Below are 58398 nucleotides of genomic sequence, written 5' to 3' on the forward strand. Positions count from 1 at the left end.
TGTGGACAGGAGAACAGGACACAGCACACCCAGTCCCACATCCAGGGGTGTGAGCCACTGGCTTCACTCTGTCTCCATTTGTGCTCTGTCAGATGGAAGTAGTTTTTTACTGATGGTCAGGACTGGTGTTTGGGATCAAATGTACTTGGCTCCCTAAGGGCTTGGCTTGGGGTGCCCTGGCGTCAACAGAAGAGGCCTTTTGAAGCTGCCCTGGTAACTAAGTATCAGCTCCCTTGTGATGCACAAACCAACACTTTGAAAGAGCAGCCACTTCCCGCTGGAGTCCCATGTCTGCATCCAAGGCCATCAGCAAACTGGTTTCCAGCAGCACTGAGCTGTAGATACAGTGGGAGATGGTAAATCTGTCTAAATCAGTGTAAGATCTTGATGCTGAAATCCTGCCTGCTGAAATCTTTTTTGGTTGAAAAGTCTTTCCTGAGTTACCATATAACAGTGGTCACATAGCTTCAAAAATAAAAGATAGGGTAGTCCTCACTCCGGTGGATCCTTATAGTCAGAACTACTAATGATATATTATCTACCATGTTGTTATCCAGTTCTCTTGCTGGGATATTAGAACACTCTCTTAAGTACACTAAGCTGAACTTCCAGCTGTTGCTATCTCAGCTCAAAAATATAATCAGCTAAGTCTGTGTGATGATGTGACGAGCAGGTGCTGAGCTAAGGTGGGTATGTTACTCCTGATGTCTCCAAACGTGCCCCACAATGTCAGTAAGCACAGGATAACTGGTAACAGGGGCTGGCACCAACAGATCTCTCTTGTCTGCTTGACTAAGGACACAGCAAACATCAGCTGGGTGTCACAAATGAGAAGCAAGATAACCATCTTGAAACAGTTATAAATATTCCGCCTTCTGAGAGGGCTGCTTGGAATGTTTTCCTGTGTTTGAATGACACCTCATTGCTCTTTTAAGGACACAACACATGGAAGAGCATTTGAGAGCCCTCCAGCACATCCCAGCTGATGCAGAATCAGTCCAAAGCTGTGGACATCCAAGAGAGGCCACAATAGATCTGTCACCCATCAGCAGGGCTGATGCACTGCTCCGTAGCAGACATGGAATTTCATCCCATGATGTCCTTTGCTTCCCAATGCCAGTCATGGCACTTCTTGTGCTGGAACTATAGCTGCCCTTTTTTTTTTTTTTTTTTTTTTTTTTAACTTGAAAAGTATCTGGCACCTGGTCCCTGAGAAGGATTCTGAAATGGATTTTGTGCATGAGACAGCTGTAGCAGATGACCTGACCAAACCACCTGAGAAAGGAGCCAGAAGGAATACAAATGGATAGAAAAGGAGCGAGACTCCCTCAAAAGGATGCATCAATCTTCTTTAATAAGACCACTGGCTCTAATACACCTTTACAAAAGAGTTTCTGCGTGCAGAATGCCTACTGAGACAACTAGTACCACTAATTTATTTTTTTTTAGCCAGGTCAGACCAAAAAATGCAAAAGGCCATGTTTTGCAAAATCTTTGCAATTCCTGTGGCACCATGCATGCCCTGGAGAGCAAGTCTACAACTCTGTGGAAACATTAACACCTCCTCTGTGAATTTTATGTTCAGATTTATTTCTTCCAGCACACGTTAGGTATTCTTACCCCCTGCAGAACTGAGCACAAAAGATTTCTGGGAAGCTGGGCTCTGGCTTTTCACAAAAGTGGAACAGACATGCCCTGAAGCCCTCCTACACTATACCAAACACTGTGCATTCAACAGACCTGCTGGTTAATGATCTCGCCCATAAGTAATGTTTTAACCTTAGAATGGTTTATGTTTGCTTCAAAAGCCACAAAGCCAAAGAGGAAGTGTAGGAGAACAGTGGGCAGGACAGTGGCCAGGAGCCTCATGACCTCATCTTTTTCCGCCTCTTGGGGATTGGTGGCTGTGCTTGGGACAGGGTTTAAATTCCTGGAGCTCAGAGATGTCAGGCAGCAGGGGACAAAGGGAGAAAGCCAGAGCTGCTGGGAGCCAACTGGCTGGAGCTGCTGCTGGGATCACTGAGAGTGCTCTCGTCGTGGCTGACTCCTTCAGCACCAGAAAAGGTAATTTTTTTTTTTGCTTTTTTTCCTGACGTGACAATCTATCTGCAGCTTTAGCCTAGGAAACACTGAGCAGATCTTTAAAAACTGCTTCATTGGGCAGGGATGTTTGATATTTCTCTGTGGAAAAGGCTTTTATAGGAGCAAGGTTGCTTTAGCAATGCCAGGTATTACACATAATCAAAATTTTAAATTTGTGTGCTGATAGATGTTGGGAGAAGGTTACTGGAAACTCTGCCACTGAATCATGCACTAGAAACTCAGAGCTAGTGCTTGAACACAGAAAGCTTTCTTCCTCATGTAACCACTGCCTGGCAGTGTCCTTGTTTCTCCTGGCAGGCTCATGGTTTGTGCTGCACAATCCTGAGTGGATGGGACAGTCACACTTCTCTGTGAAACTGGAAACACCTCTATTACAGTGTCGAGTCTCAGGGCCAGCCTTACTGATGCATTTTGAATGCCTCAACCAGCTTTCTTTCCTGCTGTCACTTACCAAAGTTTTGAATGACTCTTGTTCATCAGTAAATTGGCTTAAAGTCTCAGGGATGTTCCTTATTCTGGGAACTGGTCAGTAAGCACTGAAATTTACTGTAGCTCTCCTAATCTCAGGAATCAGTTATTTATTAAATTACTAAAGCTCCAATGTGAACAGCTATGGGAACAGCTATTTCACTTAACACCTTCCTTGGAAACACAGGTTATTTTGTTCAGACTTCTGGAGGAGGAAATGCAGGTCTATCAATAAGAGCAGGTTAGGTTCATATAAACTGACATTACTCAGCACCTCAAGTTAATAACCCTAAAAGCTAGTTTTAAAATAGCTGACAAGAGAATACAAATTGTTTGCTTTTACCTGCCTTATTTTTTTTTAATTATTGTGTTAAATAAATGAAGATAAAGCAAAGCTGATATTTATAACAATTTTTACAGACCTTTTCCTTTGCCTGTGCAGGTCAGTAGACACCAGGAGTCAGTTCACCTTTTCAGTGTGGTTTTTCTTACCATTGCTCAGCTCTTCTCAGCATTCACTTTCAAAATTCTTGTAGCTTTTTGAGCTGCTAAGTCATTACAAGGTGGGTGGGTGGTGGTGATGGGGATAGAAGAAATAAAGTTAGCATGGGCAAGATGAACCCACAGCAGTGATCTGGTCTTGGCACAGTGAAGCACACCAGGATAGAGGAAAAGCCTATAGCATTTCTGTGGTATTTTACTTTATTGACTTACTGTTCCAAAATATTTTCTAGGTAAAATATCACGATGAAGGTGGCAGTTTTGTGTCTATGCCTTATCAGCATCACCTCTGCATGGCCTGTGAGTAAGCCACAAACACCATCCCCAGCACTTGCATCATACCCTTTCCACATCAGAGAGAAATACTGATAAATGTTTTTTCCTCCTTTCTCCCTTCAAGGTGATTCAATCCAAGCAGCATGCCATTTCTGCCAGCTCTGAAGAAAAATATGTAAGCTCATTTTGTCTTTCTGTTAATTTTCTTTGATAAGTACTTTTTATTTTTGTTTGTTTGTTTGTTTGTTTTCCTCTGAAACACATTTTCTGGTACTTGTTCTATGATTGTAGATACTTGCAGAACATGTCCTCACCTGGCTGCTATGAGCTAGTTTCAAAGCAGAGAGCCAGTGATGTCCACAGACTTTTTCCTGGGTCATATGTCCCACTTGTGGACTTTCATTAGTTCTGTCTCTGGACCAGCACTGGAAATCTTTTTTCTTAATGAAAAATGTGTTAGCTGTTAATTAAAAAGAAAAAAGGACTGCAGTATGGCAAAATTACTATAACCTGTATTCCTTAGTGTGGATCAGATAACAATATTTGGTGTTGGAGGAGCACCTTAATCCAATATCCATTTTTTTTTTGAGTGATGTAAGCAAACTGCATTCAGTCTTGTATCTAGCTCTTTAATTTATTTCCCATTGCCAGCTGTTACCCTTGTAAAATCAATTCTTGGCTCTGAGAACCAGCTACTGCATTTAATTTAGAGTCTCCAGAAAGGGCCTAAGAATTAGCAGAAGCAATGCGTGTTAGATATAACTCCAAATTCCACTCAATAAAAACAAGCTGGAGAAACTGATCTGAATTTGCCTGGGCTCTGCCAGTGAGAGAGGCATATCTGTCTATCTTTTGGGTACAATGTTCATCTGGGAGCATGGCTTGTTCTGAGTCCTCTTCCTACGGCAATCAATAGCTGAGGACACATCCCATACAGAAGGACTATGTACTGCAGATGCCACGTCTGCCTGAAAACACAGGTTGGGATGCAGCAGCTCTGCCTGCTCCTTTGAGGATGAACCTCTCCCTTTTATTTTCTCTTGAAGGACTCCAGGGGCCATCACTTGCACAGATATCACAATGACCACGTGAATTCTCAGTCTCAGGAGAGTCGGCAGCATCCACAGAGTGACCTGGCATCATCTCAGCAGGTACAGGCACCCAACTGGAGGAGAAAGCAGAGCATCTTTCCATGCCAAGATTTGCAAGTTATGATTAAGTGCTTAAAGAATAGTCAACACTGTATGTGCCTTTGTGTACTAACATTGAGCTTTGTGTTGCTTTCAGACCCTTTACTCTTCAGAAGAAAGTGTGGATGCCCCAGAACAACAGGTAAGTGTTTTGAAGGACAACATGTCAATTGAGTGCTGCAGAACAGCCAGTGTGTACTGTAACAGCTCTCATTTTTCCTCACTCAAGTGTGGTTCTTGCAGTAACATCTCTCCCAAAATAAAACAAAGCTCCAGGCAGGGTGAGGTGAACTCAGTGCAATGCCTGCACATAGCTAGTCAAGAGTGGGTGACCACCTAAGCTGTGAGTGAATGGGACAGACACCAGTCTGCACCTCTCACATCCATGTTCATTTGCCTGATGCATAATAAATGTTTTCCAGCACTTTCCTGATGTGTCAAGCAAGAGCCATGAAGATGTGGATGATGATGATGATGACGATGACAATGATTCCAATGACACTGATGAATCCGAGGAGGTTGTCACGAGTTTTCCCACAGACATTCCATTAACAGAACCATTCCCCACTTTCCCTTTCACCCGGGGAGACAATGCTGGCAGAGGTGACAGTGTGGCCTACAGGATGAGGGCAAAAGCCGCACTGTTGAGGGCCAAAGCTGCATTGGTGAAGTCTATCAAACTCCACAAAGCTAACAAAAAGGTAAATAGCACTGAGCAGTGGTGCCCACGTTCTTGGAGATGGGGAGTAAACTTGAAAATGACATGGCATTTTATGGGAGCTGGTTTTGAAAACTGGTGTGGGGAAAGTAGGCACAAGTGAAGGAATGCATTTCCCTTCTGTGGATACCACAGATCAGGGGGTCTCGATGGCTGCCCATGTCACTGGGGCAGGAGGGTGGCCTGCTGCTGCAAGCTGCGCAAAACTGCAGCTTGCACTGTCACCATATACTTGCACACGTGAAATCTGAGGCCAGGGGCAAATGAGAGTTTCTCATAATGTGAAAGGTACATGTAAGCCCATAAAACACCAGAGTATCTCCATGCAGAGGTTCACCATGCAGGCTGTGTCCCCGCAGCCCGAGCAGCCTGCGTTAGTGCAGCACTCGGTGGAGCAGCTCCTCAGAAGTGACACTGGCTCTTGTTCTGCTCTCTAACACAGCTCAGCTACGATGCCACTGAGGAAGATGAGAGCTACACGGATGCAGACAGCCAGCGTTCTGTCTCCCGGGAGGATTCTGCTTCCCTCAGCTCCCTGAAGAAGCACGCCAGCAGCGTGGAATGGTCTGAGCGGGACAGCAGCGAGCAGGACAGCGACCTGCGTGACCGGAGCTTGGAAAACGACAGCTGGCACAAATCCGAGAGCCACGAGGCAGACGGCGACACTAGCAAGTCTGGTGTCAGAGGGGACAGCCTCTCGAGTGTGGAGAGCAGGGAGAGCCGGGACAGCCAGCCCAGTGTGGAGAGCAGGGAGAGCCGGGACAGCCAGCCCAGTGTGGAGAGCAGGGAGAGCAGGGAGAGCCGGGACCGCGTGTCAGCTGAGCGCTCTGACGATATCAGCAACCAAACCCTGGAAAGTGCCGAGGATTCTCAGGATCGCCACAGCATCGAAAGTAACGAAGTCACCGTTTAAAGGGAGATAAAAATAATATTTCCCTTTTTTTTCAATCCCTACCTAAGAGAAGCGGAGAGTAGCTTCATTTCGGGGAAGTGTTTGTCCATGTAGTTGGCGTGGTGACTTTTGGGGCTCGGGGCGGTCCGTGGCCCCCGGGGTTGTGCCGGCGGAGGCTGTGGGACGCGGCGGGCGAGTGTCGCCCCTCGGGCACGCTGCTCCCTGCGCTGCCGGGACGTGTTTTGCTGTAACGGGAATTAAATAAAAACCTCAACCCCCTGTACCCGCGTTACTATTCATTGGGGCTTGGACGGGGCGGGGGCAGCTTTACTACTACTTCTTAAAATGATGTGAAATCGCCGTTCCGCACAAATTTAACCAGTAAAGCCTCTTCGCGAGGCCTCCGTGTGCTTTCGCCGAGGATGAGCGGGACCCGGAACACGCAGCGCCGGCCCCAGCGCCGCCACCGCCGGGGCGGTCCGGGGCTGCCCGGGAGAGGGGAGGGAGCCGTGGGAGGAGAAGGAGGGCGGGACGGAGGTCCCGGCCGGCGCTGCCGCCGCAGCCAGGGCGACTACATCTCCCTCCGTACCCCGGGTTTTCCGCCGGAGGGCGGGGAAGGGGCGGCGGCGGCAGGGCCGATGGCGGGCGGCGGCGGCTGCCGGCGCGGGCGGGAGCAGCTGGAGCTGGAGCGGCTGGGCCAGGCGGCGCGGGCCGGCTCCCGCCCGCCGTCGCCGCCGCTCTCCGCCTGCTCGCGGCAGGCCTGGAGCCGGGACAACCCGGGCTTCGAGCCCGAGGAGGACGCGGCGGCGGCGGGCCCGGTGCTGGAGATGGACGTGGAGTGGGGCAGCCGAGCCGCGTCGTCGCTGGGCAGCGGCGCGGGGCCGGCGGCGGGCGGCGGGCGGCGGGCGCGGCGGGGCCCCGCGGGGCGCGGCGGGGCCGAGGGGCCGGGCCGCCTCCCGGGGCCGCCCGACGGAGCCGCGCCCCGCAGAGCGGCCTGGGCCAAGCGCCTGGCGCGGAGACTGCGAGGTGAGGGGGCCCCGGCCGCGCAGCCCACACCCGGCTCCCCGGAGCGGTGCTGCTGCCTGCGCGCTCCAGAGCTGCCTGTTGTCTCTCCTCTGTAGCTGTCAATAGTCCTCCTTTTCCTCTGCCCCTGTTGTTTTCCATCCATCCTTGCCTGTGTCTTTGTGTCCCCATCTCTTCGTGCACATCCGTCTTCCGATCCCCGTCCCGGTTATGTCCCGCAGCACCCGCGCCTCGCTCCTTTCCCCGCGCCTCTGCCTTTCAGGTCTTGCTCCTGGCTGCTGTCCGTGTAAAACAGTACCTGTAGGTGAGGTTTAGGTTGGACATTAGGAGGAATTTCTTCACAGATGAGGTAACACTGAAATGGACTGCCCGGGAAGGTGGTAGAGTCACCGTCTCTGGAGGTGTTTAAGGAAAGACTGGATGTGGTACTCGGTGCCATGGTGATGTTTAGTCGTATGTTAGACGTGATGATCTCCAGAAGGTCTTTTCCAGCCTTGGCTTTCTGCCCCAGCACCAGGTCTTTGGAGAGTTGGAGCAGAATGCTTGTGCTTCTCTCTTTCTCAGCATCCCCCATTCTATAGAAGAGGTGGTTTGGATGGCATAGGATGTGTGGAGTAGGTTGCTGGGAGGGTGTTGGAATCACATTTTCTTTTCTGCCGTATTGTGCGGTGCCGTGGTGCTGCCATTGACAGCCAAGAGCTGCCTGTTGTCACACAGCTGGGGACCAGGAACAGAGTTTGGAGCAAAACTAGGCACACATCAAGTGAGCATTCGGGTGTCCTTCAAAGCTTACTGCATTTAACTCCCTACTGAGCTGGCCTTGAACAGGGTTGATTTGACAACAGCAGAGAGAACGCTGGATGGGGTGTCCTTTGCATTTAAGGTCATGGGAGCACGTTGAAGAATCCCTCCTTTCTTTTCAGAGAAGCTCCAAATGTCAGCTTCAAACTGCGAGGATTTTAAACAGAGCATTGGTTTACGTGTCGGGCAAAGTCTTTATAGTTATACAGCTGCAGAAAAAGCAAACCATATTTAGGAAATAAAGGTTCTTCTTCTGAAATACGGATTTTCTGAAGTGATAGATGGTACTGTTAGTGACTGCCATGGCATCAAGTGGAGCTATCAAAACAACCGTGACTTTAAGCAAGGATTTGTACCTTATCTGATTTTCATGTGCATTCAAAGATTGTTTGCTGTAATGATTTCTGTGCCTTCGGCTGTTAATGCACCAAAAGAAATCCGGCTTGAACATTGCAGTATCTTAGTGGTATGCAAGTCAGACTTGCAGAGATTATGGAACAGAGCATGTTTTCTTTTTAGCAGATTTTATTGGGACCATGTTCAATGACCCAAGTCACTTTATAGCAAGATACCAGAATAGCCAGGAAAAATTACCAGTAATAATTGCGTTGTGCATGAATTGGCACTGCTCTGTTTGGAGTCTCCAGTGGTGTGTTTGCTTTAGCCTGTTGCTGAGATGTGTAATTGCCTGGAAAAAGAGCTGCTTCACATGGATGAAGTTATGTCCTTGTACAAAAGCTTTTATCTAAGTTCAGATGCCCTCTTCATCCTAGCTGCTGCCAAGAAGGAACCTCCTGTGTATGTTTTTAGCTGTGGTGAAAAACAGCAGTGTCTGTACACGAGGTGAGCGTGAGAGTGACTTAGTGGTGACCTGGCCCGTGTGGCTTCTGTTCCATCTCTGTCATGATTTGGGATCCCTGTGCAGCACAGTGTAAGGGGCTGATTGCAAGCCTGATGTGATCACAGGGCACTTGAAGGATAACTGAGGGTTTACTTCTGGAAAGAATACTCCACAGTTCTTTTAACTTTACGTGGATATCCATGAGGATCTTTGAAGACTGGAAAATAGTGCATTCAGTTTTATTTCAAGGACTACAGGAAAGTTTGCATAGATGTATTTAATGACATTCCATCTCACTAGACAGAATTCAACAAGAGGGAGTGATTCTTTGGATATCACAAGTGACAGTGTCACCATGCCAAAAAAGGTGCCACTCACTATTGAAGGACCTTCAATGACAGCTTGCACTTTACTTGCTGTGAGTTATGAAAGAAAAATGTAGAGAGGATTTAAAGTATTGGGATTTTGGTAATTGCAACTGTTGGGGAAACTGTAACGGGCATTACTAAGTGAATAGAAAGTCAGCTCCTTCAGACTATCAGTATTTCAGGTTCTTCTTAATGCGGATTCTGTTGAGGTTCTAACATGAGTGTCTGTGAAGTGTCTTTAGTTCCTCTAGTTCTACAGACCTCTAGAGCAAATATCCCAGATACTGGGAGGAGAAAGGGGGCTGACTATTCTACTCTGTTAAGGAGGAAGTTACCAGTAGTTTTGATGAGTGAAAACAAGGTGCATTTCCAGAGCCAGCCTGGAAAAGTGATCCTGCCCTGCAGAGCTGTACTTGGTCACCCGGTGTTGTCATGTCCTCATGTGTCATCACTGGTATGTGTTGGGCATTTCTTGAAAGGCTTCCTTAGTTGTTGTTAAATGCAGGTACAAAATATTCTTCCCAGTCACTCATTTATTGTTACTTTCATGAAGACTGCTGCATACAGAATGAGTATGAGCAACTGTTAGTTGCGGATTTATTTGATAAAGGTACACAGATTCTGTCAAAAAGCTGATGAATAGCAAATGTATATAAAGAAACAAAACAGTTTTGTTGCTTGCAGCAGATGTCAAATCCAGCACTGCTTACCTCTGCTATGTTTGATGCATCTAAATCAATATTTTAATAAGGGATACAGGGCAATAATATGTGTATATTGCAAAAACGTAACAGCTAATGAAAGCTCTGAGATAGCTGATGGGCAAATTCATTGTTCATTTAGCACAAAGATCATATGTGTGATCCCTGGTGCTGTTTGGTTGGGTTTTTCCTTTGCTGTAACTTTCTGTTCTTTCCTGACTTGACTCCTAACAAGGGTTTAATATGACAGAGTTTGAGTTTGGAAGTTTTCTGCTTCTCCTCACCACATTTCTTATTGGTGAGTAATGTGCTGACAGCCGGGACTTGGCTTTCTTGCCAGCTTAGCTGACTGACTTTTCCAACTTTTTCTTCCTCTCTCCCATAATGTTTTCCTGCCTTTATTATGAGGGTTGCTAGTGCAACGTAGTGCTGTGCTAGAGGCTGAATTTGTTGAGTTATTAATAATAGTGACTCTGTAAATGTTCTTGGATTTGTGTTTTTGTCTTCAAGAATGACCTAATGGGGAGGATTTCGCATTCAGTGTAGTAAAGTTGCAGTCTTTATCTGCACATTGTCAAACTTGGCCTTAAAGAACAGCTTTGAAAAAGCTCTCTTGTTTGAGGGCTTGACACTAGGGAAGGCTCTAAGTTACTAATTAAGCCATGTGAACTAACATTTTAATGCTAAAACTGTTAGTGCTTGTTGTGCCTATGAAAGAGTAGTTTCCAGGTTTATGTCATGACTTAAAAATGTGGTAGCTGAAAGGCTTCAAGAAACATCTAACATGTTACTTTTTTCTCATTTGTGCAGGTAGAAGGAAGAACTTACTTATTCCGATGTTTGTTAGCAAACAAAAGTCTGCAGCAGGCAGCTTAGCCCTTTGTCTTAGTCTGACAGCAGTGGTTGCAGATTGACTGAACTCATGCTTCACTGTCAGCCTTATAATGTGTTTTGGCTATCCCTTGTTACTGTTCCATTTCAAATTACTGTGGTATGTTTGATGGATCCAAGATTTTTCCTAGGGAGTTTGAGGTTACTGCATTTCCATCTACTGAGAATGTAAAGGATGTTTTGAAAGGTTGGCTGTTTAAAACACCTGAAAAGGATGGAAGTTTCCTGCAGTTCTGTAGGAGTGAGTTTTTAGTTTTAAATGCTTTTTCTCTCATCAGAAACTAAGGTCAAATGCCATGTGTTCCTTTAGGTTTAAATGAAGAGAAGCTCCATGAAGGGAATAGTCTGAGCATCAGCAGCTGTTCCCAGCTTTTTTTCTGCTCTGTACTAGGCACAGGAAGTAAGGATGGTGGTTGCTAGCTGCATTTTGTTTCAAGGTGATTGTTCCTTTTTGAGACTTCGCTTAAAAGATCCTTTTCTGTTACCCATTCGGAAGGGATCACCAAAGTTCAGTAGCTTCTCTCCCTGTGTTTTTGGGAATGTCAAGCATTATATGAAGGGAGGAACAGGCAGAAACAGTTCATCTGATGCAGTTGCTCAAGTTGACACCTAGACTGGACAGCAGTTGTTCATTTTAGGCTGCTACTGATGTTTAATTGACAGCTCTTTGTTGTGCAGGGAAAGAAACCATGCAGAAATGCTCACCAACATCCCTGCTGTGTCTCTTGCCTATCTGGGAGGGGAAGGTTATGATGTGGTGTTTTAAAAATATGTTCAACTCAAGTATCCTCCTTTTATGTAGAAGATTAAGACTCTTCTTAAAGGCTCAATAATGAATGTGCATTTTCATTCATTGAACAATGATATTCATGTTTAAAAGAAAAAAAAAAAAAAACCAAAGCACTGCACTTCCATTTCTTGAAGGATGGCTGGCTGTGCATGTCTCTGTATCCTTCTATCTGGTTTTATTCCGTGTGGTTCTAAGTGACAGCACTTCTGCAAATCTTCCACAGATCCTGTTAGAGTTCTGATGGGCTGATCCTAGATTATATTGGTATCTCATTGATAGCTGATACTGCCTCCAGCCCCACTCTGTCTACCAACAAAGCTCCTCTTGCTTAAACTTAGATCAGTTTAAAACCCATAGAAGAACCTGCAGCAATGACAAAGGTTAAGCTTTCAACACCACTCACTATGCCACTTGCGTATCTGTAGCAGACATCTGTGCACATCATTATATATTTGTTTTCCTTTTAAGGTCTGTGGGGGACAAGACTCATGGAAGAGAGCAACACCAGCAGAGAGAGGTACTTGAGAAGTGTTTTACGGGAGCTGGTCACGTACATGGTTTTCCTCGTGGTCCTGTGTGTGTGTAAGTACTGCTCAGCACCTGTGCATCCAATTCTGGACTACCTGCTTGTTGGGATTCCAGGAGGAAGGCTGTTTGATGTGGGAGAAGAATTAATGGGCAGGTGTCTAGGCAAATACTTGGAAGCAAATATTTCTCTTTTTTCTGCGTATGGACTGTTGCCTGAGACTGAAAATACTACAACTTTCTGCACGTTAACAAGTTTAGAATCTTTAGGCAGGATGATAATATACTTGTTCTTTGCTTTTAGAGAGCATTTTTTAATTGTAGTGCCACATTGCAGTGTGCTACTTCTGCTACACTTTCTGAAATCACTGAGCAGAAATGGTAAAAAGGGACAGAAGTTAGTCCTCTAGGACAAATAATTCAACTAAATCATCACATTTGAAGTTCCGTCAGCAAGGTGCAGATGTACAGATCACAGCTGGAGACTTCTGTGGTTTGTGCCATTTGTTGTCTTGATACCATGTGAAGTATCATAACACTAAAAAAGGCAGGAAAGAGTAATACTCAATTTACAATGCAAGAAAGAACTTATTGTGGAGTTACAAAATATCTGTTTTATTTGTTTGCTAGGGAGAAAACCAACAACATGTGTACATTAAGTTAGTGTGTCTTTAGAAAACCAGTATGTTTCAAGTCTCCAGTTTTTAGTGTGGGCAGTTCTGCCCAACAGGGCTGAGATGTTGGTGACACTTGAGTTGCCATTTATGATCAATTGTAATAGAACAAGGTGATGTTTTAAATTTTTGTGAGAGGGAAAAGCAAAGGCAAAACCAAAAATTGGTAGACTGTCTCTGAGAGCAAGTCCGCTCTGCTTAAGTGTAGCAGAACTAAAAAGCCCGAATTTTATCCCATTGACACAACTGTTACAATGTTGTACTGCAGGTGTATTTACCTATTAAATATTATAGTGTTTTCCTTCCTGAGTCATTTAAGAAAGCTTGGAGCAGGTTTATGGACAAAGCAGTGCAAAGCTGCTTGTGGCTGGCACATTGTGCCACCAAGAGAGATGTAGCTGTGAGGGACCTGCCTTAAAGTGAAATTTGTTTCAGTAGGAGAAGTTTGATTCTTAACACGCTGTTAACTATTTGTTTTGCTATAGAAAAAAAGATTTTTGCTAGCAGAATCAAGAAAAAATATAGTGTGTTAAATATCTAGAGAAATTGCTAGCTCATTAGTATTTTGAAGTATCCTTTTTGTTTTTCACATAAGCAATAACTGTAGGTCAGTCTGGTCTGTGGCTTGGCATACCCTAGGAGAGTTCTTCCCAGTGCAGGCTAAATGCTGTGGGCATTTCTTGTCCTCTTGTGGTTTGGAGAGCACACATTCAGAGAGAATCCAGGTATTGCACAGTCATGTGATACATTCCATGTGCTCAGCAGCAGTCTGTTAAAAATAGTTCTTGCTCTCTGGTTGTTAAGGGAAACAAAAAAATTATAAATGTTATAAAATTGCCAAAACTTACTGTGATTGTTGAGGGTAGGCCTAATCTTTCAGAATCCTTTGGGTTTTAGCCATAGAGTGGTTCAGTTATTTACAGGTGATAACAATACCCATGCCAGAGACTTTCCTCAACTCATCTTAGTTTTACATAATTTTATAATTTATGCTCTGTGGCCCTCAGCCATATCTTTGGCCCTGTTATGAGGAACATGAGTAACACAGTCATTTATTTTCTGTGGGGGGTTTCTCTTAAAGGCACTGCTCATCTGTGCTGGAGGTTCATTGCCTAATCCATGTCATTCCCAGTGCCCTGCAGTATCCTGCTTGACTGTCATCATCTGCTCAAGCACAGCATGGTTGTCCTGAGGTCTTAGTGCCATCTGTGCCAGATCTCCTTGGATAGCACAAGCCACCTGCCTCTATTCAGGCTGCTGAGTTGTGCCTTTGTTTTCCTTGAGGTTAGCTGTGGTAGAAGCATTAATAATAGTGTGAGGTGGGGGAAGGAGAAGAGAGCATTTGAAATTGATTGGTCAGTCTGCCTTCACTGCTTTTTATATTTTAATCACAGTTGATGGATAAATGCTGCTTGGTGTGGATTTTGTTTTGGAGCTTAATAGTTCCACTAAAAAATCTGTACAAATACAACCTGATGTATTCAAAACAAATAAAGTACTTTTTTTTTTTCCCTTATTCCTTTATCTCTCACTCCTTACCAAATCTTCTGCAGTGACTTATGGGACAGTGAGCTCCAGTATGTACTATTACACAAGGGTTATGTCACAGCTCTTCCTGGAAACACCAGTGTCAAAAACGGAGAGAACTGATTTCAAAACTTTGTCCACAATGGATGACTTCTGGAAGGTAATCTAAACCCAAGTTTTTTGTGTCTGTGTTGCTCTGGTTCACCGGTTCTGTCATGAACCATAAATTTGACCTGCAGGATCTTATTTCCTAATGGGGTCAGGGTTGTGCATGAACACCTATGTGCACAATGTCAAAAGCTGTGGAAAAAAGTAGGCCTTTAATATGTGAAAATTTAGAGCTGAAGTAATGTTGGTGGGGTAGGGTAGGGCAAGTTTGTGGGATGTCTTTGGAGTGCAGGTAATAGTAAAGTCATACATCAGAAGAATTATTAACTGCAGTCCTAACACTTCTGTGGAATGAAGATCTACAAAAACAGTGCTGGCAACATGTAAACTAAAATTCTGTTATCAGTTCACAGAAGGCCCTTTGCTGGATGGTCTTTACTGGGAGATGTGGTACAACAACAAAACCATGGCAGAAAACAAAAGCTTCATTTATTACGAGAACTTGCTCCTGGGGGTGCCTCGCATTCGGCAGCTGAAAGTCAGAAATGGTTCGTGCTCCATACCTGAAGATTTAAAGGATGAAATCAAAGACTGCTATGATGTCTATTCTGTAGCTAATGAGGATACTGCTCCTTTTGGACTCCGGAATGGAACTGCGTATGTAGCATTCCTGTAGATACATACTCCTTTTTAATATACCTGTGACCCATCTTTCTACCTTCATTTTACAGTGTTAGTCAAAGGAACTTCGTAACTTCTTTCTCAGGGGTTACATCAAAGCTTTGTAGCAAAGCTTTGTAGCATAAAACTTTGGTTTATGCCTTGAATTAAAGCATATTTAAGTAACTAATAGCTGGTTTTGGTCAGGTTTTGTTGGTGTGTGTTTTGTTGATTGTAAGTTGAAAAGGTGAAAAGACCAATGTGCTCTCTTTCACTTCTGAGCTAGCTGGACATACACCAGTGAGAAGGATTTGAATGGGAGCAGCCACTGGGGCTTGATTGCCACATACAGCGGGGCTGGTTACTACCAAGACCTCTCGAGGACCAGAGAAGTGACAGCTCTGCAGATTGCAAGCCTGAAGAAGAACCTGTGGCTGGACAGAGGGACCAGAGCAGCCTTCATTGATTTCTCGGTGTACAATGCCAACATCAACCTGTTCTGTGTGGTCAGGTATGAACAGTGTAGACTTGGGGTTTTCTTGTGATGGCTTTGTTTGGGGGACAAGTGTATGCTTTGTGTAAAGAGGACAGACAACTGAAATTCCCTTCCCTGTCAAAGAAGTGAGGCTTCTTATGGGGTCTGTCCTGGCTTTCCCGGTGTCACAGCGCCTTGGGTGCAGTTTGAAGGAGATGTCTCTAGAGAGTTGACTTATTCAAGTAAATACATGGGTACAGAGCATTTGCCTTTGGTTTAGACAGCATGAAACAGGCACAGATGAAAACAAATCTTTCTGTCTCTGTTTCCTCTCTGTTCCTGAAAGGGTTTGAGTTTTAGTCAAAATTGAGTGTGGTCACGTTTACAACTTTTGTGTAGTGTCTTCTCTGAATCATATGTGGGTTTGTTTCTATTATTTAGATAATTATACAAATAAACCCACTTGTCTTTTAGTGGTGCTTTTCATCAGTTCTGGTTAAATTAACATCTTTTTTTCTTTGTCTTTTTTTAAATGCAGGTTGCTAGTGGAGTTTCCAGCCACTGGAGGCCTGGTTACATCTTGGCAATTTCAGCCTGTGAGGCTGATTCATTACATCTCCACTTTCGATTTTTTCCTGGCAGCGTGTGAAATGTCCTTCTGTCTTTTTGTTCTGTATTATATGGTGGAAGAAGTCTTAGAAATTCGCATTCATAGACTGCGCTACTTCAGAAGTCTTTGGAATTGCCTTGATATCCTTATCATTGTGGTAAGTCACCTCTGTAATCAGGCTAAAATTGCTTTCTAAAGTGCACTTTGTGGGAGACATTAATTACTTGGTGTTCCTATTGTGGTTTTAAGGTATAGGGCCATCATTAGGAAGGATACTTACAGACTATTAGGCTATTCAGTCTGGATAAGACAATTTTAGTCTGTGTTGCAATGTTAGTATGTTTTGCAAAGTTGGTTGTTCTGTCTTCAGTGGTTTCAGCCTGGTGCAAAGTTAGGGTATTTGTCCATCATGCTTTTTCACAGTTTTTGTTTATACAGACTTAGCTTTTACTGGAGGTGACAAACTTGCCGTCTCTTCTACATGTCTGGTACTGGCTTTCAAGTAAGAAAATCATCTGCCTTATGCAAGTGATTTGCATTTCAAGGAATGGGACTGGGATTTGAATCTTTGCAAAGAACCACAAGGAGATTTATCATGGTATTAAATACTCACCAACTAATGCCAAGTTTGAAGAAGTGCCTCAGAATTACGGAGTGCTACCAGCTGTCTAGGTTAAGTGGACAGTGTTGCACACCAGTAATCTTAGTGCATCAGAAAATATGAGCTTTGGATATAAAGCTGCATAATATAATTCTCTCTGGACTCAGATCAAGCTGTGCTTACCAAAAGTATACAAAGGCAGAAGTGCTGAAACAGTTCCAGTCCCATGCTCGTTTTCTATCTTCAGGCTTGGATGAATCAAAGGTTTCAAGTCTTGAAGCCAGTATTTGTAATCCTGGGAAATCATATTTCACAGTGCTTTGTAAATGAAGGGCTGCTTAGGAGGATGTTTACATGAGCACTGTGCTGTTTTTCACACTTAATGGTTTGGCAGTGAAAAGATGCTTTGCTGTTACAGTCAGTGAAGAGTATTCAAATGTGAGTGTAAAATTCAGTCCACACAAGAGGTCAGAATTCTATCTTTATGCCTTGCCCAAGGGGCATTGTTTAAATGTAGGATTATGTACTTGTGACTGTCTGTATGTGGTGAAGTGTTCACTTACAGTAATTTGCAGAAGTCAAAGCAAGAAACCTCTGTGGTAAAACTGCAGCTTCCCTGTTGTTGCTTGTTCTGGACAATACCACTCAGTCTGTGCTCTGAAGAAACCGTAGTACCCTTTCTGGCTACTGCTGTCTTTCTGCTCTGTGTTCTTTTTCACCATTGTCTGTGTTGTCATATTCCCTTCCTTATATTTTCTTCTCTGTGACAGCATCACTTCTTTAATCCTGCTAGGTGTCACTGTTATCTTGTTCTTCACCTGTGGCAAGGAAACGACTTCTAAGTCTTCTTACTCCCAGACTATTTGTCTGTAGTCCAGGACTGTAATGGTTTTACTGTGAAGTGCGTGAAGTCCCTCATATCTTAACTTTATCTGACATAAATGTCTCAAACAAGTTGTTATAAAACCCGAATCACCTTTTGTAAATGTGTGTGTTTCTTTTGTCCTCAGCTGTCTGTGGTAGCTATAGGAATTAGCATCTATAGGACATCAACTGTTGATATGCTCCTGAAGAAGCTGCTGGAAGATCAGAACTCCTTCCCCAATTTTGAACCCTTGGCATATTGGCAAATGCAGTTCAACAACATTGCTGCAGTCACTGTATTTTTTGTCTGGATTAAGGTAATTCCAAAACACATCCTTATTCTAACATTAGAATGTAAGTAGTAGTCTGAGTTTGATGAGACACATTATTTGAGGTTTAGTCATGTTTCTCTCAGAGTCAATTGTGAGAAAGTCAGAGCAGTGATAACTTCTTGCAGATGAAAAGCAAAGCTGTAATTTGCCACAGGTTTAGTCAGCTCTTGTTTAGGTCTAGAAGATGTAGTCAGTGCTTGTGTTTTGTCAGCAGACACGTTAAGAAATGTTTTTATTATTCCTCAGTTGGTAAGTCGGTAATTCTTACTGGGTACTGCTTTGTCTCCAGTCATGTTCAGTAGGACATCTCACGTAAAAGAGTGGAGAGCAGTTATGTTAAGAAATTGTCTTTTCAGCTTTTTTCTTTTCTTCTTTTAACAGCTTTTCAAATTTGTCAACTTCAACAGGACAATGAGCCAGTTATCCACCACGATGTCTCGCTGCGTCAAAGATGTCATTGGCTTTGCCATTATGTTTTTTATTATTTTCTTAGCATATGCTCAGTTGGCCTATCTTGTCTTTGGCACTCAAATCGATGACTTCAGCACTTTCCAGGACTGCATGTAAGTACAGATATAAAAAATGCAAAGAAGATTTTGGAGCATTGGTGAATCAGTTGCTTTATGAGAGGCAAATCCTGTGACATCCATCTAAGCAGATAAGCTGCAGGCACACTGCTGTTGATATAACCTGGTAGCAAAAACATTTTTATAACATTTTTATCTCAGTATTATTGCTGTGAGATTAAATTGTCAGAGCAGTGAGCTAAAAACGACAGAGTTGATGTGATATGATTTTTACAGCACTTGGCTTCATTCCTAGACAAAGCAATGACTCCGTGTTCAGTGGTTAAATGCTCTTTGAAGTGTTGGATGCATAGTACGACTGTGTTCCTGAGAGTGTTCACAGTTGCTTGACTCAGAGTCTGTCTTAGCCAACCACAAAATGTATCTGGAATCCAGCAGAGAGAGAGAGGACTTAATATAAGATTGCTAATCAATTTTTCCTTGGCTGATTTGGTGCAACTGATTGTAACTGAGGCAATTAACAGGTTGTTCAGTCACTGATTTCCCCTGCTCCCTTACACTGGAGCAGTGTTACAAAGACTTTCTTTCAGAGAAGTGAAGGAACTGGAAATATGCTGATGTTGCTGTAAATTGCCAAGCTTCTTCCAGCTTAGTGGGCGAGGGCTGGGGTCGTATGTGTGTGAGAGAGATAGGAGTGGGTCTCAGGGCTTCACAGTAGTAATGGTTAGTTTGCTCTGCTTCCTGTTGTCACCAAAAGGAAGAAGTGACCACCATGTTTTTGTTCTGTGTGTGGCAGCTGACTGTGAGTTTGGTTATGCCTAGAGATGTGCTTGATGAATTGTTTTTGCAGTCCCTGGTAAAGTGTTACAACAGTGCAGACTTCTCTGCAGCCCATCAGCCACACTGCTAGAACAAAATAGTTTGAGACTCCTTGCACAGCTCCAGTAATATTTTCTTCAACTCCTGGATGTCTTTTGTTTTTTAAGATTTACTCAATTCCGCATCATTTTGGGAGACTTCAACTTCACAGAGGTTGAAGAAGCTAATCGAATTTTGGGACCCATTTATTTCACTACATTTGTGTTCTTTATGTTCTTCATTCTTTTGGTATGTACCCTTTGTTTATGTGGGGTGGGTCAGTGGCTGATTTTGCATCACTTGTCCTTTGATTCCTCCTGCTCCTTTTGGGCCTTTTTCTGATAATGGTGAGTGTGTGGCCCAGGAAGGGGCCTGACTGCCACACAGCTGGTCACTACACTCCTTCCTTTTTCCCCTCATTTAAATTTGATTTGCATTTTATGTTTGTTGTCATTCTCATTTAGTGCTCCACATTGTGTTTTTTAAAACCTATTATTGTTAATATTATTATTAATAATAATAATAATAATAATAATAATTTTATTTCTAAAATTTGAATAGTAGCTGGTTGGCATACACAGCAGGGCTGTCTCTTTTGGTGAAAAGTGGCTGTACTGTTCCATGCATCTCTAGGTTCATAAAGTGCTCTAATGTGTGGCTGGCTGTGTTTACAAGAGCCTTGTCCTGGCATGCCACCACACACAGCTTTGCCTGCTGCAAGAGCGTGGCTCTAAAACTGTCCTGTATCATCATCATTTTTAATGCTATTTAGTGACCCTTCTACTTAGTGCAGATTTTTATTACTGTTTGAGATGAAGAGGCATGGCATTCAGGTTTTATTTGTGGGAGAAGACTTCATCTTGGATGTTCACTAGTAAAGAAGCAGAGAATTTTAAGTGTTTTGTGAAAAATTCAAGTGTTTGGTGAGATGGACTAGGATTCAATGGGAAAATAACGTTTGTGTCACTATGTGCCAAAGGTTCATATAAAGCAGGTTTCCTATTTGCTTTGTAGCACCTCACACATTCCAGAGGAACAGTCTGGTGTCCAGCAAGGGAAAGAAATATCTTTTTTTAAGGGGCAACAGAAAAGCGCTGGAAGGTGAAGCCAGAACAGGTTATCCAAAATACTCACTGTAATTTGTGTGTTTTCTAATATCTGTACAGCCTCTCATATAGCCTGAATGAAATGTTGATATAAGTCCCTTGAGACCTGGAATTTAACTTAGGGAAGATGGGCAGAAAGCACCAACTCTTAAATCTGGGCAAAATAGCAACAAAAAATAGCACAACAGTGAGTTGTCAAGTTGCCTTTTACTTCTCTGGTGTTGAGAGTGAATGCATAAAGACATAGCACTGAAAGATTGTTCCAAAGCACATTTTTGAAGTCCATGAGGAAACAGAGGATAACACTGCCCTTCTACATTGACCATGCCAGTAAATTTAATAACTCTTTTTGAATGTGAACATGCAATTTGCAATTAGTCCCGTTTACTCCATGTCCAGCAGGAACGTTTCAGTAATGACAGCATAGTTTGATTAAGTTACATGCCTGGCACAGGGTTAGTGAGACCAATATTTTCTCCTTTCTCTGAATTACAGATAAAATAATTACAGATATAACCTGCTGGTTATTACAGGATGAATAGTTAACTCGATTCCTCAGGCATTTTTGTTGCCAGCTGTGTTGCCTGGATAATTCACAGCTGTTACCTGTGTAATTTTGGCCTTGCAGGGTTTACTGCCACTGTGTGTACTGTGTGTAGCTGTGAACCCTCTCTGGGAAGTAATTCTTCAGTTCTGTTAATAACCAGTGATGTTGATTAAAATTTGTTATACTGCAGCATATCATATTTCAATATCAAGCTCTGGATGTTAGTTTCTTTTTAAACAGACCACCTTTTTTCTGGCCTTTTGAAAGAAAATTCATATAAAGGTCTGCACAAGAAGGTCATAGGAGTAGTAGGGCTCAGTCTTGTTGAAGCTTGAAATTTCAATATTTTTGTTTTCTCTTATGAACAGAACATGTTTTTGGCCATTATTAATGATACCTACTCTGAAGTGAAATCAGATATGGCACAACAGAAGGCAGAAATGGAATTGTCTGACCTTATCAGGAAGGTAAATGTAATGTTTTGTTTGTTTGACATCTTATTCTTCCCATCTGAACTTGTTTCATAAAATGCTATATAAACTGTACAAAGTAAAGCTGGGAGCAGCTGGTGACAGTACACATCTCAGCTGAAATAAATTCATCTGAGCTGAGTGTAAATTAAATGCGTGAAAACTTCCCATCACAGTGTATGTCAGTCATCTGAGACTTTGCCTTGATTGGTCACACTGAACACAATGAATGAGATTGTACAGTAGCTGATTACTGTAATCAATAAAGTTATCAGAAATCTCTTTTCATGAGAAATAACAAAATTTCACTTTCTCTCTTAGGGCTACAACAAAGCCATGATCAAACTTAAATTGAAGAAAACTACTGTTGATGACATTTCAGAAAGTCTGAGACAAGGTGGAGGAAAACTCAATTTTGATGAACTCCGGCAGGATCTCAAAGGGTGAGGAAGTTGTTACTTCTTACCCTGAATAGTATCCCCAGGGACATGTGATGTTAACTTTTTTATCTGATTTTTCTCTAGCAGAAGTATACTAATGTGATAAAGATACACACCAGAGCATTTTTCTCTGCACTATGGCTGGTGTTGGCATCCCACACTAGAGAAAAGTTTTGGAGCTCTGGGGCCCAACCTCCTTGAATTTCTGTGTTTTGGGGAGAAAAACCCAGAAATCTCTGAGGAAGCAGAGACCTAGGACCTTTGAGGAAATGATAATATTGCTGGCGTTTGTGGACAGTCAGGAGTCCAAGGCAAGGGTACAAATCAAGGACATACAGTAGGGAGTTGTGAAGTAGAAAGGTTCAATGTAAGGAAGATGTGTGCTTTAACTAATGGAGGGTAAGGACTGAAGGGTTTTTATCAGTGTTGTGAATTTATAGGCAATGCTAGGATGTCTTCATCTTGAAGATGAAAGTCTGAAGTGAAATGTTTTCTAATACACAGAGTTCTTTCAGCATCTGAAAAGTGGAAAGTAAAGGAACTGCTTTTACTGTCTTTTCAGGAAGGGGCACACGGATGCAGAGATTGAAGCAATATTTACCAAATATGATCAGGACGGGGACCAGGAATTGACAGAGCATGAACACCAGCAGATGAGAGATGACCTGGAGAAAGAGAGGGTGAGCTCAGCATTAGGAGTGGGATGCCACCAGCACTGTCTTCCAGTCTGCTCCCTGTGCTGGTTTCCTGCCTCAGAAAAAAACTCTTGTCTCCCTTCAGTTTTGCCATCATTCCTTCCTGTCTGAGCAGGACTGTAAAAAGGCACAGGGGAGCTGATAGAGCTCAGGAGCAATTTGACCTTAACACCACCATCCCCTATGTGCAGGTGAAAATTTTTACATCTTCTCTCTCTCTCTCTGGCTTGTGTTTTCACAAAGGAGGACCTGGACCTGGATAGGAGCTCTCTGCCACGTCCTCTGAGCAGCCGCAGCTTCCCCCGGAGCTTGGATGACTCCGAGGAGGATGAGGATGAAGACAGTGGACACAGCTCCAGGAGGAGAGGCAGCAGCTCGAGTGGGGTTTCCTATGAAGAGTTCCAAGTGTAAGTTTATCTTTCTGAGGGGGACAAATCTGCATGTTGGGTCTTTTTTGGGTTTTTATGGTTTTTTTGTGGTTTTTTGTTGTTGGTTTTCTTCTTTGGGTTATTTAGTATTCTCTCCTTGATATTATTCAAATTATTAATAAAAGCAAGCATTATGATTTTGTTGTGCTTAAGTCACTCCTTCTAGTAGCTTTCAAGTAATATCTGAACTGATAGCTTCATGGGAGTTGGTTAGAATATAGAAAATCAGAAAAAAAAAAAAAAAAAAAAAAGGCAACAAACCCCCTGTGCTTAAAACCTTGTCACTAAAGTCAAAGAAAAGGGTCATGTTACAATAATGCCAGAAAAGACTTGTCTGGTTTTTTTAAGTAGTAAACCCTTGAGTTTATTTTAGGTTCAGTGAGAATTTCAGTGGCTGTTTTTAATAAGGTTAAGTTACTCGTGAGTGTCTATTTTGTCCGAAGTGGTAGATCTCCATATTAATTAATTACGGCAACGCTAGATGAATAAAGAATTGTGTAACTGGAACCAGCAAATTTTGGTGATGATGCCCTTTGAGCAGTGAAAGCAGAGTGCAAGATTTTTTTTTTACCCTTGTGTTTTGCCTCTGTTTTACTTTCCTGTTCTGACATACTTTGTCCCTCCTGGATGGTAGGACTGGTTTGTGGGAAGTCAGGGGCGTGCTTGGATAACCATGGTGTCTCATCCTCGTCTGCTCTGTGTGTTGATGTGCTAGAGGGGTGCTGACTGGGCAATGTCCAGGTCACTGAGGCTCCCACTTGCTGCCCTCAGGCTCATGAGGCGGGTGGATCGCATGGAGCATTCCATCGGCAGCATCGTCTCCAAGATCGACGCCGTCATTGTGAAGCTGGAGGCCATGGAGAGGGCCAAGCTAAAAAGGAGAGATGTGTTGGGAAGGCTGTTAGATGGAGTGACAGAGGTAAGAAACTCACTCTCTGTGGTCTGGCCGCAGCCTGCATGTCTTCCTTTCTGTTGGCACTTCGTCCTATGGCGTGGCTTGGCAGGATTGAAGATGTGGTGGTAAAGAGGAGGTGGATGCTTCAGCAGTGGGTGAGTGATTTCAGTTAGGTGTTAGGAAAACTTGAGATTTAAAACATGAAATTTTGGGAACATGATTCAAGATTCAGATATGACAACATGTCTTACTGGAGGCCTGTGTCACCACCTGTGATCTGGTCAGCAGTGATGGTCAGTACTTGCTGATGCAGCTCCTCCATCCCTGGGTGTCTGTTGGGATTAATACAGTATTTTTTGTGGACTAGTGTGTTAGAGTCTATAGAATCCAGCTAAGTCTGCTCTTATTCTCCTTTGTTGCTTCTGTGTGTGGCAGGTGGGAGTAGGCCACCAGGGTTACCTTCTTCTACTGCTTCCCCTTTCACTCTCTCTTCCCTGAAGGCCCTTTGGAATGGCCAGTGGGAGAAGTATGTCATTTCTGTAGATGCTAAAATCTGTCAGGTGGAATACAAGTTGTGCTTTCCTAGGTGGCAACCTGGGCATTTCATCCCTGGAAATAAAACAATTTGCTGTGGGAGCTGTTTCCCCATTAGCCTATGGAAGTACCCAAGCGGTGTAAGAATTTCCTGTGGTTGCATAGGGTTTTGCTTAGACTGCAGTTTGGAAGCTGCACTTCCAGCTTGTGTCTTTTCACGCGTCTAGGATGAAAGGCTGGGCCGGGACAGCGAAATCCACCGGGAGCAAATGGAGCGGCTGGTGCGAGAGGAGCTGGAGCGCTGGGAGTCGGATGACACGGCTTCCCAAATGAGCCATCGGCTGGGAACGCCCCTGGGGCTGAACGGGCAGCCTCGCTCCAGGAGCTCCCGGCCGTCTTCTTCCCAGTCGGATGGGGTCGATGCAGGAGCGGGAAACGGGGGGAACAACATCCATGTGTAGCTTGAGCTGTGTAGGTGATCCCGAATGTTTCAGGTCAGCAAATACCCCAAAAGGGGATTGTTCTGATCACTCAGACATCTCTGATTGCTCGTCCTCAGACCACTGAGGACAGTCTTCCAAAGGGTGGGGAAAAGCAAATATTTGGTCCATAAATCATTTTCAGGCCAGTGTAATGCCAGTGAGAGTGTCACCCTTGGAATCAGGAATGCGGAAAACTGGATGGATATCAGGTAGGGAAAAAATCTGCTAGGAAAGAAATCTGGTTCCGTGAGGGCAGCAAGCTTCAGACAAAATAATGTGCAGTGGCTGGCACACTGAAGGGCTGTTAATTTTCCGCTCCCTCTTGGAAAGTACAATTTTTAAAGGTTTTTAAAAGCAAATGTTAAATAATATGGCATCACTTCATCTTATTCACTATAACAGCTGACAGATAAAACAGCACTTTTTTAAAATAATAGAGTTTCTACTTGTCTTTCTGAGTTATTCTTAGTATACTAATATTTTACTTAATTTAAAATATTATTTTTTTTCCTGTTTTGAGAGGTACATTTCTTTAAGCAGAAGAAAGTGCACTTAGTTTGTACAACTGTAAATTACATAATTCTGTGGTAGAAACTGAATTAATAATAGTTAGCATTTTGGAAGAAATATTTGAAAACTGCCTCTTCACACCCAACTAACAATAATTTTGAGCTATATTGCAAAGTTCCCATTTTTTAATGCTACATTTAATGATTTAAGTGTTCCTGGGACCAACATTCCAGAGGTTTTAGATAAATACAGCTACTTTGCATAAAACACATTATTTAAAAGCATGCAAAATTTAAAAACACTACGTTTTCCTTGGGTGTGACAGGGAAAGGGGCAGAGAAGTTTCTGAAAGTTGGAAAATCTGATCTTGTGCCATGTGAAGTTCTGATCACATCTTAACTATGTGGTCTGTATTTACATTTAACTGAACTGCTTGTAAAATTATTAGGTACATTTCTATGTGGACTTTTCTGCTGAGGTGCAACACAGGATTCCTTTGGGAAGATGTTTGTAGTATAATCACTGATTTTTAGTATTTAATTCCCTCTGCTTCGTGTCATAGAAGCTTTATTTTTGAAAGGACCTGCAGCATGGAAGTTCTCTTGGTTTCCTACAGAGAGCACTGAGGCAGTGTTTGGAGTTTTGCCTAGCAGTATGTTCCCATATGTGGAATGCTGGTTTAGGAGGGAGGCTGTCAATTGTGCTTTTTTCCTGAAGATGGCATCTTTTTGGTGTTTAATGACTTGAGAGCTGGTGAAAAAGAAAATGGAAAGCTACATAATCAAGCACATCTCAGCTATTAGTAGGGTATATAGAGGAAAAAAAAGCCAATTTAACAAAGTATAAGTAGCATAATGTGTTATGTTGGTGCCTTCTGTTTCCACAGGCAGTTACTATCTCTTCATTCTTGCGGGAGTGCTGCTTAGGCAAAGCTTCCATGTTCCATATATTCTTGGAATGGCATTGCCTGGATGAGCAGTGGCTCAGGATGCCTTACCTCTAACCAGGGAACTTGCTAAAACTAAATAGAATTCACTCCTTTCCATTTTTATCAGAGACCATACGCACAGAAACCTGATTAATGTTAAGTGGAAGAGGAGGAAATTCAGTATTGGAATTTTATCGTAGCTGTGTCTTGGGAACAGAATTATGTAGGAGAACAGGTTGTGGTTCTTGTGTGGGTTATTTTGTCCTGTATTGGGGAGGAATTCATACCCTTTCACAAGAGTCCTCATGAACTTGCCAAAACAGTGCACAGCACAGTGGATAGGGCATTTGTGTGGGATGAGGGCATTCAGATTAAGCTCTCTCTTGCCTTGGTTGAAGGGTTTTACACCTCAGAAACGTTTCTGAGGAAGGCTTTTTGGTGTTGAACTACATTTCTGACTGTAAGCAAACAGACCAAAAAAGAAACACCAGCTGTACACATGGCCAGCTGGTGTACAAGGAAAATAGAAAATATGATACCAAAGCAATTTAAATATACAGAGCCTTGTCTTTATATTCCTATCCAAAATGTGTCTTTCAAAATGTAAATTCAATCACTCGGTTCACCTTTCATTTGTACATATATGTTTATTATGGAAATATTTGCATTAATAGCTGTATTTTTTGGGGTGTATTTCTGTAACGTGTCGTTACTTGATAACAAACTTCATCTTGAAGTGCAATAAGTTTCCATGGGGTACCCCTGTGTGTTGACAGTGGGCCTTGCAGTAAGTGCATTGCCACTTGACAAATGTTACAAACATTTTATTGCTGCATTTTTCAGTTTTAGTATTATTTGTTGCTTATTACAAAGGTACAGTGTTTTGCATAGTAATGTACAGTGTTTGGTCTTATTAGGAAGCTGTTAATTATGCAAGTCTTCTACAATGATCAAGAATGTGTTGATCTGTAAAACTGAGCACTTTACTTCCTAATAAATATTTTATGTAATCTACTAAGCAAGCATTGTGCTTACACTTGGTTTGTTTGTAATGGAACATGAAGAATCCCACATTTTATTTGTGCTATTTTTATCTCATGCTTTATTCTCAGATTACCTAATAAAGAGAGTGGAGGGTATGAATGAACACAGAGGACTGGGCTGATCCTACCATTGCAAACAGTCCTTTTTTAGCACTTTATTTCAGATCTGTGTTTCTGCAAATGCACAGCTCTGCTTTCTGCTATTACACGTAACAGCTCCCACTCCTAATAACTGTCTCTTCATTACTTGCTGTGTAATTTAAGTACTTTTTTCCTCTATTCCCCGTTATATTTTCCCTTGTTTCAGGAGGGAATACTACAGTATCTGGAAGGTTTGAATAAAGCTTGGAAAGCCCAGGCTCCCATGCAAGACCCATAGTTCTCTCTGGACAGCCATATTAATGAAACTGTATCAATGAAAATGGAATAATTAATGTAAATACATCTTAATCTTTAATGAAATACATACATACTGAATTTATCAAGTATATTAAGCCTTTTGACAGTGCAATATAAAAGTCACAATGTGTGAGAAGTAGGAATTTTATTTGTTTGTTTGTTTGTTTAATACTTTGTGTATGCTGTAACATTGCTGATTTTGGAGGGTTTCTTCAGGAATTGCAGTTTGAGATGCTTATTTGGAGTAAGAGCTTTTTGGAGTAATTCTTCCATGTCCACAGGCATTACTTGGGTGCCCTGTATACTCCAGGATTCTTCTCCAGTAAATCTAAACAAGAAGAAAAACTTGGTAAAAAAAACTGAGAAAAAGATTATGATAAAAGGTCTACCAGCAGTTGTCACTTGTATAACAAGGACTTCCAGGTTTTAAGCACTGATCATGCAAAATAGGAACAGAAAGGTGCAGTGACAGCTTAGTGGTTCAAGTGACAGAGTGACATTCCAAAGAGTTGTGTTTTCTTTGTGTCACCTCACACTGATGCCTTAACACACACTCAGCTGCTTCCAGCCTGGACCAAAGGGCTGCTACAAACATGTTGCTTAAGCACCAGTAATGCTAAAACAGCAGTGGCATCACAAGTTTTCCTTGCATTGGGGATTCTGGCAGCTCTTCTGCTTTGCTTCTACTCCAGGGAATACTCAGGGAGACTGAAACTGCACCCCAGGAGGCAAAGAGCAGCAAACTTGTGCCTTCCCTAACAGGCCTGGGTTTGGATGAAGTGTGAGGGCAGATTTCCTACTGCCAGCCAGGTGTTCAGGTGTTTTGGAGCAGACCTGCCTGCAGTGGGGTGCCAGAAAAGGAGCAAGAAGGGTTTTGGGATGTGGGAAGTGTACTGGGTTTGTGTAGCTCTCAAAAAGTCATTAGTAATAAATGCAATAGGATTGCCAAAGGACCAATCATGACAGTTTGCATCAGCCACAGTTCTGCTGGTGGCATTTTGACTTAAGTTGAGACCAGTTATTTCATTCATTTGCAAAATCGTGGGAAGAGTTAAAGATTAGCAGAGACTAACGGGACAAAATGCTCATTAAGGAATTACTCATAAAAAAACCCGAATCAACAATATCCAATTCTCATGGAGTTAGAATTTGTTTTACCTCCTGTTCAATTTTTAAGACTTCTAGTTTTGAAAAAAATAATTTCCAGTGAGAAGAGTTAGCCTTTGTTTTCTGGGAAGTCACATTTGAGGTATTTTTGAAATAAAACCACTGCCAAAAATCCTGTCTGTGTTGCTGAGGCTGCTGCTTTTCACTGTTTCACGGAGAGTGGTGTGATGTAAACTCTGATAAACACTCAAAGGAAAAGAATGCTCCATTCAGACTAAATTACCAGATCATTCCAAAGGCTGAGGTAAGCACGCTTCTGCACTGCCATCAGCTTTTCCTGGAGCTGAGGTGGATGCTTTCAGACTGAGTTCCCCAAATCCCCAGTCTCAGATGTCTCTGTGCAGAAAGATGCAGCCACGAGAAGCCTTGAGCTGCAGAAAGGCAGAGCTGGTGAGAGAAATTTCCATGTCTCTCAGTGTTCCTGTGATGCCACAGCTGTTTAATAAAGGCCAGCTGTGTTTCCTGGCATAGTTGAAACAGTTAAGTGAAGAAACAGGTTTGACAAGGGCTTTAACTGTCTTATTGGGTGTAATTTCATGCTCAGCAAGAAGAGGGAGATGTGGGCTGAGAGAGGAAAAGCATTTACATTCAGGAGACTTCTTCCTTTTTTTATGGCACAGGAAGATGAAAATACTGTCTGTCTGACAGGAGAACTAATTTTTAAAGAACAGGGAAATACTTAGGTTGAAAAAAGTTGTTCAGGTCTGTAAGAACCATAATCACAGATTATTTAGCATTATTTAGTAGTGTGTCACATGGAAGCCCCAGGGGAGCAACTCCAGGAGTCTTTGTTGGCATTGCTGTTATTTACATTATCAGATTATGCTCTCTCCTCCTGTTATGTACCTTTTTGTCGCGGTCGCGGGAGAATTGTCACGAACCGATATGGTTTACTGGCAAAACTCAGTTTATTAGAAGTGTTTACAGAATATATAGCACACCTAATAAGCTCATGCATAAAACTAAAAGCAAGCATAGCATTGGTCAGTGAAGGGGTGAGAAAGTAACACTCAGCTCTGCATTCCTAAGGCTTCTGCTACACCTTTGACAGCAGCCAGAGGTTACCTCCCTGGGAGCCCAGAGACACCAGGCCTCTGCCTTAAGGAAGAGGGCTGCAGTAAAGATAAGGCTGCTATAAACATAAGGGTTGGTTACGTATCTTGAAGTTATCCTGCTGCAGAGTGTTTATATGACCTTTCTTAGACAACCATTCCTCTACACCTTTTGTGTAAAAAGACACATCTGAATGCAAAGTTAGTGCTTGCACTTCCCTGAATGCTCAAGAGAGAGCAAGCTGATGCATATAGAAAAGGCATTTGCCAGTTAATATGAGAAAACTATTCGCTTTTTAATTTTCCAAATCATGATGTTCTCTTTTAGAAGACCATTTATATAAAGTGTGCAGAATTCCTGGCACAGTAGCAAGGAATACTGAAATTTTTATATCCAGGAAATAAAAGTTGGAATACTTGTAGTGTTTATCAGCATCACAGAGAAAATTTGCACAGTGAAACTATGTAACCACAAATCCATAACAGGGATCATCTGAGGACGTTTGACTCACCTTGGACTGATGCTGGTGTGCACGCAGAAACAATCTCCATCAGGTTACCCGCAGTGCCTGTCTGCAGCCATACACAGCAGGGCATTGCATCCTCAGCACTTGACTCTGGGCCCACTGGGTCAGTGGAAGAGCAACCAGAAGGCAGGTGGCTATTTCAGAATCCTGGGGAGTGAGGGAGGAATTGGTGTTGTGCTGTGTTCTTGAAGAAGCAGGGTGACTAAGATTTTGGCAAGGCAGCTTTCTTGAGAATGAACCAGACATGACTCAAAACCTTATGGAGGCAAAGATGATTTCTCTTGAGATGTGAAGGAAATACATGAAACTGGAGAAGCAGAGTTTACTTGTTTTAGCAGGCTAGGTTAGGCTGCCCTTGAGTCTGTCCATCTGTTTTCATGTGTAAAGAAACTGTTGTTTTGAGCTCTTAATCAATAACTATTAGTCTCTGAAGACAAGAGATAGAGATACAGGATTTAAAAATGTTTGTGATGTTGCTATCTTAATTGTTTTCTTACTTCCTTTTCTAATGGATATGTTCATTATCATTATTGTTTATCAGCTTCCAGTGTCCACCTGACATAAATTCTTTCTGTCTTTTATGATATTTTTTTTCAGTCTCTCCTCTGTACTGGAACAACACAGAACTGCAAACCTTTTTATTGATTTATTCTCTGCTTTAGTGGGATGCTACTCTACAAGCACCTCCTGGAAAATCCAGATTAAACAAATGTCTTTCCTCACAGGTGGTTAGTATACAGCACACAAGGGTCTTGTTTTACCTACCAGTACAGAAGTCAAGAAAGATGATGGCATTTTTTTATGCAGCCCAGAGCATCCAGCCAGTGGTAGTGGCTTCATCAGTAAAACATGCAGGCCCATGGTGAGAACTAGAGGGTCAGCAAGCACTCAGGCACTTGATAAATCTTTGCTTGAACAAATACAGTTTCTAAACCCTTGGTGCACTGTGAAAATAAGTCACAATCCCCAAGTCAGTGTCATGGGCCTTTTACATGTGTCATTTGAAAAGTCAGCAGCCTATATCATGCAGTTGTCCAAGTATGTGTAAGTATGTTACAGAATTAATTAAACAACTCGCTATGAGTTTTGAAAATAAGGCAGTAGTTCTGAAGATGAAATTTGTTTTCAATACTGATTAGCTTTCTGCCTTCTCATCGAAAGCCATTCATACTGCTCTGCCACCAGGCTTTCTAACCTGCTTCATATTCCACTGAAATAATGCTTTATTCCAGAAGAATTGCTCCAACAATTGATATTATGGATTATTAAATATTTTTAGCACAAAGAAGAGGCTAAAAGGGTAAAAATGAATACCAGTGATTTCAGTTTTGCCAGTGCCTTTCTTCATATTAAAAGCTCTCAATTAATACAGGTTTACTCTTTTAGCTGCTCTTTGCATTAGGTTGCCTTTTACTTTTTTCTACTTAATAAATAAATATAGAGCTTTTTCAGGCTTCTTTGAATTATGGCATTTCAAACCTGTATAAGTTTTAAATATTCTTCCTAGGACATGACCACTCTCACTGGGTGATGATAAAATGATATTCAATTTTATCACGTTTATAACTCATCGAAATTATAAGGACCACCTGCAATTAAATGGGCTAAATGTAGATTTCTATATTTATAAATCTGGGATGATTTTCTTTCTTCCAAAGGCAAAAATTCCACTCTCATTCATAGATACTGGCTAGTTTTATCTAGCCAGTTTCCTGTCTGTTCTTTTCATGAACATTCTCTACTAGGAAAAAACAATTACTTTCAGTTACTGGCACAGAAAATAACAAAACCTTTGTTTCTGTACAGAAAGCAATAAAATTTAAAAGTGGTATCTTAAAAGATTAATATAATAAAGTTTCACTCAACAAATATGAGTTTAATAACTCTTAAGAAAGTAACAACTCTCAGATTGTGATTTATTTTAATTGAAGTCGTTCAGAAGGAGGATGTTAAGAAAAATCCTCAACTAGATTGAATACTCTAAAACCTAAGTAAAAATAAGTCTTTTAAAGTTCCCAAGAGTCCAGATTAAATCACTTGCTGTCAAAGTGGAAGCAAACTAAAGAGGAATTTTCATACATGAAAACATGCTTTCAGTAGAGTTAGTGATATAATCAGAATCATTAAGTTCTGTACCTCACACTTTTTAAATGCTAAATGACAAAAAGCTCAGGAAAACAATGGTATCAGGCAGTTCTGTCATTTTTAAGCCCGAATAATGCATGAGTCTTAACACCATAAACTACTTGATCCTGGTACCCTCTCACTAAGATCCTGCCGAAAGGAGCAAATGTCAGGGATAATTCAGCTCCTAAGCCCATTGCAGTGGAAAGCAGGGATCATTTCAAGACCAATTTGGAGCAGATTAATGAAAAAAAGGCTTAATGAGCCATGTACCCTTAAAAGAGTACTGGCCAAATCCACCCCTAATGAGCGTGGGGAGATAAAAAAGATTGTGAGAAACAAGTCCAGGATCATTAACCTTGTGCTGTGAAGGAGGCTCTTGAGAGCCTAATTCTTGTCACAAGGTCAAGCTTTTACAAAGCAATTATTAAGGATCTCCATAGTATCAACATACAGGCACACACACATACTCAAAGCCTTTTAACCTCGGGGATTCTGGGCTCATTTCCTTTCTCCTAATAATCTTTCCCCCTCCTGCTTACGCTGCTTGTAAAAGTACATATTAGAGTTATTGTAGGCATGATGTGTCTCCTGGCTTGTGCAAGCAATGTAGTTGTATTAACCTATCCCAAATTAAAGGGGAGAACCAGATATATCATAGAATAATAGAATTTGGGGGTTAGAAGGGACTTTAAAGCTCACCTAGTGGCAAACCCCCTGCCATGGGCAGGACCACCTTTCACTAGAACATGTGAAGTGCAGTGCTGGAAAAAAAGAGAAAAATAAAATCTGAATTTAAAGCCTATAGTGTGACAGAGAAGTCTGATGTGACTACTACTGTAATTTCTGCCCATGCAACTGAAGTATCAAATTTTACAAGTTTATAGTTAAGTGTTGGACCGCACTGGAAAAACCATTTATTTTACATAAATACATTGTTATAGATGACCAGCTGCTAAAAGAAGTAGTAGAAAGCAAGAATGAAGAGTTTAGGAATTTTGTGGGAAATATCTGTGTAATACTGTATCAAAGCCTGTTGAAAATAGGGGTCATTCGACTTAGTTTCATTATTTCCTTTTTCAGAAACCACTGCTGTATACTGAAATCATTTTCTTTTATGACTGGAACACAGTCTGTGTGATCACGTTTATAACTTGGTGTCGTGGTTTGATATTCATCAAATTTCGTTTATCAGCTGGGAGATAGGATTTTTGGGACAAAAAGGCAAAACAGGCACAACTTAAAAGTAAGAACAGATAGATTTTATTAATACACACTAAAGAAAAAAGACAAAAAAAATGAGACCTGCTGAGACATTCAAACATCTCCTCCCCTCCACCCCTCCCAATTGTTTACTTTTTCACACACTACGGAGAGAAAAAACTATGATTTTCAGTCAGTTTCCACTATTTAAACACGATTCTACATCACTTTGGGAGAGGAGCCTCTCTAGGGTTATGGGGAACATGCCACAAGAAAAAAAAAAATCGAGTGGCTTTTAGAGATCTGCAATCGCCCGGAATTTTGCAGATTCTGCGCAGTCTCGCCCATATAACAGCTTTTCATGCTCTTCATGGGCTTTCACGTGTTTGGGGTATTATTTTAAGAATGCTTTTCTAGTACAAAACAGGGATTCTTTTTAATTTCTAAATTCACTTCTCTCAAAAAAAATAGAGACCTCCTTATTTTTTCCCAGGAGCTGGGGATATATTCTAATCAAAACTCTTAATTAAAACCCATGTATATCAATAGACACAACCCTTTGGCTAGAACTTGCATTCCCCCAAGCAGCATTAGGATATTATAAAAACAGTCCATTTTCCCCATAATTCACATCTAGAGAAGTCTGGTCAGAAATGTCCACTTCCTCTATCCCATCTTCAAAATAGTCTTTCTCAGTTCTTCTACTGACTTCTTCTCAATGCTCTCTCTCTACATTTCAAACATCTTCCACGGAGGAGAGAAAAAAGTTAAAGTCTTTGCTTAGAGTTTTTCTTCTTCAGCAGACTCAAGGCCACAAATGATGGTCAGGAAAGAAGACGGGAAAACGCAGGCACAAGAACATTAATGGACGAAATCTTCTCCACCCCTGGTCAGACTTCAAGCGATTTAAACTCGGATCAGCTCCCTGGGGCTACGGAGAAAAGTTCTTAAAAGTCTCTCCTCCTTCGGCCCAGCGGCTCTGGCAGCCAAGGCCCAGAGCACGGCCACCGTGGTGCTGGCGCAGGGCCAGACTCTGGTCTGCTGTCCTCCTCCTCCTCCTCTGCCATCGGAGGGGCCGGGAGCGGACACAGGGGACACTGTCGGCGACACAGGGGACACGGCCAGCCCTGGACACTGTCCCACAGGCAGGACACCCCCCGAGGCCCGGCAGCCTGGCCCCGGGGGGACCAGCCCGACCCCGACCCCGACCCCGACCCGTGAGGCGATGTCACCCTTTCGATGACCGGAAAAGGAAAGAGCCTAATTCGCCTGAAAGGTTGTAATTTAAGACTGTGTTTCCAGACACAGAAACACTCCCATTCGTCAGCCAACCTGTCAATCACAATCCATGCTAAACCACCACACTTGGTGAAGTTATAAGGACCAGCTGCAACTAGATGGGCCGTAGGTTTCTGTGTCGTAAAATCTGGGATGATTTTCTTTTTTCCAAAAGCAAAAACTCCACTTTTGTTTCTTTGTAGTACCAGGACCTGGAGTTCCTGTCTACTTTTTTTAATTACCGTGTAATTATCTCCTCACCATTTCCTTCTGCTTAAAAAGGGCTAAGCTAAGGCTACAGAACACTCTCTGCCAACCTTTTGTGCTCTGAAGCTTTTGTTTTCCTCAGCAGCATGACATCTTACCACCAAAACAACACAATAATCAGTGATCGGATCAACGTGGATCCTACTGCCAGAGGTACGAAGATGTTAAATTTACGACGTGTGTGAGCTGCCCAATAGACAGAACTACAACCAGGAGTGATGTGAGTGAAGGCAGAGAGGCCTTGAGAAGGGTCTGGAGGGGAAGCACTTGAGGAAAGGCTGAGGAAATTTGGCCTGCTCAGCCTGGAAAAGAGGAGGCTGAGGGGAGACCTCAACTCAGTCTACAGCTTCCTCATGAGGGGAAGAGGAGGGGCAGGCACTGAGCTCTTCTCTGTGGAGACTGCCACAGAGCCCACAGGGAATGGCCTGAAGCTGTGTCACGGAAGTTTTAGACTGGATACCTGGAAAAGGTGCTTCACCCACGGGGTGTTTGGGCCCTGGAGCAGGCTCCCCAAGGATGTGGTCAGAGTGACGCTGTTCTACACCACAACACAGACTCTGAACTTCAGAAGGCTGAAAATGACTCCCCTGTTTTTGGGATGTGTCTCCCTTACATACTTTTTTACACAGACCGATTTGATTGGTGACAAGAAGACAAACCCCTTCAATCACATTGATCAGACCAGAGGGACATCAAGAAGCAGTCCCTCCTAGAGAAAAGAATGTAAACAAAATTACAGTTACAAAAACATGTCTCTTGTTTACAGAAAATTCCCTGGGAAAATAATTTCAGAAAACAAAAACATCTCAAGCACGAACCAGGGCTACAGTCAGAGTATCAAGCCAGACAGAGCTCAAGAAGCGTTTTGAGCAATGCTCTCAGGCACAAGGTGTGATTCTTGGGGATGTCCTGTGCAGGGCCAGGAGCTGGACTTGATGATCCTTGTGGGTCCCTTCCAGTTCGGGCTTTTCTATGTTTCTAAATCTCTTACAGAAATAAGGTCTTGTAAGTTTGTGGGTTTTTTATGACCTACACAAACTGGAGAAATATTGCAGGAGCAGCAAGATCAACAATAACATCCCAAGAGAGAGCTGTAAAGTTGTCTTCTATGCATTTTTATGCTTTTATTATGCATAGCTCTGCAGATAAAAAGGAGATGAACTAGCATTGCTGCACATGGCCAGGGAAAAGCTGGCCTGCCAGGAAGGGAATGCTGCAATCCACGGGCCCTTACAAAGGTGCTACCAGCCTGTTTAGTCATGCACTTGAAACTTGTCACCATAAAAGTGACTAAGAAGTATTCATGATAGCAGCATGAATGGGACAGTGAAGATGACTTGCAGTTATGCAGAGGAAATAAAAATTCCAGGACAAGGATTATGGGAAGTGGCACTGTAGGTAAGAATACCTTTATTGTAAAAAAAAGTGTTTCTACCACTTGAGTGAGGCAAGAAAGGCTTGATGGCATCAATAAATACATGCTAGAGCAGTAATGATTCCCAAACAGAAAAGGGCATTGGGATGGAAGGGATTTTGTCCCTGTCTCACATATCCTGTGACTACGTAAGCAGCCGAGACTGTGTTGGTGTCCTGATAAGCATCACTTAGGACTGAATTAGTTCCTGGTGAAGGTAGGTGCTAATTAAAGTATGGAATCACTATTTTTTTCAAGTTAAGCCACTAAATATTAGATACAGTGTTTGACAAGTTCGTAGCTAGAACACGCAGAAAGACTGAATAGTATCTTGAAGAAATGAATAGCTGTACACTTTTTTTTTGGTGGCAAAGAGGAGTGAGTAGTGCTAGACATTTTGGCAGAATAAATTAAGAGTACGCCTTTCACATACAAAGATGGCATTCATGTTGTTGGCTTAGGTAATAATAAAAGAAAGGTGTCTTTAAATAATGAGTGAGTTGCACAATCAGTTCAGCAAACTACTGAACAGGGGGAATTGCATCTTTCCCTCTGGTTTTAAGAGAACTTCTTCATGAAGCGCAGCTTGAGGTAGGCGATGGTGAGGAAGATGAGTGTCATGCAGGCCAAAGCCACGTGGTTCTGCCACAGGCCCCAGGGGCTCGGATCGATGCCTTGATTCGCCAGATATTCCTCTCCAGTACATATCCTGCAGGCAAAACACACACATTGATAAGCTTAGTCACTTCATCAACCAGTCAGCAGCATCTAGGAAGATCTCTAGAAGTTGTAGTGTGGTTTGCATGTGTTGTAGTAGGCCAGGCAAACACCAGCTATATGTCAATGGTTAATTTTCCTTTTGTAAATTTGCTTTTCTTGTAGCTCCAGTTTCACATAGGAAGCTGAAATGGATTTTGTGAGGCTGTACAGTTGTGTGTGTCTGCATAGATCTCACTAAATACAGTTTGAAGAAAAGTAAAAAGGCAGAATGCCAGGTATTTCTAGTGTTATAAACACTAAATATGGCAACAAGCAGCATGTTCCATGCACCCAGAATGTAAAAACCCAGTCAAAGGTTCCTTTTTCCATGTAAAAACTCACAGATTCTGTGATCATCAGTGAGTATCTCTGATACTCAGACTGATGTTCTAGGACTTCTAAAGTTACTGATGGTGGGATTCATTTCAATGTACCAAAATACTTACAACAGGCCTGCCTGTCGATATCTATTGTCACTGCCTAAATCTGTGCTGTTACTGCCACAGAAGTTCAGACCAGTGAACTCATTGATCTGTAAAGCCTTTTAAAATAAAAGAAACAAGGACAACAAAAAAGAGTAGGTTAAGGAGTGATACATTAACAAGATGAGATATAATGCAATTAAAATTAATTCTAAAAATGTGCTGGTATCACTATTATATTTGCCAAATCTCCATTTTTTTAGCAGAATAGCAAAGTTCTATTTTCCTTTTAAGAGTGGAATGTATACAGCCTGTACACACCTGGTAAAGCATTCACCACAATAGACTTTACCACCACCCCCTGGCCAGACTATTTCTGCACAGGCATAGTAAAGCCCAAATTTCTCTGCAAAACATCACTCTGGCTTAAATTTTTACAAATTAGGAGAAAAGCTTTAGCCTGGCAAGGTTTTTTTTGTTTGATTGATGGAAAAGACAAATAGAAAATCTTTACTTTTTTTGGTGGGGATAACATTGTTCTTCACTTTGAAACATTTCTGTCCCCCTGAAGTCCAGTGGATGTAGTAGTTGTGTCTCTCATATGATGTGTTTTCAATTTACAGAAATGAGCTCTTCTAAGCAGCAGTGGGTGCTGGTTGATGAGAAGCCCTTTTGTTTCAGGACACTGCACAACACTCTGAGATTGTTGTACTTCATTACTTTCCTTTTGTTCGTTAGGCCATCAAGTTTGAAGATTTCTTTATCATGATTAAAGACATTCCTTTCTAGCAAACCATTTCCAGGTTGGTACACAGGAAATCAGAGCACTTACTGTCATTCCATATCGAGGGATGCTAAGGTATTTGAGCCAGGAGAGCCAGGGCAAGACGCTTGTGAGATTGACCAGCAACCCAGAGAAAAGCTAGAGGCAATAATTACAAAAAAAAAGCCACAACAAACAAAAAACAGATTACAAATGACATGCTTTTATCATGTGTTCTTCTCTAGCTCTTGACTTTTCTTCTTCAGATAAAAAGGAATGGGAAAGCATTCCTAGAGGAAGAAGCTCTTCCATCAGAAGAACAAAAGGGAAGGATTTATATGTTACTAAGCTTTGGGCCATAAGCTCAGGTCTTTCCCCCAAACCAAGGAATGCTTTCCCCTGTGCAGTAAACCCACATGCTTCTTGTCTGGGGATCCCACATGGGTTCACATGAACTCTCTGCTGCTTCTCAGTGTGGGACTGCTGTAGGTTTTGCCTGTGTACCCTCAGTCTGAGGCAGTGTGGATTTTGGCTGTGGGTTCAGCTCTGCCTCATCTAAGGTGCCTGTCTTCTGACTGTGGCTGTGTGCTGTCCAGTTTAACATGTCCAAGGTGGGCTCTGCAGCAGAGGAGGACAGCTGGGCTAGTGGGCTCAGAAAGCAGGGGGCTGCAGGTCGTGTTCTCAGCCAGAGGCATTTGCCTTTCACAAAGTTAAGGGAGAGACAATGATATGTAGCCCTAGGTGGCTTCTCTACTTTCCAGGCGGTTTTCTGTCTGCCAGAGCCACAGAGAAGAAGTCAGAGGAGCCACACTCCTCTTCACACCCAAACCTCCAGCCCCCCCGTTTATTGTCCATTTAAAGGACAAATCAGAATATTCCACCCCACAGCATCAGGATACTCAAATCAGACAAATCAGGATGTCTTGACCCCAACAGACTTTTTGCAGAATTCAGCTGAACTCCATGCTAGCAGGATTTCTGGATTTCAGCATTTCTGGGATTTCATGATCCAGTCTAGAGAACTGAACAGTGCTACTCACAATCATGAAAACAAATGCGACAGTCATGAGTAGGTTTGCTACAGAGACCACGCTCTGTCCTGCTGCAATGGCAAGTGCCATGGAAGTGGCTGTGTAGGACACCATCATAAGGCTGAACATCATTATAAAGAAGGCTTCTGCTGTTGGTTTCAAACCTTAAAGATCAGAAGAAGAAGGGTTTCAGAATGATCCTGCTGAAAGCTCTGCTATAACCTGAACACTATCCTGAATTTCCTAGTGTGTCCTGCTTACAAAAAAACACCTTGTCTGCCAGCACCGGCTGTGTCACTGAGACCCAAGACTGCTGTGGTACTTGTAACAACCCTTGTGTGCCTGTCCTGACAGTAGAAGACAGGATGAATAAATAGTCTGCCCAAAACTGCAGTAAGACTGAAGACAGTAGAATGTGTAGAAGTACTGCACTTCACACATCCAAAGTGGCTGCAAGTTGTCCATCAAAGGAGGAACTTCTAGTGCACTTCCATGAGCAGCAGCTGTACAGCATTTCACTAGTTTCCAGCAGAGAACTCTCCTATAAGAACCTAGCAGCCTTGAGATGGCTATGGATTCAGGAGCAAGGCCTGTTTCATTCCAGTTTCACAGAGAGCCTCTTGCTGATGTGGCGTCATTTCCTATTCCTTAGGGAAAAAAAACTCAGACCAAAGCCAACAAACTGGTATTAATTTACACAGTGTTAAGATCTTAAAACAAAACCTTTTCTTTTAGGTGTTCTTGCAAGGATCAGAAAAGTATTTTACAACAGTCATCAGAAGCCAACAAGGCCATAGATAAAAAGGAATAAATCAAAAACTATGTAGTAATGGTGATGGCTTCCTTCTAGGCACAATGGAGATGAGACATGCCACAGATTCTCTGATGAAGGCTTAAATCTTTGCATCTTTTCTGTAGAAAACAACACGGTGTGCTAAAAGTAAGCTCAGTAGCCACTGCCATGCCAGTGTGGGGCTTTAGCCTCTCCAAATATCCATGTATGCATACAGAGGTATATGCACCTGCCATGATCTATTGAGGGGGTTGGAATGAGACACTAGGAGGCCATACTTGCCTAGCATGAAGTAAACAATGCAGGTGAAGATGATGCTGGGCAGAGTCCTTATGGGTATTAAATCAGCCATTAGCTTTGCTATGAAGTATGCAGATGTTCTGTAGTACCCACTGATATACTCATGTCTGGAACACAGAGATAGGTACAGCACATTACAAATTTAACCACTAAAACACAGTGGCTTTGATTTTCACCTCTTGACAAATGAATTCTAGCTCAAACTGGAAGAAAATCTTTCATACTTAGGCTATAATGCAACTTTCCAGTAAGCCTACATACTACAGAACTGGTGACATTTTCATATGCAAATGAATATGGGTATTTGTGCATGTAATTTTTAGTAAACTTATGTGTTGTGGCATCAAGACAGAGAGGGTAAAGTTTGAATAATTTTCATATTTTATACAGCATGATATGCATAGCTTTAAAGAATCCAGTTAGATTCTATGTATTGCCCTCACTAGCAAGTCACAAACTTGTTCATCAGTGCCAAAACTGAGTATTCAAGGGTTTTTTTCCTACTGTTTCAATAAACTTAAACTCTGGGCCATTTGTAATCATAGGGACCTTTTGTGGGGTTTGCAGACAACTCACTAGCAGGCTAACAGAGTACATTTTCAATGGGCACTGTTGGTGAAATAATTTGAAAATTCTGCGCTAGCTGTACTTAAAAGACATCTTCAGCATGTCGGACAAACTCAGAGTCTACCAGCAGAGCCTGGCAACCTTTTTGTATGTTTTACTTACATAAATATCTTCTTTTCCACAACGAAGAGTTCAATAGCTGAGACGCTGCTGAAACACTGGTTAGTGGTCAGAAAGAACATCACACCCATTCTGCAAAATAGCAAAACAGTGAGCTCTTATTTAAAATGGCATGTAAATGTAGTGTTTCCACGAGAGTGTACATAAATCCACCTGCAGTGCCTGAAGTTTGGCAGTGTTTGACCTCCCATCCCAAAATCTGTGGGAAAAATCTTGGCTACAAGTCTGAGCCTGTAACAAGCCTGACGTAGATGTGGTACAGTCATTATTTGGTTTGGCATGCCGTGATAGCACATTCTCTGAGGCAGTCAAAAGATAGAAAATCAACTGAGGTTTTGAGGGGCTGTGGTTTGGTTTTTTCCTTAACGTAATTTCCTGGCACGTTGAAGATTCTCAGATTGTGAGGCATTTGTGTGCTGCAAAGTTCGAGGAGCCAAATAAACAGTGTGAGAAGTTGTTTTCACCTTTTCCACAAAAATTTAAGGCATTTCCTACTCAATTTAAACCTGGGCTGTTTTTAAGCAAACACTGTGAAGTGTTTCAGGATTAAGAACCCAGAGGTTTCATAGCAGCAAACTCATGTGTCAGGTCAGGTACATACAGCTGTCAAAAATTATATACAGAGCAGCAAAATTTGAAAATCTCTTACTGCTGGCAAACTCAAGTGTGTGAATGGAAACAGTTGCAAGATTACAACTTTAGTAGCCTACCTTTATGTAGACACAAGTCTGTATATTTTAACCCTCTCTGCAGAGGAAACCCCTCTCCTTGCTAGAGGAAAAAAAATCACACCCTCTCTTCCAAGTCATACAGGCTTGGCCTTACTGATGTGAGGGGAAGCATTTGCTTTTAAGAGGTATTAAGCTCCTTTAAAGAGAGCTTTATCAAATTTTGTAATATCTATTACCTAGACTGACTGACCTGTTCTGTATTCCAGTAGAGTCGTCTTCAAGTCCAAAGAAAATGGCACCTACAATCAGTCCCAGAAGAGCTGTAATTAAAACCTGAATGGGAAAAAGAGAAAACAGGAGGGAAAGTATCATTCTCATTGCTCCAAAGGTTTTCCTGACTGCCACAATAAGGATGACAATTTCTTATGCTCTACAGCGTGTAATTACTGGGCTCTATCATACATCTTACTCATGGGATTGTTTTTAATGTGATGCAACAACAGGGCTACAGATATGCTGATATTTGCAGCCTGTAACTGTTTAAATAGCAGAGATAACAGCTGCCTCAAGGGTGTCATTTAAAAGACTCAAGTGTGTGCATCACACTTTTTAAATGCTAAATGCAAACGACAAAAAGCTCAGGAAAACTGATGGTATCAGGCAGTTCTGTCATTTTTAAGCCCGAATAATGCATGAGTCTTAACACCATAAACTACTTGATCCTGGTACCCTCTCACTAAGATCCTGCCGAAAGGAGCAAATGTCAGGGATAATTCAGCTCCTAAGCCCATTGCAGTGGAAAGCAGGGATCATTTCAAGACCAATTTGGAGCAGATTAATGAAAAAAAGGCTTAATGAGCCATGTACCCTTAAAAGAGCACTGGCCAAATCCACCCCTAATGAGGGTGGAGAGATAAAAAAGACTGTGAGAAACAAGTCCAGGACCATTAACCTTGTGCTGTGAAGGAGGCTCTTGAGAGCCTAATTCTTGTCACAAGGTCAAGCTTTTACAAAGCAATTATTAAGGATCTCCATAGTATCAACATACAGGCACACACACGTACTCAAAGCCTTTTAGCCTCAGGGATTCTGGACATGTTTTAACTCCACACCAGCCATTTATCCACTCATTATATAAAACATGAAGAAGATAATTTATACCCCTGGCTACAGGCCAGTTTTTCTATTGGCCTCTCCAGAACTGCTGAGAATTGCAGTGGGAGTTTTGGTGGTGTTGTGGCTGCAGAGTTTGGCCCATGAATTAGGAGATTCTCGGGGATTAGTCACTGTGCAGAGGCAACAAGCAGACAGACATTCTTCATTTTTTGAAAGCAATGTGCACTCTGAAGGAGTCCATCCTTTTGGTGCTGATCCCTCACAAAAAGCAGCACTAACAGAGCCAATGATTATCTTTCATGTTGAGTGTTCGACCCCCTTTTTGGACTTCACAACACCTTATCCAGACAACATCATCACCCATAATAACAGTCAAATGACCAAACAGCACACACATTACGAGACTGAAAAAATATTTTTGCACTTGAGCCAACTGCCAGCACTTCATTTTGTGCTGAAGTTGATTTAAGTATGCAAACGCAGTCTGTTAACTTTTCCTGGTGGGGGAGAGGATGTGAGACCAAACTCCACAGTGCCAAGCCTGGACAATTAGAGTCAAATCTAAAGAATGTTCTTGAGCAAATGTGTGAAACTACTTGGGACATAATGTGCTCCTAGCTGGGAGCAGAATGCCCTGCTGGGACAGGTCTTGCCTCCCAAAGTCTTTCAGTAGCCCAAAATTAATTACTGAACAGTTGCACATTTGGGAGCATTCAGGACACCTTCTATCCCCAGATTCCTAGACCTTGAGCACTCTTTCTTCAGATGCTTACTGCAGTAAAAAACCATCCCAATGACCTATCTAATAATCCAGGAGCCAAATAAATTCAATGTATACCACAAAATTATAGACACAAATAGTCTTACCTGAGCTATGGAAGCCTGAGGGCTTCTTATAAGGTTTTTAAATGTGCGCCTGGACACGCAATTCAGCTGGTGGAGGAAGGAATTGGCATATGTGATTTCCCTGAAAAGTCCTTCGGTTTTCTTTTTATTTCCTGAAGAAATGCTCTCTAAATGTGCTTTTGTTTCTTGGCAGTAGGCAGAGTTGGAGTATTTTTCTGCTAATTGCTCAGCCAAGGTTTTATCATACTCAGAGCGTTCTTCAGTGCTCTCTTCTGGAAAGACTGAAAAACCAGAAGAATTAAGAGGCACACATAGTTCCAGTGATCCACTGCACTCAGTCCCATAGCAGACAGTTCAAAGGAGTTCAAAGGGTTAGTATAAATTAGACCCAACCTCTCTGTTTGTGCAACCCGTCCCACAGGCAGCCTCCTCTCAGCTCGCTGACCAGAAATGCCCTTGTCTGCCCAGGGATTGCAACCTGGCAGCAACATGGCTTTTAATCAAAAAGTGATTTTTACACCTCCTTTGCTCCCAAAGGTTTCTGTAAGTGATCTGTTTCACAGATCTGATGACATGATCCTGGACTTCCCAGACTTTTAGATCCAGGTAATCTGCATGTGTCTACTTTGGTCATAAATTTCAGCTAGACCTCCTTTTTTTCTTAACTATAGTACAGTGTGAGCTTTTCAATTACAGATATGATGTGTGTTGCCAGCTTTAATATTTGCCAGATCCTGATCAGAGCATTTTTGTAAAATGATGGCTGCTCCTTTGGTAAAAGTATTAGTGAAACTGTGTTTGGGCACTCAGTGTATTCATTACTTCATTTGCCTTTTGACTCCTGTGAAAAGAGAGTAAGTTATTAATGAGTGGCAGCAGAAAAGTATGAGAAAGCATGCCCCAGAAAATAGGTGAGAGCTGATCTGTTAGTTTGGGGATAATTTCTGCCTTAGCATAACTTCAGGAAACCACCGGGTGAGCAGTGGTACCCTATCTCTACCCCTTCCCACCCTGCTCAGAGGAAGGAAAACAGTAATTTATGAACAGAAAAACTGTTCTATTAGGTAAAATAGTCGAGTCATAACTGCATCACATTATGACCTTAACAGGAAAAATTGTCCTAGTTTATCATCTCTGCTTCTGCAGGATTTCAGCTGGTTGAAGATGAAAGAAGCTCTTTCTGTGTTCTGAGAGTTACCAAAACAGTTTCTTGAATTCCCTTTCCACTCATGCTGGGATAACTTGACTCAGCTCTGGGTTTCATACCTGTGTAAGTTTCATCAGCCTTGCTCATTGCCACGGCAGTGGAGTCTCCATTGATGACGTCCAGGAAAAAGTCGGCGGGGTTGTTGAAAGGCTCGCACTGGTAGCCTGTGGTGACAGGGACACTGTGGTGACACTGTTCTGAGCCCTGGCTGCAGTTGTGTGATTGGCCAGGGGCTGTGCTTGGCTGTCAGGAGCACAGCCACACATCCTGCCCCCGGAGCAGCCTGCAGCAAAGGCACAACAGCCTTTGGAAAGTCCTTGCTTTCCCAAGGGATGAGTGGCATTGCTGGGCAGCATCAGCAGCGAAAGCAAAGTGACAGCTGGCTATGTGCTCTTCCCAGCCTTAACTTGGGCTTTTTAATTAAGAACATTTAATTAATTAATTTAATTAATATGCACCCAGGAACAGCTCACCCAAATCCACACATGGGTCAAGAGGAGAAACAATCACAGAAATTCTCAGCCTGTTAAAATGCTGGGCTTGCTTGGACACACTGTGTCCAATTCTGGCCCAGAGCTATTGGCATTTCACTCGAGTTGGTGCAGACCAAGGGCTGGCCCTGCTGGAAGTTGTGCTCACCAATGGACTGGAAGTACTGGATGGCCTGCTGGGCTGGGCCATGGTACAGCACTCTCCCTGCAGCCAGCAGGGTCAGGGAGTCAAACAGCCGGAATATGGAGTACCGAGGCTGGTGGATGGAGAAGATGATTGTCTTTCCTTGTTTTGACATCCTGAATGTGAAGAATGACAGAGGTGTCAGCTTTGTAGGTTGATTCGGTCTTTAGATAAGAGCATTTGAAAGTTCAATTGAGTCTTGATGAAGTCTGATTAGCTTATTATAACAGAGAAGGGAGAAGAAAGGTAAAAAGAAAAATACAATATTTAGGTCGTATTTACAGTGTCTGTGTGAGAAAAGAATTCTCACTTTGGAGAGAGAGAATTTGTACAGTTTTTTCCCACCCCGTTGGCATCCTTGGCTCACTGGTAAATAATTACATGTCTGAATTCCCTTTTTGCTCGTTGGAACTGTAATTAAAGTCTAATACAACTGAAGTGTAGCAGAGTGGAGTGCTGAGAGTGAGAAGCTGTTTCCAAGGCCATCACCTTTTCAGTAGCAGTAGGACAGCGTTAGCAGTGCTGGCATCAAGTCCTGTGGTCGGCTCATCCAAAAACAAGATGGCAGGATCTGTGATGAGCTCCATCCCAATGCTGGTCCTTTTCCGCTCTCCTCCAGACACCCCACGAGTGAACTGGGTACCAACCTGATAAAAACCAAGAAACTTTTCTTGTCTGGCCCAAAGAGAAATGCTTGAGCAGACAGCATCCTACCCATATGGCAGTATTTGGGGAGAGTTCTAAGGAATTCTGGCCCTACTCTCAGAAACAGATTCAAATGTTACCTCACACACAGCTTGGTTCTTAATGTTAATATTACTTGAGGTCTTGTCTTTTTCTCCAATCTCTAGCTTTCCCTTTCACCTTTCCCTTTTCCTTTCCTTTTCCCTGCAATGTGATACCATACAGCAGCATCAGCACAGTCTGTACAGGTCTCCATACAGAAACGTCACTAATTATTGTATTACTGAAACAGCCTGTAGAAGTTTACTTTTTTTTTAATCTGCCATGATAAGCCATTTTGTTAATTAATAAACCACTTACTACAGTTTAAGTACCATGTTTACAGGCCTTACCTTGGAATCTGCCACTCTGCTCAAACCCAGTTCCTTGATGACCTGATTCACTCGTTCGGTTTTTTCCTGTTCCTTCACTGACTTTGGCAAGCGGAGTGCTGCTGAGAAGTTCAGATTTTCTCTCACAGTCAGGGTTCCCATCACCACATCATCCTTCATTTAAAAAAAGGGTAGATACTTGGTGGTTGCTCAGCAGTTTCCATTTATTCCCAAGAACTGTATCTACCTATGTTTTATGCTGTCCTTGCATGCAGAGGGACAGTAGCAGCAGCCAGAACATGCAGTAAGGTGCATCTTCAATGCCTGGGTCATAGCAGAGTGTGGATTTCATGCACATAATTATATTTGCCTTAATTCATAAAGCAACGCCATATAGGAACAGCCTCCATCATGCATGATATCAAAATTATATAACAGCAAAGTATCAAAATCAGTTCACTATGTATTCTTACCTTATTCAGGTTTTTTGGAGGAGTTGAGGAGGGAGAGACTGAAGGGCTGAAGGGACCTGAGGTGCAGCTACAGCTCAGGTCATTATCACAGCGTGTTTGCCAGTGCAGCCTCAGCCCACCACAGGTGAGAGCAGGGAGAAAAGAGGGAAGCTAAAGAGAGGTTGGGTCCATGTGGATTAGGGTGAAGCATTCCCAGCTTGTTTTGTCAAAGGAGGAAGGAGGGGAGGTTTTTAGATGCCATCTGTTTGTCTCTTGCAAAGGGAATACGTCAGCTGTGGGAAGTTGAGATTTACATGTGCTTTGAGAGATCACCTTTCTGTAACATGTAATTTTAAGGACTTTTCCTAGATTGTTGGATCAAGGCAAGGTATTTGCGACACAGCAGCAACTTCTTACAATAGAATCCACAGTGACAAAAATTATTTACCTGTACTACGTACCCGGAGGTACATTTAAAGTTGGCAGGTTGAGGAGCTCCATTGATCAAAATGTCACCAGAGAGCCCATGGGGATCCTTCCTTGCAGCCAAAATGTCCAGGAGCCTAAAGGAAAAGTTGGTTACTTTGTCAGATGAACATGCAGGAGGCAAAGCCCTCTGAACCACAGCCCAGTTCATGGAACAAACAGCTACATAAAAGCAGATCACATGAAATATTTGTAATGTAGAAAACCCCCAGCAACTTTCATGGACTGAATCTCTTTTGTCCTGGTTTCCTAAGGAAATCTGTGCATTTGCAGGTCCATGTGCATTTTTTCAATAATTTGAGTTTAACCTCAAATTGGTTACACATTACCAGAATGGTGTGTAAGGACAAACTGTCAGCAACATGTGCACTAAAACTGAATTTCACCTCTCTCATATAAACTTTTTAATTCAAGTATTTCTCAGAAAACAGTGAGATTTGCACAGACCTAAAAAAAGAATTCAATCTTTCTCTGAAAGAGAAGTCCACTACTGATAAATGTGTACAGTTTCATTTTCCCCTTGGTCTAATTTCTGTGGAGGGCAAAGGGGGCACTTACGAAGATTTACCACTGCCTGTGGGTCCCAAAATTGCATTCAGTCCTGGTTTCATGATGCCACTGCAAGACAAAACAGATAAGTTTTACAAAATAGTTAGGGTGGGGTTATTTCTTTGCCTGTTTCAACTGGTAGGCCAGTGTAACTTATCTGTACAACTACTTTCTGCATCCCAATAATTTTGGAATTAATGAAGCTGGCTAATCACAAGCAATATTTATGATCAGACTTCACCTTACTTTTATTTCTAATTCAAGAAAAACTAACAGAACATAAACATGACTAAAATGTAGAAAATCCTGTACACGTATTTTTATCACATGAATGTCTATAAGAGAAGCACACATTTGCTTAGACCATAGTCAGTTCTAAAGGTATTACTCTCCCAACAGAGAGAATAATAGTCCCTGCAGGCAGAATAAACTAGGGATTTGTCTGTACTTAAAATGCAGTTGAAAAAATGCAGTTCTCTGTATCTGACATTAAGGCCCCATGAAACTCAAAAGCCAGATGGTAAATGTCACAAATTACTCATGTGAGTCAACTGAGGTACCAGTACACTTGGCTTTTGAGAAAAGCAACAAAGTCTTTAAGAGCCTGTGTTTGGCAGGTGTGGAAATTCCCTGGGCAAAGGGCAATATAGACAGAGCTACACAAAAGGGTGAATATTTATGCTAGAAATTTGAGTGAGGGAGCTGAAAGTCATGGGTGACTTGGAATAGCATATTGTATGAGCGCTTGCCACTGAGTTTAACTACTGAACTGTGAATGGGCAAGTTTTATTCACTGATTATTGAACAAAGACCATAATGACATGACTGCTTTACTGCAGTAGTGCTCACTGCTGGGGAAAAAAACCTCCCACTAAACAACTCAACAAAAAATCCCGCCAAAACTCCAGAAACCTTTACATCTCTTCAAAGTTAACCTAACCCTCACTTATATTAATGTGCTAAACATTTTAAGTTAAAGGCCCCCAAAAAACTAACCTTTCCCAAGGCTGCCTGAGGGAAGGGTAGGGAGGACAGGCCGTTGGTATCTCAGCTGAACACCCCAGCTCAGTGGGAGGATTGCCAGGCAGTGTAGGGTGGGCAGAGCTGACTGGCGTGCCCTGTGCTGATAGCAGCCAGGAGGGCTGCACCCCCAGGGCCCAGGGAAGTGAGCTCTCTGATGTACAGGCTCAGCCCATGGACTGACAGCAAACACAAAGCAACCACACATACAAACAATTTTTCTAAATCTCAAGCTGCATGTTACGCTGAATGGCAGCTCTCCAGGCAGAAATAAAGCTTACACACACTCTAAAGAGATGTTTAAATACGTACTTGACATCTCTCAGAACTTCTTTCTTGGTGGTTTTTTTGAAGCACAGGAACCCAGTCTTTGTCTTCACACGGTAGCAGATGTTGTGGAAGGTGAGCACGCTTCCTGCCCTGCCAGCCAAGCCTGGCGAGGACTGCATTCCGCTGGGAATGCCATTTATACCAGCTTCTGACATCTGAATGTACAGGTGTGGCTGGTCCTCTGCCATCTTTCCTCTGGAAATGAAACATAGGAAAGGGAAGACTTGATTAGGTGTGAAAAGGAAAGGTATGTCTTTTGGACCCAGTGTTCGGCACAGGGCCCACGGTGGGCCTGGAAGAGGCTCATCTAGGTGTCTGTCTTTTGGACAGGGAGGTTGGGTCCTGTGGGCTCAGACCTGGAGATGACACAAAGCTGATGAGGAGTTGAGTCTGCCAGAGGTAGGGAGATAGAAGAGTTTCCCTCCACCCTGATGGTCTGCTGGGGTGGGCTGACCTTGGGGGGCCACAGCTGCTCACCCAGCCACCCTCTGAGGTAAATATCTACTCTGGCACCTGGACTTCCTTCTCTGGGGTCTGTTTTTCCCACATTTTCTCACTCCTCTCTCACAGTTGCTGAACAACATCTTCTGCCCTTTCTTACACATGTTTCCAGAAAGGCTCTACCGTCACCACTGACACGTTCAGCTTTGCCTCAGCAGCTGGAAGTGGCTGTGTCTGCCACAGCACAGCTCCAGGATCTTTCCCACAGAATCCTCCTTCTCGAACTACCCCTCAGCAGCAGCATCACCTGGCCACAGGCAGCAACTGTTTCATTAATCTAAATTATTTTCCCAGGGATATAGCAACGTGGAAACTGACACTGCTGCCAAGTAATTCTCCTCCTTGGGTTTGATTTTCATGTGAAAACTAGAAGGTAGTTGTGGGATAATTAAAGTTATCTCACCTCCCCATCTGCCAGGCTTCTGCCTGCGAGCTGTCCACCTGCACAGCGGAGCATTCCTGGCTGTCCCCCTACACGCGGACCTTTGTCCCCTTTGTGCTTCCTTAAGGGTCATCTGAGTGAGAGGCAGAGTCTGGGCTCTCTAAATAATGTGTTGACTCATCAGAGTCTAATTACCTGAATTGTCACCAGAGGAAATGTTAACAATGCTATAATTCTTGGGAATCAAGAGGTTAGATGAGCAGCTGGGAGCTCTGGGGTGACCAATCCCTTACCTCAGCATCGTTACACTGCTTACACCAAGAAAGGAGGCAAATTATGGCACAGTTTCAGACATGCTGAATGAATTTGAGAGCCATTAGTAAAAAGGAGCCTTGGAGAAAAAAAAAAAAACAAACAAAAAAACCCCAACAAAACAACCAAAAAAACCCAAACAAACAAACAAACAAAAAAAACCCCCAACAAACTGTTTAATCTAACAGGCTCATATGGCCACATAAAAACACAAACCCAAGCCCTTATCTTGTCAGTTTGCTAAGGTTGCTTGATCACATTTTTTTCTCAGCTTAATATTCCAGTATTACTGATGCAACATTATGAGCAAATGAGAAAAAAAATGAGGTAGAGTTTGACCTCAGGCATAATAAACAGAATGGTTACATTTTTCTTTGTTTCATTTGATTTTGTTGGGTTTTTTGGTCTTTTTTTTCCCCCAAAGACTGGCATAAAAACCTAGCTCAACACTTGCACTGAAATTCCTGAAATGTGCTTCAGGAAACAAACTTTTCTTTTTAGGCATTAAAGAAATTAATTCTTCCAGATGGAACTAGACAGGTAGACAGCAAGCAGAGAATCAGAAACTGTTTTCACAGGTAAAGGATGACACTGCTTTCAGTGTCATTCCTAAGAACACACAATCTGTCATGTCAAATTTAATCTATCAATCAAGTTATGATGAGATTGTACACATCCCTGCAAAAATGTGTGTAGAAGCTATATAATTAAACAAGGCATGGGAAGAATTACATATATCCATAGCAAACAGGCCCTCAATGGCTATTTAATACAGCTGTCAGCAGGAAAATTCCAGTTCAGGAAAGCTTGATAACCCAAATTTCCAGAGAAAAACAATGTTCTTTGCTATTGTCCCCTGGGAAAGCATTAACTACTGGGAGCTGTGAGCAGAGGCTGGATTCAGGTCTCACTGGACCTCTGATTTAAATTGTCACAGCCCTTTCTGGCTGCAGGGTGCTTGTGCCACTTTCAGGGACAGGGTGGGGTGCAGCAGGTGGAATACCTGGTACATGGATTTACCTCTGTTCTGTTCCTGCCTTCAGAAAAAAAAAAATCAAAAAACCCCAAACATCTATTTCAAATGTTCCATTAATACTGAAAATAGCATTTCACACTTCCAGAGCTACTAGAATTTATTGCAGAAAGAATCTGCAGAATGCTCATTCGCTTAGAGCTGGAGTGGCTACTTCTGCTGTGTGAAATCCGTGTTGGCTGCTCTCTCCTGAAAGGGGCATAACCACTGCAAGGTCCCCACCACAGCAGCCCCTTGGGCTGGCAGAATGACAGGGCTCTGGACATGCATTTTTGGGGAATCCCAAAACCCAGCTTCTCCCTCGGAGCAGGGAGTGCCAGCACAAGATCTGGTCGGCTGTGGCTTTGCCTGGGTGATCCGTGGTGGCCTCCAAGAGAGGCCATTTGGATCTCAGCTAACAGGGATGAGATGAAGTGCTAACAGGAGAAATTATACACACATGCTAAAATCAGGCATTTGATTTGCTTTGCTTTTTTGGATGCCTCTTTTTCGCTGCGGTGTAAAAGGTTGCAGTGAGATAATCAGTTTGGTATTTCACAAATCTACCTTCCCATTTCTGATCCCGCAATGAACTTCACCAGAGGAAGAGAGGGTCCTGCTGCTTCACAGCTAATGTCATTGTCAGCTGTTAAAATTGCTCCTCAGAAATGGAAATTTTAAAATATTGCAGATTTTATCTGTTTAAAAATAATTCATTAAGTTTAGTGTAACAAACAGCCATGAAACATTTCAAATCAGAGCTTGTGCAGGACAAAAAAACAACCAAGATGAATGTTAAACGAATCAATTTCTATGCAAATTTTAAATTAAGTTTCTCAGATTTCATTGCCAATGGCTTACACATATTTACTTTAAATCAGAAACGAGCAGAAGATTCTATGACAATATGTATTGCCTGCTGTATTCAGAAGTATTTGTTAATCTCAATAAAGTGTTTCATATCCTTATCATATCAGCCCTGAGTATACTACACTTTGCATCAGCAGAACAAAAAATTTATAGTCTCTCTGGAATTTTTTTTTTTTCAGAGATATTTAGCCTCAGAAAATTTTGTCAGGAGACGAAGTACTGGATCTAGAGATTTTATTAATGGCAAAATGAAACCACTTTCTTTAAAACAACTGAGAAATCTTTTTGCCCACTGTTTTAATGCCCATAAATGAAGGTCTCAGTACAGTCATTTTCCTGACTATTCCTCTGAGACTTGTAAAATATGAAGTCACTTTTTTCCTGCACACACAAGGGAAATAAACAAAACCATCAAACAAAACGAAACATGTTACAAAGTTCAGTTGATTCAAACATACTTAAACCACAACTATACCATACCTGGAGTCTTTCAAACAGTTTCAATAAATATATTTGTGTGCTTTATATATTGTCTATATAAAAAGGTAAAGAACATTTATTCCTGTAGTCTTCCTGCAAAGCTTTTGGCACCAGAGGGATTTGCAGTTCAGATAGAAAAAAATATAAAATACTAAAGAACAATACGATTGGAGGGGTAGTAAAATTAGAAACAGCAAAATTCAGACCTGCATTTTTGAAAATCCAGGCCGTTACTCAATAGATTTTATCTCTGTAGAGTAAGCATTGACGTTACTTGAGGAGAAAGACTTATAGAGACACAAGCAGCTTGCAGCATAATTTTCTAAAGGAAACTGCCCCAAACCCTTTTTAAAAACTGTCCTTTTTTATTCTGGATATTTGAACATGTCAGAAAAACCACTTAATTAAGTGTACTATTATTTCTCTTCTTTTTAGTGGGTCCAAGTTAAATCTTGCAGCCTGCAAGCTGAAACAGTGCTGCATGTACAAAAAAGCATTTTGGACTTTGGATACATATATAAATTCAGAAGTTGAAAATATACCTTTTATATATAAAAGTATATATAAAGTATACCTGCTTTAGCAATTTCCAGGGATATGGACTGACCAGAGAATGTGGATGCAAAGGGGCCAGGACCATACATTCCTCTTTCTCAGGAACACGTGCAGGAAGCTAAAACCGTTTTAGTAAATAAGGATAATGCGATTCAGGCAATCTGTAAGTTAATTGCCGGCCGATTTGGCGGGGATTTGTAACCTGCCTTCCATGAAAAGAGCCCTGTGTGTTAACCGGGCACCGAGCAAGCAGCGCACGGTGCGTGCAAGCATTTTGCACACGTGTTAACATGCAGGAGGGAACACCAAGAAGGGCAGCTCCCACAAAATTTTCTCATGATGCACCTTTTTACTGGCTTTAATTTATGCCTTGAAGTGTCCACACACAGAGAGACATACCCCGCCTTTTACAAAGCGTATTTTCATGGATTTCTTGCCTTCTCAACAAAATCCCCTTGAAAAGCTGGGAGAAGGCAAGCGAGCGTTTTGCTGCGTTTTCCTCGGCTGTTGGAGAAAACCAGGGGCTGAATATCATTCCACAGCGGTGGCAGCGCAAGGAATTCACGGACGGGGAAGCAAGCCGCTACACCGAGCTAAATCTGTCCCAGTGAAAGGGCTGAGCTGCTGCTCCCGCCTCACTCACCAGCAGCGGGTCCGGGGCAGCGCTGAGAAGGCGGCAGAGGCGCTGGCAGGGCGGGATGCAGGATCCAGGGAAGGGAGGAGCGCGGCTGCGGCGGCTCACTCAGCTCGCGGGGCCAGCCGGATCATCACATCTGCCGCAGGACGAGCTGGCAGCTGGGTTCCCTATGCCTCGTCACGGCGGGCAGTCTCCACCCTCCGCCTTTGTGGGGAGGGCAGGGCCAGGGCGAGCCAGGGCTTTCACCTTTCCCCCTTTTGGCTGAACAAGTTGTAAGCTGCCGCAACCCAATCACGCCGGCCGTGGTGTCACTGTGAGTGAAGGAGAGCTATCCAGACCTGCCCCAGGCTTCCAAGCATGGACAGGCTGGCAAAGCTGGCAGCGCGGGGTGAAACCCAGCATGGCATGTCAGACAAAGCTCAGCTGCATGCGATGGCTTCTCCCCCAGAGTCCTGGAGATGGGTACGTTTTCCTTCAGTTCCAAACACCTGCAAAAAGGCAAGGGCTTTTCTGAGCCCATCAGAGAGAGGTTTGCACAGGACAGTATATGTGGGTGTGACATTGGTGCTGTGGAAGGAACCAAGGGTGAGGCAGCCTTTGTTATAGGAAGTAGGAGCACTGGTCCCCAGCTGAGGTTACTGGGCAGCATCAGCCACAGCTTCCCAGGAGCTGTGCTAACGGGGACCAGGATCAATGACAGGCATGTCACTTGTATGTGCTGCCTGATGCAGTTTTTCTTTCCAGGACAGATGTATCTTCCAGTAATCCCAAAGAAAAGGTTGGGCAAACTCTGGGGGATGCTGAAGAAACTCCTTCAGTTCTGTTGGCACCATCTCACGCAAGGGCTTTGCCAGAGCTTTGACAAATGCATGAGCCTGTGAAGTCACAATCTTTCTCCTTGGCAGAGGACACAGAAGAGCACGTTATGGATGTTTTCCATTTAAAATAATGATATTTTTATCATATCTTTTTCCTAGAAAGAGTCATTTGCTGATTATTAAACATCAAGACTGCCTGTAAAGAGCTCTCCTGGACCAAAGACCATAGGGCCAGATTCTTAGGTGGCTGTAACCTGTGACAGGTAAGTATATTATTGCTCATAAACCATGCTCCTGAGACCTTGTTCTTTCCTTTATCAATAATTTTATAATAATTAACTCTCTAGTATATTTATACGAGACTTAGAAGCATGTCAGCAGCTAGTGAAAATCGTTGCATAGTCCCAGTGGCATTTGAGAAGGTGCACATATGACCAAAGAGGTGCAGAAATCTCTTGCTGTTATCTCGTTCAGGGAGCATATCTCAGCCTGGGCAGGAAACCTCAGCAGGCAAATTGCAGTGTCAGATATGGGCTATCTCCAGGCAGTTTAGATGCAGGACTCAAAGGTGTAACTTACTAAGTGAGTTCGTACATTGGGATGAGCTGTTGACTCCCTCAAAGACAGAGACCCTGCAGGGAGAACTTGACAAGTTGGAGGGCTGGGAAATCACCAACCACCTGAACTTTAAACAAGGTGCTTTATTTTTCACCTGGGCTGTGGCAGCCCTGGCTGTAGGGGCAGCCTGGGCAATGAGAGGCTGGAGAGCAGCGCTGTGCAAAGGGCCCTGGGCTCCTGGGCCATGGAAAGCTGAATGTGAGCCAGCAGTGCCCTGGCAGCCAGGAGGGCCAACCCTGTCCTGGGGACATCAGGCCCAGCACGGCCGGGCAGGGGAGAGGATTGTCCCCTCTGCTCTGCTCTGGGGCGGCCTCACCTCAGTGCTGGGGCAGGTTTGGGTGCCACGGTGTGAAAAAGACAGGAACCCATTAGAGAGGGTCCAAAGGAGGCCACGAGGATGGTGAAGGGCCTTGAGGGGGAGCTGTGTGAGGAGTGGCTGAAGGCACATGGTCTGTTCTGCCTGGAGAAGAGGAAATTGTGGGGAGACCTCATTGCAGTTACAGCTTTGTTGTGAGGGGAAGAGGAAGGGCAGGCACTGAGCTCTTCTCTGTGGTGACAGTGACAGAACCTCAGGGAATGACATAAAGCTGTGTCTGGGGAGGTTTACCTTGGATATTAGAAAATTAAAAAATGGGATAAAGAAAATAAAGTTTCTTCCCCCAGGGGGTGGTTGGGCACTGGAACAGGCTCCTCAGGGAAATGTCAGTTCCAAGCCTGACAGAGGTCAAGAATATTTTGGACAATGCTCTTGGGTACATGATGTGATTCTTGTGACTGTCCTATGCCGGGCCAGGAGTGGTACTTTATGATCAGTCTCGGGTCCCTTCCAACTCAGGATATTCTCCTAGAGTTAGGAAAAACCAGAACACTGGCACAGGATGCAGAGGGAGGTGGCTGTTGCTCACAGCATGGCTGGTGCTCACAGCATGGCTGGTGCTCACAGCATGGCTGGTGCTCAGGCTTAAACCAATCAATCAACAACAACAACAAAAGGAGAAGAAAAACTGTGGTTATTTTGTTCGCACAAATACTTGCTCTACTTTTTAAGAGCAAATATATATATATTTTTTTTTAATTGTGGGCACAGGTATCCTTGAGATTGTTTCCAAATGCGCAGATTCACAGTTGTTCCTGTCTTCAGGCATGGAGTGGACTGTCTGAAGGAAAGTCCCAGCTGATGCTTGCATTAGAGCCTGAAATGCTGAGTAATGGTATTCAGCCTGTCTTTCTGCAGTTTTGGAAGCTGGCCAGGAGCAATTTAATTTCACTGGGAAGTTTTTTCTCTCAGACACATGTATGAGACACATGTATAGACAATGGGAAGGGATTGTGTTATCAACTCTGATCACTGCTGAGACATTTAGTGGTCCTGTATAAAGATAGTAAGGAGCTATTGACATTCAAATGAGTAATAAAAGAAATGCATTGTAAGAACATGATTCCTCAGAGATAAGATTACAGATTTCATTAGGGAGAGACAGTGCACACTTTGGCGTCTCATCAGCTTTGCTGCTGCAGGGCTCTCAAGGGGATCAAGGTTCATGTACTGCTGCAGGGCTTAAAACTTGTGCCCTCAGGAGTGCAAAACTCAGTAATTCATTCTACTCTAAAAATTGTTTTCTGTCTTGCTGTCTCCAAGGCCATGCTTGTCCCAGGTGCTTATCTGTCAGGTAAGAATGCATGACAAGTGTTACTAAATTTTTCCTCGTCTATCTTTGGGCAAACCAGTGGTGTATCACAGGATTACTTTATGTTAGTAACTGATTAAGTGTGGAGTTCAACCTTTCATGCTTCTGTTTTGTGTTTGGTCAGATAAGAGGCACACCCATAACATGCAGCTGACCTTTGGTCAGTTCACAACACATAAAGCCTGAGATGTTAAACACACCGTAAGTGAGGTATCACCTTATCAGACAATCCTTCCAAGCAACTTGCATGCGCTGTTTAAATATTAAATCTGGCAGAAAGTCACCACCAGCTGCCCATTAACCAAAACAAAAGGTGAAGTCTGTGCAGCAGCCACACTAGCTAAGGTGAGGTCCTGGGCTGTGCCCTTTCTTTGTTTGGACTTGAATGAACCTCTGCACTTTCATCTCAGCACTGGGAGGCAATGCCTAAAAACGTAATAAAAGTTTATTACAAGGAGGAGAAGAAAACG

At 42.8% G+C, this 58398-nt stretch overlaps 3 protein-coding genes and 1 long non-coding RNA gene across 8 annotated transcripts; 3 read left to right on the plus strand and 1 right to left on the minus strand.

Annotated features, from left to right (window-relative positions):
- The first annotated feature begins 1844 nt into the window (after window positions 1-1844).
- Window positions 1845-6431, plus strand: SPP1 (secreted phosphoprotein 1). 2 transcript variants are annotated; one of them, XM_066318017.1, is made up of 8 exons: window positions 1845-2064; window positions 3306-3372; window positions 3473-3523; window positions 4395-4499; window positions 4636-4680; window positions 4961-5239; window positions 5699-6029; window positions 6075-6431. In XM_066318017.1, the coding sequence occupies exons 2-8, from the start codon at window positions 3319-3321 to the stop codon at window positions 6167-6169; spliced, it is 960 nt and encodes a 319-aa protein (XP_066174114.1). In that variant the 5' UTR covers window positions 1845-2064; window positions 3306-3318; the 3' UTR covers window positions 6170-6431. The 2 variants fall into 2 exon arrangements, with proteins under 2 accessions (XP_066174114.1, XP_066174112.1); XM_066318015.1 differs by having other exon boundaries at window positions 1846-2064; window positions 5699-6431.
- Window positions 6432-6760: 329 nt separating this feature from the next.
- On the plus strand, window positions 6761-24932 carry PKD2 (polycystin 2, transient receptor potential cation channel). 2 transcript variants are annotated; one of them, XM_066318019.1, is made up of 15 exons: window positions 6761-7174; window positions 12032-12145; window positions 14316-14449; window positions 14804-15054; window positions 15344-15568; window positions 16071-16299; window positions 17754-17924; window positions 18321-18502; window positions 19453-19573; window positions 21346-21444; window positions 21769-21890; window positions 22450-22567; window positions 22826-22989; window positions 23782-23929; window positions 24667-24932. In XM_066318019.1, exons 1-15 carry the CDS (start codon window positions 6787-6789, stop codon window positions 24898-24900), a joined length of 2700 nt encoding a protein of 899 aa, XP_066174116.1. In that variant the 5' UTR covers window positions 6761-6786; the 3' UTR covers window positions 24901-24932. The 2 variants fall into 2 exon arrangements, with proteins under 2 accessions (XP_066174116.1, XP_066174115.1); XM_066318018.1 differs by having other exon boundaries at window positions 7112-7174; window positions 22829-22989.
- Window positions 24933-36796: 11864 nt separating this feature from the next.
- On the minus strand, window positions 36797-54999 carry ABCG2 (ATP binding cassette subfamily G member 2 (JR blood group)). Of its 3 annotated transcripts, XM_066318021.1 has the most exons (17): window positions 54811-54999; window positions 54187-54285; window positions 50038-50250; window positions 48715-48774; window positions 48119-48233; window positions 47240-47392; window positions 46653-46810; window positions 46128-46279; window positions 45548-45652; window positions 44303-44562; window positions 42570-42652; window positions 41631-41720; window positions 40884-41008; window positions 39818-39972; window positions 38847-38936; window positions 38039-38133; window positions 36797-37542 (listed from the first exon to the last, which is right to left on the minus strand). In XM_066318021.1, exons 3-17 carry the CDS (start codon window positions 50241-50243, stop codon window positions 37392-37394), a joined length of 1998 nt encoding a protein of 665 aa, XP_066174118.1. In that variant the 5' UTR covers window positions 50244-50250; window positions 54187-54285; window positions 54811-54999; the 3' UTR covers window positions 36797-37391. The 3 variants fall into 3 exon arrangements, with proteins under 3 accessions (XP_066174118.1, XP_066174117.1, XP_066174119.1); XM_066318020.1 differs by lacking the exon at window positions 54187-54285 and having other exon boundaries at window positions 54811-54998; XM_066318022.1 differs by lacking the exons at window positions 48119-48233; window positions 48715-48774; window positions 50038-50250; window positions 54187-54285; window positions 54811-54999 and adding an exon at window positions 47692-47996.
- Window positions 55000-55633: 634 nt separating this feature from the next.
- LOC136359975 (uncharacterized) lies at window positions 55634-57676 on the plus strand. The gene is made up of 2 exons (XR_010743394.1): window positions 55634-55885; window positions 57328-57676. It is a non-coding gene; the product is annotated as an uncharacterized lncRNA (long non-coding RNA).
- Window positions 57677-58398: the final 722 nt, after the last annotated feature.

The sequence above is a fragment of the Sylvia atricapilla genome, chromosome 4 (assembly GCF_009819655.1).
Source record: "Sylvia atricapilla isolate bSylAtr1 chromosome 4, bSylAtr1.pri, whole genome shotgun sequence".
NCBI lineage: Eukaryota > Metazoa > Chordata > Aves > Passeriformes > Sylviidae > Sylvia > Sylvia atricapilla.

Coding starts and splice junctions, on each gene's coding strand:
- SPP1 (XM_066318015.1), top strand. CDS start 3,319: ATGAAGGTGGCAGTTTTGTGTCTATGCCTTATCAGCATCACCTCTGCA. Junction 4,500..4,635: donor ACCTGGCATCATCTCAGCAG/GTACAGGCACCC, acceptor TGTTGCTTTCAG/ACCCTTTACTCTTCAGAAGA. Junction 4,681..4,960: donor TGGATGCCCCAGAACAACAG/GTAAGTGTTTTG, acceptor AATGTTTTCCAG/CACTTTCCTGATGTGTCAAG.
- PKD2 (XM_066318019.1), top strand. CDS start 6,787: ATGGCGGGCGGCGGCGGCTGCCGGCGCGGGCGGGAGCAGCTGGAGCTG. Junction 19,574..21,345: donor TTATGTTCTTCATTCTTTTG/GTATGTACCCTT, acceptor TCTTATGAACAG/AACATGTTTTTGGCCATTAT. Junction 21,445..21,768: donor TGTCTGACCTTATCAGGAAG/GTAAATGTAATG, acceptor TTTCTCTCTTAG/GGCTACAACAAAGCCATGAT.
- ABCG2 (XM_066318021.1), bottom strand. CDS start 50,243: ATGGCAGAGGACCAGCCACACCTGTACATTCAGATGTCAGAAGCTGGT. Junction 48,775..50,037: donor GAAGTTCTGAGAGATGTCAA/GTACGTATTTAA, acceptor TTTGTCTTGCAG/TGGCATCATGAAACCAGGAC. Junction 46,280..46,652: donor GTCCTACTGCTACTGAAAAG/GTGATGGCCTTG, acceptor CTTCACATTCAG/GATGTCAAAACAAGGAAAGA.